This window comes from Sciurus carolinensis, chromosome 18 (genome assembly GCF_902686445.1).
Source record: "Sciurus carolinensis chromosome 18, mSciCar1.2, whole genome shotgun sequence".
NCBI lineage: Eukaryota > Metazoa > Chordata > Mammalia > Rodentia > Sciuridae > Sciurus > Sciurus carolinensis.
Genome location: NC_062230.1, coordinates 7,476,699 through 7,547,892, shown reverse-complemented (window position 1 = coordinate 7,547,892; position 71,194 = coordinate 7,476,699). Strand labels below are relative to the sequence as shown.

General features: G+C 55.4%; 2 protein-coding genes across 2 annotated transcripts; both read left to right on the top strand.

The window, feature by feature from the left end:
• The first annotated feature begins 13,886 nt into the window (after positions 1-13,886).
• Positions 13,887-21,305, top strand: Muc12 (mucin 12, cell surface associated). Its single transcript, XM_047534147.1, has 12 exons — positions 13,887-13,956; positions 14,075-14,167; positions 14,505-14,606; positions 15,064-15,191; positions 15,461-15,525; positions 16,961-17,112; positions 17,428-17,499; positions 17,602-17,764; positions 18,421-18,582; positions 19,235-19,311; positions 21,068-21,156; positions 21,264-21,305. Exons 1-12 carry the CDS (start codon positions 13,887-13,889, stop codon positions 21,303-21,305), a joined length of 1,215 nt encoding a protein of 404 aa, XP_047390103.1.
• Positions 21,306-53,369: 32,064 nt separating this feature from the next.
• Muc17 (mucin 17, cell surface associated) lies at positions 53,370-64,856 on the top strand. Its single transcript, XM_047534136.1, has 10 exons — positions 53,370-53,604; positions 54,497-54,627; positions 54,969-55,027; positions 59,071-59,222; positions 59,719-59,787; positions 59,893-60,055; positions 60,987-61,148; positions 61,320-61,420; positions 63,296-63,372; positions 64,815-64,856. The coding sequence occupies exons 1-10, from the start codon at positions 53,370-53,372 to the stop codon at positions 64,854-64,856; spliced, it is 1,191 nt and encodes a 396-aa protein (XP_047390092.1).
• The last annotated feature ends 6,338 nt before the right edge of the window (positions 64,857-71,194 follow it).

Sequence of the window (71,194 nt, the reverse complement as noted above, 5' to 3'; positions counted from 1 at the left end):
AGCTCCCAGGGGACAGTCCAGTCTGGAGGGTCCACGGCCCTCCTGAGCAGCCCTGGACCCGCACACAGCACGGTGCCACCAGACACCTCCGTCACCACACTCCCAGATGGAAGGTCAACCACTTTCCTCAGCAGCCCCGACTCAGCACGGACCCCAGTGCCAACTGATAACTCTGAAACCACAGCTGAGACCCAGGAAGCCACAACCTTGCCAAGCAGCTCAGGCATGGCACCCACAGCAGTGCCCACTGACGTGTCCCAGACCACAGTCCCGGCTGAGGAAGGGACAGCCGCCCAGGGCAGCCCAGGTGCGGGCAGCACAGCCCTGCCACTGGGCAGCTCCCGCCCACCTCTCCTGACTGAAGCATCCACAGCCTCCCCAAGAGGCCCTGGGTCAGCCGTCACTTTGCTGCCACCAGACAGCTCCGAAGCCACGGTGAGGGTCGAAGGACCTACGACCTTAATCATCAGCTCAGGTTCAGCGCCCACAGGAGTGTCACCTGGTACCTCCCAAACCACAGTCCCTGTGGGGGGATCCCCAGACTCACCAGGCAGCTCAGCACCCACCATGTCATCGGAGAGTTCCAGAACACCAGCTGTGGCTGAGGGACCCACAACCTTGCCAAGCAGCCAGCGTTCAGAACCCACAGCAGTGCCCACTGCAAGCTCCCAAGCCTCCGTCCCGGCTGAAGGACCCACCACCCCTGCTGGCAGCCCTGCTGATTGGAGCACAGCCACGCCCTCTGACAGCCCCCAGGTCACTGTCTTGATTGGAGCTTCTGCCACCTCCCTATGGGGCCCTGGTTCCTCTGTCACTTTCCTGCCATTGGACAGTTCCCACACCACAGTGAGCGTTGAAGGATCCACTAGCCTGCTAAGTCAGTCAGGGTCGGCACCCACACCAGGGCCATCAGACAACAGCCAAACCACACTGTCCTCTGAGGGACCCACGTCCTTCTCAGGCAGCACGGGATCAGCACCCAACACAGTGACCACCAGAAGCTCCCACTCCACCTTCATGACTGTTGGATCCACACCCTTGCCAAGCAGCCCAGGTTCAGCACCCACAGGAGGGTCACCTGACAGCTCCCCGACCACCATCAACACTGGAGGATCTGTGACCTTCCTTAGTAGTCCTGGATCAACCCATGCCACACCGCCATCAGACAGCACCCACTCCACAGTGCTGCTTGGTGGATCCACAGGATTCCCAAGCAGCCCAGGTTCAGCACACCCAGCAGGGTCAATGGCCAGCTCCCAAACCACAGTCCAGGCTGGGGCTTCTACAACATTCCCTAGAAATCCAGATTCACAACCCACAATAATTCCACTCTATAGCTCCCAAACCACAGCCACGTGGGAAGGATCCACCACCGTGTCAAGCAGCCCAGCTTCACCACACAGAACAGGTGCCTCTGAGAGCTCAGCCAGCACAGGTCCCAAGGAGGCTTCCACAGGATTCCCAAGCAGCCCTGCTTCAGCTCACACAGCAGAGCCAGCAGACACCGCCCCAGCCACAGCCCTGTCTGAAGGGTCCACAGTCTTGCAGCTCAGCCCTGGGACAGCCCACCCCACACCCCTGACTGGCAGCTCCCAGACCACACCAGTGCTGGCAGCATCTACCCCCTTGCCACCCAGCCCAGGATCAGCATACACAGCCATGACATCTGACAGCTCCCAGGCCACCATCTCTTCTGGAGCTGCAACAACCTCCGTAAGGGACCCTGGTTCAGCTGTCACTGTCCTGACACTAGACACTTCTGACACCACAGTGAGGGTTGAAGGATCCACAAGTTTGCTAAGTAGACCAGGGTCAGCACCCACACCAGTGTCCTCAGACACCAACCAAACCTCGTTGCCCTCCAATGGACCTACATCTTTCTCAGGCAGCACGGGATCAGCACCCAACACAGTGACCACCAGAAGCTCCCAGTCCACCTTCCTGCCTGATGGATCCACAGCCTTGCCAATCAGCCCAGGTTCAGCACCCACAGGAGGGCCACTTGATGGCTCCCTGACCACAGTCCTGTCTGGGGTGTCCACAGCTCTCCCACACAGCCCAGAGGCTGACCAAACTACAGTGCCACCCCAGAGTTCCCAAACTGCAGTCCAGACAGAGGGGTCCACAGCCCTGCCAAGCACTTCAAATTCAGCCACCGTGACAGTCTCCTCTGACAGCCCCCAGAGCACCGTCCTCTCTGAAGAATCAGCCCCAGTCTCAAGCAGCCCAGGCTCACGACCCACACGGGAGACATCCCAGAGCTCAGCAGCCACGACTTCCACTGAGAGTTCTTCAAGAGTTGCCCACAGCCCTGTGTCCTCACACACGGCAGAGCCAGCAGACACCTCCCCAGGCACAGTCCTTCCAGAAGGATCCACGGTCTCCCAGAGAAGCCCTGGGGCAGCCCACACTACACAGCCATCTGACGGCCCCCAGACCTCAGTGGTGCCCGAAGGATCTTCCTCCTGGCCCGGCAGCCCAGGCTCAGAGCAGACCACAGTGGCATCTGACAGCCCACAACGCACAGTCCTGCCTGGTGCGTCTACAACCAGGCCAGGCAGCCCAGGGTCGGAGCACACAGGAGTGCCCACCGAGAGCTCCCAGGGGACAGTCCAGTCTGGAGGGTCCACGGCCCTCCTGAGCAGCCCTGGACCCGCACACAGCACGGTGCCACCAGACACCTCCGTCACCACACTCCCAGATGGAAGGTCAACCACTTTCCTCAGCAGCCCCGACTCAGCACGGACCCCAGTGCCAACTGACAACTCTGAAACCACAGCTGTGACCCAGGAAGCCACAACCTTGACAAGCAGCCACCGTTCAGAACCCACAACAGTGTCCACTGCAAGCTCCCAAGCCACCGTCCTGGTTCAAGGACCCACCACCCCTGCTGGCAGCCCTGCTGATTTGAGCACGGCCACGCCCTCTGACAGCCCCCAGGTCACTGTCTTGTCTCAAGCGCCAACCCCCTTCTCAAGTAGCCCTGGTCCTGCCCTCAGCACAGGGCTCTCGGGGAGCTTCCAAACCACAGCAGGGGCTGAAGGATCTGCAAGCTTGCCAGGTAGGCCAAGTGCAGCAGCCACAGCCGAGCCCTCAGTCACGTATCAAACCACAGTCCTGCCTCAAGGGTCCACGTTCCCAAGCAGCTCACCAGCAGCACACAGCACAGTGACAATGGAAAGCTCTCAGTCCCCTCTCCTGCCTGGAGCATCGCCGACCCTGCCACACAGCTCAGGTTCAGGACCCACAGGAGTGTCATCGAGCAGCCCACTAACCACAGTCCTGGCTGGGACATCTTCAGCTTTCCCAGGCAGCCCAACCGTGCCATCTCAGAGCTCCCACACCAGAGCCACGTCGGAAGGATCCACAGCCTGGCCAAGCAGTCCAGGTTCAGCACCCACAGGAGGGGCATCTGGTAGCTCCCTGACCACCATCCACACTGGAGAATCCCTGACCCTCCTGAGCAGCCCTGGGTCAGCACATCCCACATCGCCATCAGACAGCACCCACTCCACAGTGCTGCTTGGAGCAGCCACAAGCTCCCCAAGCAGCCCAGGTTCAGCACACCCAGCAGGGTCAATGGCCAGCTCTCAGGCCAACATCTCACCTGCAGCCACAATGACCTCCGTAAGGGGTCCTGGTTTAGCTGTCACTGTCCTCACACTAGACACTTCCCAAACCACAGTGAACCCTGGAGGATCGGCAAGCTTGCTAAGTAGACCAGGGTCTGCACCCACACCTGTGCCCTCCGACATGAGTGAAAGCAAACTGCCCTCCGAGAGACCTACATCCTTCTCAGTCAGCACAGGATCACCACCCAACACAGTGACCACCAGAGGCTCCCAGTCTAGCTTTCTGACTGAAGGATCCACAACCTTGCCAAGCAGCCCAGTTTCAGCAAGCACAGGAGTGGCATTGGAAAGTTCCGTGACCACCGTTCACACTAGAGGGTCCTCAGCCTTCCTGAGCAGCCCTGGATCAACCCATGCCACATCACCATCAGACAGTACCCACACCACAGTGCTTCTTGAAGGATCCACAGGATTCCCAATCAGCCCAGGTTCAAAACCCATAACTCCACTGTATAGCTCCCAAACAACAGCCACGTCAAAAGGATCCACCACCATGCCAAGCAGCCCAGCTTCACCACACAGAACAGGTGCCTCTGAAAGCTCAGCCAGCACAGGTCCCAAGGAGGCATCCACAGGATTCCCAAGCAGCCCAGCTTCAGCTCACACAGCAGAGCCAGCAGACACTGCCCCAGCCACAGTCCTGTCTGAAGGGTCCACAGTCTTGCAGCTCAGCCCTGGGTCAGCCCACCCCACACCCCTGACTGGCAGCTCCCAGACCACACCAGTGCTGGCAGCATCTACCTCCTTGTCACGCAGCCCAGGATCGGCATACACAGCCGTGACATCTGACAGCTCCCAGGCCACCATCTCTTCTGGAGCTGCAACAACCTCCCTCAGGGACCCTGGTTCAGCTGTCACTGTCCTGACACTAGACACTCCCGACACCACAGTGCTGCTTGAAGGATCCACAAGCTTGCTAAGTAGACCAGGGTCAGCACCCACACCTGTGCACTCAGACACCTACCAAACCTCGTTGCCCTCCAAGGGACCCACGTCCTTCTCAGGCAGCACGGGATCAGCACCCAACACAGTGACCACTAGAAGCTCCCCGTCCATCTTGCTGACTGAAGGATCTACAACCTTGCCAAGCAGCCCAGGTTCAGCACCCACAGGAGGGGCATCTGAAAGCTCCCTGACCACCGTCCATGCTGGAGGATCCTCGCCCTTCCTGAGCAGCCCTGGATCAGCCCATCCCACACCGCCATCAGACAGCACCCACTCCACAGTGCTGCTTGGAGCAGCCACAAGCTCCCCAAGCAGCCCAGGTTCAGCACACCCAGAAGTGTCAGTGGCCAGCTCCCAGGCCACCATCTCTCCTGCTGCTAGACTGACCTCTGTAACGAGCCCTGTTTCAACTGTCACTGTCCTGACACTAGACTCTTCCCACACCACAGTGACGACTGTAGGACCTACCACTTTTCCCAGAAGCACAGGGTCAGCACGAACACCTGTGCCCTCAGACACCTACCAAACTACACTGCCCTCCGAGGGACCCATGTCCTTCTCAGGCAGCACGGGATCAGCACCCAACACAGTGACGTCCAGAAGCTCCCAGTCCACCTTCCTGCCTGATGGATCCACAGCCTTGCCAAGCAGCCCAGGTTCAACACCCACAGGAGGGTCACCTGACGGCTCCCTGACCACAGTCCTATCTGGGGTGTCCACAGCTCTCCCACGCAGTCCAGATGCAGGCTACACTACAGTGCCACCCCAGAGTTCCCAAATTGCAGTCCAGACAGAGGGGTCCACAGCCCTGTCAAGCACCTCAAATTCAGCCACCATGACAGTCACCTCTGACAGCCCCCAGAGCACCGTCCTCTCTGAAGAATCAGCCCCAGTCTCAAGCAGCCCAGGCTCACGACCCACACGGGAGACATCCCAGAGCTCAGCAGCCACGACTTCCACTGAGAGTTCTTCAAGAGTTGCCCACAGCCCTGTGTCCTCACACACGGCAGAGCCAGCAGACACCTCCCCAGGCACAGTCCTTCCAGAAGGATCCACGGTCTCCCAGAGAAGCCCTGGGACAGCCCACACTACACAACCATCTGACGGCCCCCAGACCTCAGTGGTGCCCGAAGGATCTTCCTCCTGGCCCGGCAGCCCAGGCTCAGAGCAGACCACAGTGGCATCTGACAGCCCACAACGCACAGTCCTGCCTGGTGCGTCTACAACCAGGCCAGGCAGCCCAGGGTCGGAGCACACAGGAGTGCCCACCGAGAGCTCCCAGGGGACAGTCCAGTCTGGAGGGTCCACGGCCCTCCTGAGCAGCCCTGGACCCGCACACAGCACGGTGCCACCAGACACCTCCGTCACCACACTCCCAGATGGAAGGTCAACCACTTTCCTCAGCAGCCCCGACTCAGCACGGACCCCAGTGCCAACTGATAACTCTGAAACCACAGCTGAGACCCAGGAAGCCACAACCTTGCCAAGCAGCTCAGGCATGGCACCCACAGCAGTGCCCACTGACGTGTCCCAGACCACAGTCCCGGCTGAGGAAGGGACAGCCGCCCAGGGCAGCCCAGGTGCGGGCAGCACAGCCCTGCCACTGGGCAGCTCCCGCCCACCTCTCCTGACTGAAGCATCCACAGCCTCCCCAAGAGGCCCTGGGTCAGCCGTCACTTTGCTGCCACCAGACAGCTCCGAAGCCACGGTGAGGGTCGAAGGACCTACGACCTTAATCATCAGCTCAGGTTCAGCGCCCACAGGAGTGTCACCTGGTACCTCCCAAACCACAGTCCCTGTGGGGGGATCCCCAGACTCACCAGGCAGCTCAGCACCCACCATGTCATCGGAGAGTTCCAGAACACCAGCTGTGGCTGAGGGACCCACAACCTTGCCAAGCAGCCAGCGTTCAGAACCCACAGCAGTGCCCACTGCAAGCTCCCAAGCCTCCGTCCCGGCTGAAGGACCCACCACCCCTGCTGGCAGCCCTGCTGATTGGAGCACAGCCACGCCCTCTGACAGCCCCCAGGTCACTGTCTTGATTGGAGCTTCTGCCACCTCCCTATGGGGCCCTGGTTCCTCTGTCACTTTCCTGCCATTGGACAGTTCCCACACCACAGTGAGCGTTGAAGGATCCACTAGCCTGCTAAGTCAGTCAGGGTCGGCACCCACACCAGGGCCATCAGACAACAGCCAAACCACACTGTCCTCTGAGGGACCCACGTCCTTCTCAGGCAGCTCGGGATCAGCACCCAACACAGTGACCACCAGAAGCTCCCACTCCACCTTCATGACTGTTGGATCCACACCCTTGCCAAGCAGCCCAGGTTCAGCACCCACAGGAGGGTCACCTGACAGCTCCCCGACCACCATCAACACTGGAGGATCTGTGACCTTCCTTAGTAGTCCTGGATCAACCCATGCCACACCGCCATCAGACAGCACCCACTCCACAGTGCTGCTTGGTGGATCCACAGGATTCCCAAGCAGCCCAGGTTCAGCACACCCAGCAGGGTCAATGGCCAGCTCCCAAACCACAGTCCAGGCTGGGGCTTCTACAACATTCCCTAGAAATCCAGATTCACAACCCACAATAATTCCACTCTATAGCTCCCAAACCACAGCCACGTGGGAAGGATCCACCACCGTGTCAAGCAGCCCAGCTTCACCACACAGAACAGGTGCCTCTGAGAGCTCAGCCAGCACAGGTCCCAAGGAGGCTTCCACAGGATTCCCAAGCAGCCCTGCTTCAGCTCACACAGCAGAGCCAGCAGACACCGCCCCAGCCACAGCCCTGTCTGAAGGGTCCACAGTCTTGCAGCTCAGCCCTGGGACAGCCCACCCCACACCCCTGACTGGCAGCTCCCAGACCACACCAGTGCTGGCAGCATCTAACTCCTTGCCACGCAGCCCAGGATCAGCATACACAGCCGTGACATCTGACAGCTCCCAGGCCACCATCTCTTCTGGAGCTGCAACAACCTCCGTAAGGGACCCTGGTTCAGCTGTCACTGTCCTGACACTAGACACTTCTGACACCACGGTGAGGGTTGAAGGATCCACAAGTTTGCTAAGTAGACCAGGATCAGCACCCACACCAGTGTCCTCAGACACCAACCAAACCTCGTTGCCCTCCAATGGACCTACATCCTTCTCAGGCAGCACGGGATCAGCACCCAACACAGTGACCACCAGAAGCTCCCCGTCCACCTTCCTGCCTGATGGATCCACAGCCTTGCCAATCAGCCCAGGTTCAGCACCCACAGGAGGGCCACTTGATGGCTCCCTGACCACAGTCCTGTCTGGGGTGTCCACAGCTCTCCCACGCAGCCCAGATGCAGGCCACACTGCAGTGCCACCCCAGAGTTCCCAAACTGCAGTCCAGACAGAGGGGTCCACAGCCCTGCCAAGCACTTCAAATTCAGCCACCGTGACAGTCTCCTCTGACAGCCCCCAGAGCACCGTCCTCTCTGAAGAATCAGCCCCAGTCTCAAGCAGCCCAGGCTCACGACCCACACGGGAGACATCCCAGAGCTCAGCAGCCACGACTTCCACTGAGAGTTCTTCAAGAGTTGCCCACAGCCCTGTGTCCTCACACACGGCAGAGCCAGCAGACACCTCCCCAGGCACAGTCCTTCCAGAAGGATCCACGGTCTCCCAGAGAAGCCCTGGGGCAGCCCACACTACACAACCATCTGACAGCCCCCAAACCTCAGTGGTGCCCGAAGGATCTTCCTCCTGGCCCGGCAGCCCAGGCTCAGAGCAGACCACAGTGGCATCTGACAGCCCACAACGCACAGTCCTGCCTGGTGCGTCTACAACCAGGCCAGGCAGCCCAGGGTCGGAGCACACAGGAGTGCCCACCGAGAGCTCCCAGGGGACAGTCCAGTCTGGAGGGTCCACGGCCCTCCTGAGCAGCCCTGGACCCGCACACAGCACGGTGCCACCAGACACCTCCGTCACCACACTCCCAGATGGAAGGTCAACCACTTTCCTCAGCAGCCCCGACTCAGCACGGACCCCAGTGCCAACTGACAACTCTGAAACCACAGCTGTGACCCAGGAAGCCACAACCTTGCCAAGCAGCTCAGGCATGGCACCCACAGCAGTGCTCACTAATGTGTCCCAGTCCACAGTCCCGGCTGAGGAAGGGACAGCCGCTCAGGGCAGCCCAGGTGCGGGCAGCACAGCCCTGTCACTGGGCAGCTCCCGCCCACCTCTCCTGACTGAAGCATCCACAGCCTCCCCAAGAGGCCCTGGGTCAGCCGTCACTTTGCTGCCACCAGACAGCTCCGAAGCCACGGTGAGGGTCGAAGGACCTACGACCTTAATCATCAGCTCAGGTTCAGCGCCCACAGGAGTGTCACCTGGTACCTCCCAAACCACAGTCCCTGTGGGGGGATCCCCAGACTCACCAGGCAGCTCAGCACCCACCATGTCATCGGAGAGTTCCAGAACACCAGCTGTGGCTGAGGGACCCACAACCTTGCCAAGCAGCCAGCGTTCAGAACCCACAACAGTGCCCACTGCAAGTTCCCAAGCTACTGTCCCAGCTCACGGACCCACCACCCCTGCTGGCAGCCCTGCTGATTTGAGCACAACCATGACATCTGACAGCCCCCAGGTCACTGTCTTGACTCAAGGGACAACAGCCTTCTCAAGTGGCCCTGGTCCTGCCCTCACCACAGGGCTCTCGGGGAGCTTCCAAACCACAGCAGGGGCTGAAGGATCTGCAAGCTTGCCAGGTAGGCCAAGTGCAGCAGCCACAGCCGAGCCCTCAGTCACGTATCAAACCACAGTCCTGCCTCAAGGGTCCACGTTCCCAAGCAGCTCACCAGCAGCACACAGCACAGTGACAATGGAAAGCTCTCAGTCCCCTCTCCTGCCTGGAGCATCGCCGACCCTGCCACACAGCTCAGGTTCAGCACCCACAGGAGTGTCATCGAGCAGCCCACTAACCACGGTCCTGGCTGGGACATCTTCAGTTTTCCCAGGCAGCCCAACCGTGCCATCTCAGAGCTCCCACACCAGAGCCACATCGGAAGGATCCACAGCCTGGCCAAGCAGCCCAGGTTCAGCACCCACAGGAGGGGCATCTGGTAGCTCCCTGACCACTGTCCACACTGGAGAATCCCCGACCCTCCTGAGCAGCCCTGGGTCAGCCCATCCCACACCGCCATCAGACAGCACCCACACCACAGTGCTGCTTGGAGGATCCACAGGATTCCCCAGCAGCCCAGGTTCAGCACACCCAGCAGGGTCAATGGCCAGCTCCCAAACCACTGTCCAGGCTGGGGTATCTACGACATTCCCTAGGAGCCCAGTTTCAGAAGCCATAACAAGTCCACTCTATAGCTCCCAAACCACAGTCATGTCTGAAGCATCCACCATCGTGCCAAGCAGCCCAGTTTCCCCACACAGAACAGGTGCCTCTGAAAGCTCAGCCAGCACAGGTCCCAAGGAGGCTTCCACAGGATTCCCAAGGAGCCCAGCTTCAGCTCACACAGCAGAGCCAGAAGACACCACCCCAGCCACAGTCCTGTCTGAAGGGTCCACAGTCTTGCAGCTCAGCCCTGGGACAGCCCACCCCACACCCCTGACTGGCAGCTCCCAGACCACACCAGTGCTGGCAGCATCTACCCCCTTGCCACGCAGCCCAGGATCAGCATACACAGCCGTGACATCCTACAGCTCCCAGGCCACCATCTCTCCTGCAGCTGCAACAACCTCCCTAAGGGACCCTGGTTCAGCTGTCACTGTCCTGACACTAGACACTCCCGACACCACAGTGCTGCTTGAAGGATCCACAAGCTTGCTAAGTAGACCAGGGTCAGCACCCACACCTGTGCACTCAGACACCTACCAAACCACGTTGCCCTCCAAGGGACCCACGTCCTTCTCAGGCAGCACGGGATCATCACCCAACACGGTGACCACTAGAAGCTCCCAGTCCATCTTCCTGACTGAAGGATCCACAGCCTTGCCAATCAGCCCAGGTTCAGCACCCACAGGAGGGTCACCTGACGGCTCCCTGACCACAGTCCTGTCTGGGGTGTCCACAGCTCTCCCACACAGCCCAGAGGCTGACCAAACTACAGTGCCACCCCAGAGTTCCCAAACTGCAGTCCAGACAGAGGGGTCCACAGCCCTGCCAAGCACCTCAAATTCAGCCACCGTGACAGTCACCTCTGACAGCCCCCAGAGCACCGTCCTCTCTGAAGAATCAGCCCCAGTCTCAAGCAGCCCAGGCTCACGACCCACACGGGAGACATCCCAGAGCTCAGCAGCCACGACTTCCACTGAGAGTTCTTCAAGAGTTGCCCACAGCCCTGTGTCCTCACACACGGCAGAGCCAGCAGACACCTCCCCAGGCACAGTCCTTCCAGAAGGATCCACGGTCTCCCAGAGAAGCCCTGGGGCAGCCCACACTACACAGCCATCTGACGGCCCCCAAACCTCAGTGGTGCCCGAAGGATCTTCCTCCTGGCCCGGCAGCCCAGGCTCAGAGCAGACCACAGTGGCATCTGACAGCCCACAACGCACAGTCCTGCCTGGTGCGTCTACAACCAGGCCAGGCAGCCCAGGGTCGGAGCACACAGGAGTGCCCACCGAGAGCTCCCAGGGGACAGTCCAGTCTGGAGGGTCCACGGCCCTCCTGAGCAGCCCTGGACCCGCACACAGCACGGTGCCACCAGACACCTCCGTCACCACACTCCCAGATGGAAGGTCAACCACTTTCCTCAGCAGCCCCGACTCAGCACGGACCCCAGTGCCAACTGATAACTCTGAAACCACAGCTGAGACCCAGGAAGCCACAACCTTGCCAAGCAGCTCAGGCATGGCACCCACAGCAGTGCCCACTGACGTGTCCCAGTCCACAGTCCCGGCTGAGGAAGGGACAGCCGCCCAGGGCAGCCCAGGTGCGGGCAGCACAGCCCTGCCACTGGGCAGCTCCCGCCCACCTCTGCTGACTGAAGCATCCACAGCCTCCCCAAGAGGCCCTGGGTCAGCCGTCACTTTGCTGCCACCAGACAGCTCCGAAGCCACGGTGAGGGTCGAAGGACCTACGACCTTAATCATCAGCTCAGGTTCAGCGCCCACAGGAGTGTCACCTGGTACCTCCCAAACCACAGTCCCTGTGGGGGGATCCCCAGACTCACCAGGCAGCTCAGCACCCACCATGTCATCGGAGAGTTCCAGAACACCAGCTGTGGCTGAGGGACCCACAACCTTGCCAAGCAGCCAGCGTTCAGAACCCACAACAGTGCGCACTGCAAGCTCCCAAGCCTCCGTCCCGGCTGAAGGACCCACCACCCCTGCTGGCAGCCCTGCTGATTGGAGCACAGCCACGCCCTCTGACAGCCCCCAGGTCACTGTCTTGACTGGAGCTTCTGCCACCTCCCTATGGGGCCCTGGTTCCTCTGTCACTTTCCTGCCATTAGACAGTTCCCACACCACAGTGAGCGTTGAAGGATCCACTAGCTTGCTAAGTCAGCCAGGGTCGGCACCCACACCAGGGCCATCAGACAACAGCCAAACCACACTGTCCTCTGAGGGACCCACGTCCTTCTCAGGCAGCACGGGATCAGCACCTAACACAGTGACCACCAGAAGCTCCCACTCCACCTTCATGACTGTTGGATCCACACCCTTGCCAAGCAGCCCAGGTTCAGCACCCACAGGAGGGTCACCTGACAGCTCCCTGACCACCATCAACACTGGAGGATCTGTGACCTTCCTTAGTAGCCCTGGATCAACCCATGCCACACCGCCATCAGATAGCACCCACACCACAGTGCTGCTTAGAGGATCCACAGGATTCCGGAGCAGCCCAGGTTCAGCACACCCAGCAGGGTCAATGGCCAGCTCCCAAACCACAGTCCAGGCTGGGGCTTCTACAACATTCCCTAGAAATCCAGATTCACAACCCACAACAATTCCACACTATAGCTCCCAAACCACAGCCACGTGGGAAGGATCCACCACCGTGTCAAGCAGCCCAGCTTCACCACACAGAACAGGTGCCTCTGAAAGCTCAGCCAGCACAGGTCCCAAGGAGGCTTCCACAGGATTCCCAAGCAGCCCTGCTTCAGCTCACACAGCAGAGCCAGCAGACACCGCCCCAGCCACAGCCCTGTCTGAAGGGTCCACAGTCTTGCAGCTCAGCCCTGGGACAGCCCACCCCACACCCCTGACTGGCAGCTCCCAGACCACACCAGTGCTGGCAGCATCTACCTCCTTGTCACGCAGCCCAGGATCAGCATACACAGCCGTGACATCTGACAGCTCCCAGGCCACCATCTCTTCTGGAGCTGCTACAACCTCCCTCAGGGGCCCTGGTTCAGCTGTCACTGTCCTGACACTAGACACTTCCCACACTACAGTGCTGCTTGACGGATCCACAAGCTTGGCAAGCAGTCCAGGGTCAGCACCCACACAAGTGTCCTCAGTCACCTACGAAGCCACAGTGTCCTCTGAGGTTGCTACAACTGGCAGCACGGGATCAGCACCCAACATAGTGACCACCAGAAGCTCCCAGTCCACCTTCCTGCCTGATGGGTCCACAGCACAGCCAAGCAGCCCAGGTTCAGTACCCACAGGAGGGTCACCTGACAGCTCCCTGACCACAGTCCTATCTGGGGTGTCCACTGCTCCTCCACGCAGCCCAGATGCAGGACACACTACAGTGCCACCTCAGAGCTTCCAGACCTCAGCCCTGGTAGAAGGATCCTCGACCTTCCTGAGCAGCCCTGGATCACCCTATACCCCACTGCCATCAGATAGCACCCACTCCACAGTGCTGCTTGAAGGATCTACAAGCTTCCCAAGCAGTCCATATTCAGCAGACCTAGCAGGGTCAATAGCCAGTTCCAAAACCACTGTCCTGTCTGAAGGATGGACAACCTTCCTAAACAGCCCAGGACACACACTGCTGCCATCTCACAGTGTGCAATCCACAGTCCTTGTGGAAGTACCTACAGCCTCACCAAACAGCTCGAGTTCTGCACATACACGCGTGCCATCTGACAGCTCGCATACCACAGTCCCACCTGCAGTACCTACTCCCGTGCCAAGCAGCTCAGCCTCCGCATACACCGCAGGGCCCACTGAAAGCTCCCACGCCACAGTCCAGGCTGAAGGGCGGACAACCTTGCTAAGCAGCCCTGGATCAGTCCGGGCCACACTACCCTGGGATATGTCCCAAACCTCCATGTTGGCTGAACGATCCACAACACTGCCAAGCATCCCGGGTTCGGTCCACACCACCGTGCCCTCTTCCGCCTCTGAAACCATGGGCGTGACTGAAAGATGGACAGCCTTCCCCCGCAGCCCAGGGTCAGCACACACGACGGCAGCCCCTCGCAGCTCTGGAGCCACGGTCCGCAATGCTACCGCTTCCAGTTCTTTTTCTATGTTCTCCTTCTCACCGGTCTCCGACTCTTCTGCTCATCCAAGTTCTCCTGGTTTATCTTCTCCTCACTCCACTCCATTTTCAGCCCTAGTGTTCAAAACCAGGTCTACTGTGGGTCCTTCCTTCACTAGCCTCCACACCACTTCTGCGACCACCAGCTCTTCCTCTTTGCCACCCGGTAAGTTTCTGTGTGTGTTATCTGTGTGTCCCGAGCTCTGATCACCTCTTCCTGTTGTTATCTTCCACTTTCCAGCTCTCTCTGGCCGCCAGCTGTTGTCCTCCTTGGTTCATAGGGCTCTTTCTGCTTTTCTATGTCTTGCTCTACCGCTTGTGTCCTCCTTTCCCTACTCACTCTGGGGACAGGGTGGGACCTGAGGGGTCTCAGTGGCTGCATGAGCATCTGGTCCTAGCCTTGTCGTTAAGTGTAATGCCTGAATGCTGAGACCTGGCTGGGAGCCAGCATTCCCGCTCCTCGGGCTTCCTTGATGACCTTCAGGTGTTCTATTCTTCCGCAGTGGTTTGCTACAACGGAGGAGAGTGGAATGGAAAAGAATGCGCCTGTCCCCAAGGCTACTTTGGTTACCAGTGCCAGTCCCTCCTGTACTCCTTCCCCATAGGTAATGACCTTCTCTAAGACCTACAGCTCCCTCCATGCCCCTTAGCTCTAAAATAAGATGGTAGTCTTGGAAGGATTGGCTGTGCCCTTGCTGGGAAGGGAGAGGACATGATGAGACTTGCCCAGGCTACAACTTAGGTAGGACATGAACCTTTGACCTCTACCTTCAGGGACCTTTTCACTAGTTCTCCTGCCCATTCCATCAGGGTATTTCTATCCCAAACCTTTCTGGAGTCCTCCACTTAATTCCCTCTGGGTCTCAATTCTGGCCACTAGCTTCTCATGGGATTGGGAGACCAGGGACAGACGTCTCAGTAACTCCACGTGCTTCATGAGCTCCCATCCTCTGGTCCTGCCCACTTTGCTCATCTTCATGACACCAATGGGCAGAGAATTTCCCAGTCCCCAGAGGCACTCCGGGGGATTGCTCTCTCATGCAGTGTGGCCTGTTCCCACAGAAATCCCAGAAGTCATCAACGCCACTGTAACTGTGATAGTGAAAGTGATTCACAGGAACTTCACACAAGATCTGAATAACGTGTCCTCCCCGGCATACCAGAACTTCTCAGCCCTTTTCAAGCAGCAGGTAAGAGCAGGGTACCTGGCTGAGGGTAGCGGAGGGGCTCCTCTGTGCTCTTCAGCTCGTGGGCCTCTCTGCCACCCACGTCTTGAGAGGGGATCCTCTGACAGCCTCCAGCCCTGGACCCCACCCACCCCTGCACGGCAGAGGCAGCTTCCTGTGCCTTTCTGTCCTCTTCCCTGTGGGCCCCACAGGAGCAAGGGTGGGGCTGCCAGGAGACAGGGACAGGGCCTCTGCACTCTCTGGCCCTGTGTGATCTCAGCTGTTTCTTTCAGATGGACAAAGTTTATATGGGTAATGACCTTTCCGAGTACAGAGAGGTGATCATTAGGAAACTGCTGTAAGTATGTTGGGGGGCAGGTTTCTAGGCTGTGGGGAGCCCCTCTCCCGCCCCTGCTGTCCTGCCTCCTCCTGTCACGAATAGTTAGAGTATCAACACCTGGCTGGGCCACACCTGAGGACCCTGAGACGGGGCATCCACGCATCCACCATTTGCTTCACTCATTTGTTAACTCTTTCATTACTCGTTTGTTGATTCTTGATCAAGTATTCATTGACACTTGATCCTTCGTTCACTCAAACTTTTATTAAAAGCCAGCTCTGTGCCTGAGGCTGGGAGCAACTTAGTCCCAGTTTCCTGGAGCTCAGAGAGGCACCATGGCTGTCCAGGTGAGATGGAAGGAATTCTTTCTGGGAGATGGGGCAACTAAGCCAAGCCTCGAGGGATGAGGGGGAACAGGCAGGGTGAGGGCGGGTGCGGGGAGAGGGTGATGGCAGAGGGAAGAGACGACGAGGAGCCCAGCGTTGAGAGAGAGGAGGGCTGACTCCTGGAACTGACCACAGGTTCTGGGATCCTTGGGTGTGGGGTGCTCTGCACTGGGACAAGAAGCAGAATGGAGAAGAAGTCAGAGTGTGGCGTGGCTGTGTCCGGGTTCAAGTACCCGGGTCTAGCCATGTGCCTTGGCTGCAGGCAGTAGGGAATGAGCTCGAAGGGTCCTGATGGGAACACGGGTACAGAGGCTGGCTTTGAACTCGCCATCCTCCTGCCTCAGCCTCCTGAGTCACTGGGATTACAGGCGTGCACCACCGCCCTCAGCTTTATTTTTATTTTTAGCTTATCTTTTGTTAGTGCATTATAATTATACATAATACTGTGATTCATTATACTATAGTCATAATTTGCTCAATCTGCTGGGTGGTGCACACCTGTAATCCCTGCAACTCGGGAGGCTGAGGCAGGAGGATTGCAAGTCAGAGGTCAGTCTCGGCAATTTAGTGAGGCCCTAAGCAACCTAGTGAGACCCTGTCTCAAAAAAAAAAAAAAAAAGTGTGTGGGAGGGTGGCTGGGAATGTGGCTCGGTGGTAAAGTGCCTCTGGGTTCAGTCCCCAGTACCAACAAAATTAAAAAAAAAAAAAAAATCCTCAATCTCATTCCCCAGGACATTCCCTTTACCTTCCCTCCTCCCATCCCTGATCCACTAGATCTGCTCTACTCCTAGATCTACTGACCTCCTTCTATTATTATGATTATTGTTATTTAAATTCATGCATTATCATCACATACACAAGCAGGCTTCGCCGCGGTGCGTTGGGACATGGACGCAGCATGCTTTGGTGGCTCTTGTCCCCCGGCCCCTCCCCCCTCTCCATGCTGTCTTCTCCCCTGCCTCTGGGGCATGTGGCTTCTTTGTCCCCCATTCCCCCTCCCGCTGCTTGGGCCCCCATTGAGGGCAGGTGGGTGACGAGGGGGACCTGAGGAAATGTCCTGCTTCCAGCAACGGCAGCATCGTGGTGGAGAGTGACGTGGTCCTGGAGGCTGGCTACACCTCGGAGTATCAGACGCTCTTTTCAAACCTCAAAAATATCGTGATGGCCAAGATCAAGAACGAGACCAGTGTGATCCCGACTAACATTTCCAAATGCCAAGGTAGGCTCCCCCCAAATGCCTCGGCCTCAGTGGTGAGAGTCTCAGTCTCAGCCTCGGTCTCCCGCTCCCACTCTACCTTCTTCTGGAATACCCGGGCCTCCCGTGGAGAAATCTAGAACCCGGGCCTGGACCCCATCCTGCCCCGGACACCCCAGTGCCCTCCATGGCCCCACTGTCCACAGGCCCTTTGCATATCTGGGGATGCACCAGCCCCAGAGAGGCCGTGGGGACGCGTGGTAGAGACGGGGAGCCCGGCTACACCGTGGAGGCGGAGGGCAACCTCGCTCTCGTTTTCCTCCCCCTCCTCCCTGGCAGATTCCGTACTGTGTTACAACGGAGAGGCCACCGTCGTGGATGGGACTGTGAAGCTGGGCTTCGACCCCCAGGGTGAGCAGCTCCGCTGGACAGAGGCGGGCAGGCTGTGGGCAGTGAGCCGGGGTCCGGGAGCTTCAGCCAGGCTGACGCTGGCCGCCCACCCCTCTCCCCCAGAGCAATGCGCCCGGGGAGCTGCCAGGGGCTATGCCCAGTTCTACTATGTGGACGAACTGGACGGGAGGCTGGCCTGCGTGACCAAGTGCACCCCGGGGACGAAGTCACAACTCAACTGTAACCTGGGCGAGTGCCAGCTACAGCACAGTGGCCCCCACTGCCTGTGAGCACCCCTCCTGAAAGGCTCTCCTCGCCCCGTCATCCCTGTGGGTCAGGGTGGGGCTGGGCGAGCTTGGGGGCGCCTTCTCCTTCCTCCTCTCCATCTTTTCTCCTCTCCCCCCACCTGGGTCTCCCCTCGCCCCTCACCCCGTGAGAGTGAAAGGTGGGCACAATTGTAGCGTTGGTGTTCTGTGGCCAAGCCAGCCCCTCCCTGATAAAGTTCAAGCCATCGATTTCATCTCTCTCCACCTCTGTCTCTCGGTCTGTCATTCATGTTATCTCGCTGTAACCTCATTATCGCCTCCAGCTGTGGCCTGGACGCATATGTTCCCAAGGCCGTAAATTAAAGTACAAAACATAAAACAAGATAACAAACTCATCCAGGTGCCAGCTGCTCTGAGATTGGATGGGTAAACCTGGCTTGTCTGGGACAAGTCGCCTGGCTCCCCAGGATCCCTCTGAGTCCTCGTCATTCAGAATTCCTGTTCTGCAGGCCCTGAGTCCCCAACTTGCTCCCTGTCTGGAGTCGGGCTTCCTGGGTACCCGTGTCTGCCCTCAGGGGAGGGACGCGCAGCTTTGGAATTGATTTTTGCTTTGGAGATGAGCCCTTATGGATGGGAGGGATGCCAGTGGACCGACTGAGTTTGTGTGTGTCCCCAGGTGCCCGAACACGGACACACACTGGTACTGGGGAGAGACCTGTGAGTCAAGTCTCAGCAAGAATCTTGTGTATGGAATAGTGGGGGCCGTGGTGGCAGTACTGCTGGTCATAATGGTCATCCTGACTGTCTTCCTTGGCCGATCCCAGAGGAAACTGCACAGGTGAGCTTGTGGGACCGTACAGTGGACCCAGAGAGAGGAGAGAAGGGACCTTGGGTGACCAAGGTCTAGTATCCGAGGCTCCTTTCCTCTCTGCAAGACAGAGGCCAGCGGGAGTCAGATGAGGTGCACTGCCCCTCCCAGCCCTGGGGACGGCCAAGGGTGGCCTTTCGATGATAAGATACATGTGTTAAGCTGAGAAATGGAAACAAAAACTTAAGCCCTGAAATTAGATCGTGCAGTGAGGTTATTTGCCGTTTGTTACCACCTGGCTTATTACCGAGCAGCGAGGCTATACTGACAAGCTGGGAATGAGCCAGCTGGTCCTGCTTCCCACCCCTCCCCCACCCCCGCTGTAAATGAGGTAAGACGCACCTGAGGAGACTGAGGTGCCAGGTCAGGCACAGCACCTGGCCCGAGATCTGCAGCTGGAGGGGATCCACCCTGACTCCGTTGCAATGTCCCCATCACACGCATGAGGAAACTGAGGCCCACGGAGGGGACTGAGGGGCGACCAGGAAGCCCAGCCCTCACAGGTGGGGAGGCCATGGTGAATGTCTTCATTCTTGGTAGCATCAGCCCAGTGACTCAGGGCTGTGGCTGTGACAGTACCGCAAGTCCCCTTCCCAGCTGCTCATCACACTTCTGTTAGCAGGCGGGAGTACGATCCATCTCGAGAGTGGCAGAGAGAAGGCATTCCCGGCACCTTCCAGAATTCAGGCGTCTGGGAAGGTACCCATTGTCGGCACGGGTGGGCAAAGCTGGGGGCGCAGAGGCAGGGAGGGTGCCTGGGCCTTCAAGCTGTGGCTGTGTGTGTGTGTGTGTGTGTGTGTGTGTGTGTGTGTGTGGAGGAGGGGTGGGGTCACAGTGTCCTGCCCCTCTCCCTATGGCCCTGGTGACAACCCATTCCACATTTGCTGCTGTACCCTGGTTTGTGAACCTCCCCTCCTCTGCAACTGCCTGACCCACAGCCCAGGGCCCCCGCTGACCCTCATCTCCGATTCCCCTTGTCAGATCCCTGGGTCCTGCACCCCTGTATACACTGGGCCACCGTCTAGAACATTCCCACTCTGCAGGCCCCAAGCCCAGTCTGTTTCCAACATCTGGTTCTGATGCTGCCCCCTCTGCAGAGCCTCCTCGTCCTTCAGCCAACTCTGGCTCCAGAGCTGCTCAGGAGGCCCCTGTGCCTCTCTGCCTCCATAACCTCTCCCCCAACGGCGTGGCTGGCCTCTGCTCTGCGCCTGCCCCTGAGCAAGCCCCGCCACCCCGCCTTTCCAGTTCTTCCCGACTGCCCACACTCTGCCCCGCGCACAGCAGAGCAGAGGGTGCTGAGGGTCAGCTTCTGTCCCCAAAGAGCACCTGGCAACGGAATCAGACATCCACAGTACCAAGTGAGAGGGCAGGTGACTGGACACCTGAGCAGGCCTGGCCCAGCCTGGATGGGGGTCAGAAAAGGCTTCAAGGTGGGGTTGCCTGAGTTGAGTCTGATTCTTCAAGAAGTGAGTCAGAGGTGGACTTCCTGCTCCCAGAAGAGTCCTAGTGAGGACAGGGAGGGTGTCCCAGGCAGGGGACACTGCATAGGGAAAGGAGGCAGGTGGACGGTGTGGAGAGGTCAGACTCCCAGAGAAAGAGGGAGCTGAGGGGCCGGAGGGGCTTTGACCAGAGGGCTGGTTGTGTATGCTGAGTGACTCAGTCCGGTGGATTTGGGGATGGGACAGGGAAGATAGGGCCAGTGGCCAGCGAGGAGGCCATGAGGAGGTGGGCTTGGCCGCTGGCCGGCTAGATGATGGAGGAGCCAAGGAAGATTCTTGGGATACCTGGGCTTGGCCCTGAGATCAGGAGGGTGGACATCCAGGGGAGGAGCAGATGTGGGGCACATTGAGCTGGGGGCCCAGTGGGTGCTGCGGGGAGGGGACACCTGCAGCCCGAGGGGGGCACTGGCAGCTGGGTGGGAGAATGTGGGAGTGGGAAGTGAGGAGGCAGGAAGCAGGGCCCCTGCCCACCCAGCAGGGCAGACAGCAGCACCTCTCTCAGGAGGGAGTGGAGGAGTGGCTGAGAGGTTCAGGGAGGAGGCTCCCGGGCTGAGGGAGTGACTGCCTCACACAAGGAAGGGGACCGATTCCTGGCCAAGCTGGGCTCTGCCTGCTGTGGTTACTGTTGCTATGGGTGGAGTGGGTTGGGGACACTGGCTGAGTCAGGTGGCTGCCTCCTGTTCCACCTATAACCTCAACCTTGTACCGTGGTGCACCAGGCCCTTGGCCGTGGTCCCCACTCCCTGGGCTGTGACGTTTGACCCCTGTTGTGTGATGGTGGGCTGCTGCTAGGCTTGCTCCTGTCCCTGGGTCCTACTGGGCCGGCTACCCAGGCAGACTCCAAACCCCCCAAGACCCCATCAGAGGGTTGAATGGTGGGGGGGTTCTCATCTTTTTTCTGGAAACGTCTCCCAGCCTCTTCTTGGTTTCCCCTCACTCCGCACCTCTCCCCACAGACAGGACTCTGAGGGAAGACAAGTTTGGCCTTGAGAATGGCTACAGCCACTTCCGACCCTCCCTGGAGAAGGTTGACCCCGCTGCAGAGGTGACTCAGATAAGCTCTTGCCCTCACCCCCGGCTTCCCCCAGCCCTGGGGCTTCACCCCCACCCTGGGGCTGCCCCTTGGCATCACCTGTCCCTCCCCTCCCCCAGCTCCACATTCAGAAGCCAGAAGTGGTGACGACCACCCTGTGAGGGACGTGGCTCCCACCCCTCATCCAGATTCGGCGGTGGAGAGAGCGACAGCCCACCACAGGCGACCCTGGTTGGTCAGGAGGAAGCAGCAGCTAGGCCCTGCAGAACTGCTCTGTGGGGACGAGGGGACGGACTCGGCCGCCCGCCGAAGAGGCAGTGGGGGCCATGAGCGGGCTCCATCTCCACCCATCCCCTCCGTCCAGCAGCCCCGAGGATCCCAGACATCTTGGCATTCTTGTTAGCTCCTGGGTGACTCCTCACCCTGGACTTTCCCCACTAATAAAAGCAACTCTTGAAGTGCAGAGTGACGTCTGGGCTTTCTTCCACACCCTCCCACGGGGGCCAGCTGCAGGCCTGGGTCTGGGGGTGGTGTGAGGGAGGTGGTGGGGAGGTGGGGCAGGGAGACCATCCTCCCAAGTCGGGTGTCCCCTCCTGAGCCTCTTGCCTGCTCTAGCTGGGGCAGGGCCAGGCCCACCTCTGCCTGAGGATAAGCTCAGGGTCAGTTTCTGGGGACAGGAATGTCCCTAGGGCTCAAGGAGTGAGGGGTGGGAACCCTCAGAAGGCCTAGGAGTGAGCACTTGGCTCTGCTGACCTGAGACTCCAGATGGCCATGGGGGGCCATGCTTACCTTTGAACCTATGCCTAAGAACCTGGGCACTGGCCTGGGTATGGCCAGGACCTGCACCCTTTGTCGGCTGGAGCATCCGTATGACAAAGAAGGCCTTTAGGAATGGGGTGTCCTTGCCAGGGGCTGGGGGAAAATCCAGGGTCTCCTCCACTCCTGCTTAGACCTGGTGCCCCGGTCCTTACATATTGCTCCTCTCTCCTGGGGGGCAGGGGTCTTCTCAGCTTCCCCTGGGTACCTCAGCTCCCCAGTGCTGCCCCTCTAGTGGAGCAGTAAATCTGATTGCCTGCTTGCGCGTGTACTGTCCCCAGGGAAGGGTTCCCCTCCCTTTGCCCTTTGGCCTGGAACAGGCCCCACACCCCCAGTCATGAGGAAGATCCCCACAACGACTCAGGTTTGGAGTGGCCCCAAGGTTTTCAGCCTAGGGTTCAAAGGTCTCCGGACCTTTTTTATTTGTGGGATTCCCTGGGTGAAACTCACTTTGCCAGCTTCCACAAGGGGTGAAGGGCAGACGCAACGCTCCGTGTTCCGATGCCAAGGCTGGCGACAGCGTTGCTCTGCCTGCTGGTCCTTGCCCACCGGCACCTGCCCCACCATGCTGCTGCTGAGCAGGGTGAGTGACCCCTGACCCCACTCTCCATCCTCTAAACCCCCTCCCCACAAGTCTGCCCCTGGATCTGTCCACCCCTGGGTCAGGACTGTCTCCTGGGACCCAGGTGAGGGGCACCCTCCACCCAGGGCACAGCCTTGTGCCCCCTGGACTCTTCTCACCCAGAGAACTTTCTGGTTTGTGCAGCTGGGCTTTGGAGCCTCCTGTTAGTGGACCTCTCTGAGTCTGTCACCTCTCCAGCAGATGAGTTAATAACACCTGCTTGTTGATCCTGCTGCTTCAAGGATTTAACGAAACACCCCAGACACAATGCCTGGTGCGTGACAGATGCTCCATCAAGAGCCTGTCCACACCCAGTGAATGTCCCTGTCCGACCCCCTCACCTCCCATGCCTGCACCAAATGCCCCAGAGTCTTCTTTTTTCGAACTGGGGATTGAACCTGGGGGCACTCAACCACTGAGCCACATCCCCAGCCCTATTTTGTATTTTATTTAGAGACAGGCTCTCACTGAGTTGCTTAGGGTCTCGCTAAATTGCTGAGGATGGCTCTGGACTTGGGATCCTCCTGCCTCAGCCTCCCGAGCCACTGGGATGACAGGTGTGCGCCAGTCTTCTCTTGGCCCAGGGTCTTCTTCATGTAGCACAAGACGCTTGCCTGAAAGTTCTGGCTCCTCTAACATCTGTCCCGGCTGGTCTGCATCACATCGCCCTTGCTTTGTGCCCTGAGAATGGGCACTGACTGTAGCCAAGATGGGGTTTCAGGAGCCTCAGATTCAAATCCTGCCAGGAACTAGCTGCACGCCAGGGGTCTTGGTGTCTTCCTGGAGAAGACAAGGGTTGGACCCCAAGGGCCCTTCCAGCTTAGTTGCTTCGAGCTCCCAGCCATGGGGACCAGGCTCGGGGCAGCAGGAGATGACAGTGGATCCTGGTCAGACCATCAGGAGCTCCCTCTGTCCCTCACTTGTCCCCAGAGAAGGGAGGGAAACAGAGGCAGAAACCCAACCCAAGGGCCTCAGCATTTCCATCCCCTTGAGCTGTCACCTTGGGAGGGTCTGGGCAGAAAGAAAGGGGACTTTGAGCCAGAAGTGGAATTCTCTCACCTCGCCCTGTGGATGTCATCTCAAGAGACCTGCCCTGGACTTCGCCCTGCCTTGAGCTCACTGCCCACCGGAGGGGGCGGTCCCTGCCAGCTGCCGTCTAAGGGAACATGGGTGGGGAGGGAGGAGACACACCTGAGCGGGATCTTTGGCCCTGGGGCCTCAGATGGTGGCACCTGAGACACTGACGTGGGCCTCAGTAAGGGAGGAACTTGCCGGCTCCCTCATATCCCTGCGCCCCCTTCTGTCCTCTTCTCTCTCTCTGCTTGTCCATTCCCTTTTTTTTTTTTTTTTTTTTTTGTACCGGGGATTGAACCCACGGGCACTTCACCACTGGCCCATCCCCAGCCCTTTCTTATGTTTTATGTGGAGACAGGGTCTCACTGAGTTGCTTAGGGCCTCGCTAAGTTGCTGAGGCTGGCTTTGAACTCATGACCCTCCTGCCTCAGCCTCCCAAGCTGCTGGAGTTGCAGGCGTGCGCCACTGGCCCGGCTCCATTCCCTCTTGCTGGGGTCTCTGTTCCTCATCCCTCCTTTTCCCCTCCCCACCTCTCCCTTGTCTTCCTCTGGCCCCCTCTTCTTCCTCCTCTGTCACGGGAGTTTTGAGAGTTTCTGCTCCTGCTCTGCAGGTCTCTGGGGTTTCCCCCATCTCTGGGCCTAGGATCATCTGGTCCCTCGGGACCTGGCCAGCTTTGAGTGGCATCTGATCCTTCCCTGTCCCCTCTCCAGAGACTCAATGACTCACCCCTCCTCAGGGCCGCTGGACTGGGGATGCCAGGAGAGGGTGTGGGATCTGGAGAAAGAACTTAGTGACCGCAGCCCAACCCTTCCCTGCAGATGCCCTCTCACTTCCCAGAGCGACAGGTATATGGCATATCAATGAAACACAATGTCCCCTGATCTGGCCCAGCCCTTGGTAAGTGCCCTCTCACCCTGACACGCAGCATGAATGTGACCTGAGCCTCAGTCCCCAGTCCCCAGCATGTGTCCCTCTGCCCTCCCTCACCCCTCACCTGCCCTGGCCTCTTGTTCCCACCTCCACTCTCTTCCTATCCTTCTCCTAAGAGGGTCTAAGGACCATACCTTCACCCCACCTCCTGTGAACAGGAGGAGACTTCCGAGGACCTCCCACTAACTCCTCTCCCCTGAAACCTACCCTGCAACCCCAGTGACCAGATAGAAGCCGTACTTGCTTCCTGGGACTGCTGTAAGGATGTACCACCCCCAGGAGGCTTAGAAAAATAGAAATGTGTTGTTTCACAGATCTGGATAGAGGTCTAAGGTCCAAGGGCTCAGCAGGGCCACACTCCCGCTGAAGATGCTCGGGAAGCTCTATTCCTGGCCCCTCTCCCAGCCTCCGGAAGTGGCTGATCGCTGGCATTCCTTGGTGTAGACACATCACCCTGATCTCTGCTTTCTTCTTCCTGTTTTGTTCTCCCTTGTATGTGTCCGTCTCTGCGTCCAAACTCCATTTTACAAGGACACCTGCAAAAACTGTATCTCCCAACAAATCTGCCCTTTGAGGTGTTTGGGCTTCAATTTGGCTCATAAGAGAAAGGAGAGAGGAGACCCCACAGAGTGGAGAAGGGGCCTGTTTATTTATTTATTTTTGCTGTGCTGGGGATGGAGCCCTGTGCCCTGTGCATGCTGGGTAAGCAGTACCCCTGGGTTACACCCCCAGCCCAGGGGCTTTCTTTAAAAAGTAATAGCTATGAATTAGAAGGAAGAGCAGGGGAGGTAAGCCAGTGGGGAGAAGCAGTGGGTGATGACCCAAGGGTTCCTGTTAACACAAAAAGATCAGGTAGGACGCAAACCTCACGAGCTGTCTCAGCTGTTTATTCAGGAACGGGGGTGCAGGGACGGAATGGTGCCGGTGGACCCACTTTCCTCGTGGAAAATGAGCCACTGAACAAAGAAAAGGACTGAGTTAATATAGGTTATTTTGAGGGGTGGTCTAGTAAGCATATCAGTTTGGGCACTCAGGAAACAGCTTGTGAGAATTTGAAAATTTGTTCTCACTGGGGATATTTTTACTTGGAGAAGAATGAAGAGTCTGGGGTCAGCAATCAGGGTTATCTCTTTCCCCTCAGGGTCCCATTGTACTGTCACTGGAAAAGGATTTGTGTGGGGAAGAATGGATGCTTTGGTTTCCTTTCTAGGGACTGTTCTGTGACTGGGAAGGGTGCGCTGAGGCAGCCATCGATGTGTGGCTCTTTTTCACTCTTGTTTCTCGGGCCTCACTGCGTTGGGGTTTTCATTTTCCATACCTAATAGCTCCTGCCTCCTTGTCTTTCCTGCTCATTCTCCAACGTGGAGGCTGCTGCTTTGTCTGCTCGGACCCACCCTGCAGCCCTGAAGCTTCGGAGACCCAGTTGAGCTCTCTTGACCTCAGAGAATTTCTCCATGTAGTTGTTCAAGACCTCTCTTGCCTGGAGCCCCACCCCGTGAAGCCTATGCTTCCTTCCCGCTTGCCCTCTTCCTTATCCCTCAGAGTCAGTGGGGTCAGGACCTGCTGGGGAGGGCGGGGCCCAGACACCTGGGCCAGGCCCCAGGGAGGGCAGGATGGGCTGGTTCCAGGAAGCCCAGATGCAGGACCTGGGACTTTGCCCCATCTCTTCCGTAAGAGGACTGATTCTGGGAGCCACCAGTTCCTTCAGATCACTGCCACAATGCTTGGCCTCCCTATCCCCAACCCTGGCCATGGACAACCCACCAACAGAGCAACTGCAGGCAATTCATGCCCCAGAGATGATGGAGCTGGGGATTCTCACCTTGCTCTGGGCGGGGCTGTTGATGGGGTTCACAGGACTCGGCACAATATGGACATATTGTTCAAAGATTATTAAGATTTTAAGTCAGTGTAGTGCCTCAGCAACTTAGTGAGACCCTGACCCAAAATTTTATATATATATATATATATATATATATATATATATATATATATATATATATGGTTGGGGATGTAGCTCATTGATAAAGAGCCCCTGGGTTCAATCCTCAGTGCCAAAATCAACCAACCAAAAAACAAACAAAAAACAAAAAAAGCCCCTGAGTTCAATCTCCAGTGCCACAAAAATACAACAAACTTTAAAGAAAAGATTATGAAGAATTTCAGTGTAAGGGCACCAGAGCATGAAACCAAATGCAAAGCCCTGCTAAACACAGGGCCCTACACAGAAGCTGGCCTGGTTGCTAGGGCAACTGAAAAACTAACTGCAGGGCTGGGGAGCACCTCTGTGAGAGTGTGTATGTGGCATGCGGGTGGGGGCAGTCCAATCCCTAGTGAAATAAATAAATAAATAAATAAATAAATAAATAAATAAATAAATCTGATTTTAACAATTAATTTTTAAAATCTGATTTAAAAAATGTCATCGTAGCCACAAGACTTTCCCCTGCCAAAATGGTAGCACCACAGAAGGGGGCATTTGAAAACATTTTGAATGATTCTTCAAGAATTTTTGACTATTTTTCAGAACAGGAGATTAGTTTGGGGGGCTTTTATTTACTGTTTTGATTTTTACATATCCTTAGTCAAAATTTCAACATTCTGGCTTTTGAAAAAGGCCAAATCTATCAAGAGAACAGTATATAGTTTTAAATTTCTAGTGTGTTTTCAGTATTCCCATAACTTTTACACTTTTGACTCTAGCTCTCAGCAAACACTATGGAAACCTAGTTGACAGAATATTAATACTTCCAGCTACCAGCTCCTGTTTCTTCCACTTTTTTGTACATGCCAGGATGACCGAAACGTGTCTATGTTCTGTTTTTAAAGCAATCTTATCTGCTTTGAGGGCTTAGTTTGGTTTTAAATGAATTTTACAACCTGAAAACGAAGCTTCATTAATATTTACATTTTAGTTTTGTTGTTCATTATTGGAAGATAATACAAATTCAATTAATTCACATCATCCCAGGGCAGATGGAAGGCGGAGGGTGCCTGTGGGAGGTGATGCTTGGAGGAGGACTGAGGCCTCACAGCCTGTGGCCATAAGTTTTGAGAGTTGACAGAAGTTGGCATGATTTGCTGGGGCCGCCCTGAGGAAGCACCACAAACCGGGAGGTTGAAATAATGAAAAACACGTTGTCTTAGGATCCGGAGGCTGGAAAGATCGGGTTCAGGTGTTGGCTGGGTTAGTTTTTTTCTGAGGACCCGTGGGGAGGCCTATCCCATGCCCTCGCCTAGCTTCTGGTAGTTTGTGGGCCATGTTTGGCATTGCTTGCACAAGTTTTCTTCTTCCTCTCCTCCTTCTGCTCCTCTTTCTTCCCCTTTCTTCTTTCAGTTCTTCCTCCCTCCTCCATCCCCCCTCCCGACTTCGTTTCTTTCTGAAGAAAAAACAGGTGCACTGGCTAAAATCTTCAGTGTGATGTTGAACAGAACTGGTGGGAGCAGACATCTCTGTCTTGTTCCTGATCTTGGGAGAAAGACTTCAGTCGTTCCTCCTTACATATCATGTTAGCTGTAATTTTTCCATAGCTGTTCTTCGCTGGGTTGAAGGAGTTCCCTTTTATTCCTAGTTTGCTCAGACTTTTTGTTTTCTTTCTCTACAGTGCTGAGATTTGTGATCAGGAATGGATTTTAGAATTTTTTAAGTTTCTCTCCCCCGCCCCCCACTGTCTATTGAAATAACCATATGGTGTTTCTCTGAGTTTGTTAAAATGGTGAATTACAGGGCTGGGAAGTGGCTCAGTGGTAGAGAGCTCTGGGTTCTCTCTCCAGCACCCTCACCCACGCTCGCACACACATAAGTGAATCACATTGTTTGAATTTTAAAATGTTAAACCACAGTGATGTGTTTCCCTTTCAGTGTTATTCAACTCAATTTACTAAAATAATGTTTAGTATTTTTTGCATCTAGGTTCACAAAGGATATTGGTCTGTGGTTTCCTTTTCTTTAAATTTCTTTAAAAAATATGTATATATATACTAATATGTATATATACATATATATATTAGATGTCCACATTATCTTGATTTTATTCATTTTTATGTGGTGCTAAGGATCAAACCCAGGGCTTCACATGTGCCAGGCATGCACTCTACCACTGAGCCACAACCTCAGCCCATTTTCTTGAAAGTTCTATGTCTGGATTTCATGTCAAAGGAATGCTGGCCTCCTAGAATAAATTCAGGAGCATTATTTTCTGTTCAACTTTTGTAAGAGTTTGTATAAGAACTGGTATTATTTCTTCCTTAACTATTTGGTAAAATTCAACAGTTCAACTTTTGGGTCTAGTATTTTCTATGTGGGAAGGTTTCAAAACTCTGGCTTTGATTTCCTGAATGGATTCAGAGCTTTTCAGGTAATGTACTTTTTGAGTGAGGTTTTGTGATTTGTCTTTCAGGAAATCTGTTCATTTCACTGAAGCTGTCAAATTGATTGAATAAGATGGTTTATAAAATTCCTTTTAATATCTATAGAATCTGAACTCTTTGGAAGTTTTCTTCATGTTTCCTGTGTTTGGAGGTGTCAGACTTCTAGACTCTTTGGGCTTAGAGTTTTGATTGAGTTTGAACCTTGTGGGTCATTTTTTGTTCACATATTTCTTGCTTCCCTTCTGCCCTCCTTGCCTTCAGGGACTCTAGCTATTCACACACACAAGGCTGCTTAAAGTCCCAAAGCTCACTGATTTTCTTTTCTTTTCTTTTTTTTTTAAGAACTTGGGGTTGAACCCAGGGCATTTGCACGTGCTAGGCAGGCACTCCACCACCAAGTCATACCTGGCCCTCTGAAGATCTTTTAAAATCTTCTGAGATTCATTTTTCTAGGTGTATTTTGGATAGATTCTACTGCTATGCCTTTGATTTATTTTTTTTTTCTTTTTTAGTGTCTCATCTATATTTTATCCCCTCATGTAGTTTTATCTCTACAGGTTCCCTGTTGGGTCTTTTTCATCTATTCCATGTCCCTATTTAATTTTGACACATATGGAATACAGTAATGACACTATTTAAATGTTTTTCTCTGATATCTCATATCTGCGTCAACCCTGGGTGATTTCCAGCGACTAATTATTTTACTCCTTAGGGGGCCCATTTTCTTGACACTTAGTGAGGATTGGGTACCAGGCATAGTGAATTTTACCTTGTAGGGTGCTGTAGGTTTTTGTGTTCTTACAAATCTCCTACCCTTCATCCCCTTAGAAACAGTCGGATCCTTTGGAGTCTTGCTTTTATGATTTCTTAGGTGTGTCCCAAGATACACCTAGCTTAGGGGTGTGTTCTCTATTATGGAAGCAAAACCATCCTGTGTAGTCTCTCTGATGCCCTGTGACATATGAGTTTCTCCAGTTTGGCTACCAGGAATAGCACTATTCCTAGTCCTGTGTGAGCCACACCCCGTTCCTTCTAATATTGTCCAACAGTGTCTCTCTGGCCTTGAATGTTTTCCTCATAAACAAGACCTGATCAGAGCTGTGCTTAAAACCCAAGGAGAATGCTTGGTTGGTCTCAGGGGTTTCTCTGTCCATTATGCTCCAGTAACTCTGTCCTATGAAGTCGACCTGCCTTGGACTCCCAAGACCTCTGCATCCACTCAACTCAGGGGGTCTTGCTTGACTCCAGCTGGGTTCACTTCACCTTGCTGCTTCCTGGAAACTCCTTCCAGCCCATCATCTGTGGAAGTTGTAGGGCTCTGTCTATTTGTTTGCCACCTCTCAGGAATAACTGTCCTTTAGTGTCTGCTGTTGGGTACTTGTGTCTTTTGTATGTTATATGTTTCTTGAGGAGTGGGTGACTAGGTAGAAGGGTAAATTCAATCCTGTTACACCATCTTGGGAAGAAGCAGAAGCAACATAATTGCTTCTATGAAGGCCTTTGTTTAGGGTTGAGTCTATTTCACATATTTGCCTAATTATATTTCTTTAAACATTTTCAATTGCCTTTATAAAATCAATGTATTATATTTCTCTCTCTCTCTCTCTCTCTTTTTTTTTTTTTTTTTTTGCGGTGCTGGGGATCGAACCCAGGGCCTTGTGCTTGCAAGTCAAGCACTCTACCGACTGAGTTATCTCCCCAGCCCAATGTATTATATTTTCTATTTAAGGGCTTCAGTTGTCTGATTTAGTAAGTGGAAACTTTCCAATTACTTAAGGAATTCTTTAAGTCCAATAAATTAAATGTGTATTTTTAAAAATTTCCCAAGAACATGAGTGCTATGGTCTGTTTTCTGTTGCTAGAACAAAATGCCCAAGGCTGAGTAATTTATAAGAGAATAGAGGTTCATTTTGGCCCATGGTTCTGGAGCATGGGAAGTTCAGGAACATGGTGATGGTAATTGCTTGGCTTCTGGTGAGGGTCTCGTGCTGATTCAACTCTTGGTGGAAGGTACAAGGTGCCCGCGAGTAGATATCGTGGAAAAGCTAAAGCACCAGGGGCAGCCCTGCTTTGTAATGACCTGCTCTCGAGTAACCAGGCCAGTCCCCTTGAAAATTAACCCAATCCCTGGAGATGGACATTCATCCCACTTAAAGGTCCCACCAACTCTGAACACCATTACACTGGGAATCAGATTTTGGCATGAATTTCAGAGGGCACAAACCATAGCAGTAAGTCATTCTACACATGTACGAACTAAGTGTCTGAATATGGTAAGTCTTTTTTTAAAGAAATGACACGTTCATTTACTGACCAGGAAATGGATTTTGTTATACTGATGGATCTAAAAATATTCTGACCAGAAATAAAATCTTTTAAAAAATTAAAGTTTTACATATATATATAAATATATTCAAGCAAAATGGAAAGATTTGACTGGCGGGTGTTCCCGTCCTCCATCTGACCACATGACACTAAATAAACAGAAGGACCATGTTTGTAAATATTTACACACTTCTATTAGTTTTTAAGCTATATTTCTAACATGGTCACTGGTGATAATCTGAAGAGTACATTTTAAATATGGTTTTATTGTTTTAAATTTTATTTTCACAAAAGTCACTGAAATTTTCTTCAACATTACATTTTTGTAGTTGACAATTTGAAATTGTTGATAAACCAATCAATTCTTTTCTCAATTAAAATTGTGGTCTAGAGTGAAGGAAGTACAGTGAATCTGAAGTTTTCTTAAATGTTTTAATACTCTTTGTAAATTTAGCAAGGTTTTAATGTAACATGACAAGTCTAAATCAATCATTCAATTGCATATTTTATATTCCAGTGGACAAGCTTGTGTGTTATTCTAACAGGTCTCTTGAACATTAGAAGTGTATTAAATCCCAAATTGAAGAGAGTATAATACAAAGGTATTCATATTAAGGGTCTTAATTTCTTAAGGATGACTATGGCAATCCTATATGTTCTTTGAACTAAATGAACACACCTGCCATTATTAATAGGATAGTTTTGCATTTGCTATAACAAATATGCTCAAAACGTATAATGGCTCGACTGAGGTAGACATTTTTGTGTTTTGCTCACATAATAATTCGGGGCACGTGTTCCTGATTGCCAGGTAGCTTTCCCCTCGTGAGCTGTCCCAGGGACCCAGGTTCCCCCTTCCCAAGACTTTACTCTTCCCTCAAACTCCTCAAGGGGATAGAAATGGAGACCATCAGGCCTGTCCTGTATCCATGACTGGGCTCACATATGTAAAACTGACTCCCCTGAGGCGTGACCGGCGGGTGTTCCCGTCCTCCACCTGAACACATGACACTGTCCGGCCCCCACACCCAAGATGGGCAAGGGCTCAGCCCATCTTCTTGCTTGACTTCTTTGGGGGACAGGACAGATGCCTGATTCCATACTGGGAGGTAAGTGCACTGACCAGGGTCCAAGCCCTTTCAGGAGCAGTGATGGAAACAAGAGGCTTCCAAGAACGAAGGGCCCCGGAAGTGAAAAGAAGACTTGGGTTCCAGGAGAGAAACGAACTTTTCTCTCTTTCAGAACTCAGAGAGAGCGGGGCTGTGTGGGATGGAGGAGGGTGCCCACCCCACGAGGGCTCCCAGGACTCCCACGACACCCAGTGCCAGCGCCTGTCGGAAAGCAATGAAGGTGAGGCAAGGGTACTGCACAGATCCTAGGAAGGGGTCCCTCCTGCAAGGCACATGGAGGGGTCTTTGCCGGGGTAGCAAAGATCCAAGACTTTACAGCATCTGCCTCCTGGGGGTGAGGAAGGTGCACCAAGGGTGGAAGGGAGCCAGCCAAAAAGAGACTGGGCACAAAGCAGCCTACAAAAAAGGGGAACAGGGACGGGCCGGCAGATGAGATGCCAGCCTTCAGCTCAGATCCTACAATGGAACCCAATAAAATAGCTTTGTCTGAAGAATGGCCAGGGAATAGCTTGAATAAAAGCAATGATTTACCTCTTTAAGATGCTGGTAGAACAAAAGAAAGTCATCTCTATTTAAAGCAGTTTAAAAGACACAAACCACAGTGGGATAACCTCCAAAATGCCAGGACTGTCTTCAAACCTATCCAACATGTGAAGCTTCTCTTCTTAAAATAGTCCATCTCCCCCAAATGACTACAGGTACAAAGACACCTGAGAAGATGTCCAAAGAAGCAAGGGGAACTTTGGGAACGTTTAGGAACATCAACACAAGTTGGAAGACATCTGGAGGAGAATCTGAGCACAATCTGACTGAGTCTAAGAACATGTGGCAAAGCCACACCTCAACCTTCACTTCGAATACACGCCAACACCCTCAAACACACCCTCAGGACAACAGAAGTGCAAAATCTCCTGGGACATCCACCAAAACTCCAACCAGCATGACTGAAGCTACAGAGTCTACCAGCACCCCACCTTTAAGAGCTTTCCCCAAGGCCATATTGTTCTCGGACCGTGAGCAAGTCCCCAATACCTCTGGACGCATGCCTAGGCAGGGAAACACCCTGGTAAAGCTGATTCAAAGCAGGGGCAACACAGTGACCAGCAACTCTGAAGATGCCTCCTCCCCTAGTTTAACTTGGGACCCCACCGCAACTTCAGACACGTCAATAACAGACACCTCCTCGCCCAACAGCGAAGCTCAGACGGGCACCTCTCCTTCGGACCCCATGGCAGCTAGCAGTCCACCCACATCTGTGCTGGACACCACCACCATTACCAATACCAGCGGGACGAGCATAGGTCCTGCTTCTCTGTCCTCTGCTACCATCCCGCTCAACACTATAACTGAAACACCTCCCACAGGGAGCCACACTGCGGCCACCTCTCCTGGTGCCACCACCACACCCTCGAGAATTTCTACCGGGGCCATGTCTTCCTCAGTACCTGGGCCAGACGACACCACAGATGGACCCATGTCTACTGAAGGAACTGCACCTGCAACGCTGAGTGTTCCCATTGGCACCACAGCGACCAGCCCCTCTGAAGCTCCCACGATCCCCACCTCAACTGGGCCACCCACCCCAACTCTAGCCACGTCCGCCCCAGCCACCTCCTCTCCCACCACCATGGCCCAGAGTGGCACCTCTCCTCCAGGCTCCACGGTCGTTAGCAGTCCACCCACACCTGGGTCGGGCACCGCCACAACGGTCACCAGTCACAGTGAAACCACCACAGGTCCCATTTCTCCTGCTTTGACCACCACAGCTGCCACGACGTCCCCCGGGGTCACCTCCTCTTCAAAACCTAACATTCCCGCCACGACAACCATCACCTCCTCTCCCACCACAGAGGTCAGTACTTCTTCCGCTACTTTCCCAGTCAGCACCACAGCTGGGACCTCTACCCCCGGGGCCAGCACTGCTGACACCACTCTGGGTGCCACCACCACACCCTCAAGCATTTCCACTGGGGCCACATCGTCCTCAGTCCCTGGACTGGACGCCACCACCTTGGGACCCACGCCTACTGAGGGAACCACACCTGCAACACCGAGTCCTCCCACGGGCAGCACGGTGACCAGTTTCTCTGGAGAACCCACAACCCCCACCTTAACTGGGGCGCCTTCCTCAACTCCATCCACGTCCACCCCAGCCACCTCCTCTCCCAACACCATGGCCCAGATTGGCACCTCTCCTCCAGGTTCCACGGCAGGTAGCAGTCCACCCACAGCTGTGTCGGGCACCGCCACAACGGTCACCAGTCACAGTGAAACCAGCACAGGTCCCATATCTCCTTTGACCACCACAGCTGCCACGATGTCCCCTGGGGCCACCTACTCTTCACAACCTAACATTCCTGCCATGACGACCATCACCTCCTCTCCCACCACAGAGGCCAGCACTTCTTCCACTACTTTCCCAGTTAGAACCACAGCTGGGACCTCTGCCACCGGGGCCAGCACTGCTGACACCACTCCAGGTATCACCACCACACCCTCAAGCACTTCCACCGGGGCCACGTCTCCCTCGGCCCCTGGGCAAGATGCCACCACCCCTGGACCCACATCTACCCAGGTTATCACCACTGCAACGCCAAGTACTCCCTCTGACACCCTGGTGTCCAGCCCATCTGGGGCGCCCACCTCAACTCCAGCCACAGGGTCCACGGCCACCTCCTCTCCACAACTTACCACCACCACCACCACCATTACCGCCTCTCCCACTGCCGAGGGCAGTACTTCCCCTGCTACCATCCTGCTCACCACCACAGCTGGGACCTCTGCCATCGGGAGCCACACTGCTGCCACCTCTCCTAGTGCCACCACCACACCCTCAAGCACTTCCACTGGGGCCACGTCTTCCTCGGTCCCTGGACAAGACCCCACCACCTCGGGAACCATGTCTACCGAGGGAACCACGCCTGCAACGCCGAGTCCTTCCATGGGCAGCATGGTGACCAGCCCCTCTGGAGCCCCCACGACTCCCACATCAACTGGGGCACCCTCCTCAACTCCAGCCACGTTCACCCCAGCCACCTCCTCTCCCGCCACCATGGCCCAGACCGCCACCTCTCCTCCAGGCTACACAGCAAGTAGCAGTCCACTTACACCTGTGCTAGGCACCAACACAATGGTCACTAGTCCCAGCAAGACAAGCACAGGTCCCATTTCTCCTTCTTTGACCACCACGGCTGCCACAACGTCCTCTGGCGCCACCTCCTCTCAACTATCTACCATTCCAACCACCGTCACCATCACCTCCTCTCCCAAATTGGAGGCCAGCACTTCATCTGCTACTATCCTGGTCAGCACCACAGCTGGGACCTCTGCCACATGGGCCAGCACTGCTGACACCACTCCAGGTATCACCACCACACCTTTGAGCATTTCTACCGGGGCCACGTCTCCCTCGGCCCCTGGGCAAGATGCCACCATCCCTGGACCCACACCTACCCAGGTTATCACCACTGCAACGCCAAGTACTCCCTCTGGCACCCTGGTGTCCAGCCCATCTGGGGCGCCAAATATACACACCTCAACTGGGGCGCCCACCTCAACTCCAGCCACGGTGTCCACAGCTACCTCCTCTCCACAACCTACCACCACCACCACCACCACCATTACCTCCTCTCCCACTGCCGAGGGCAGCGCTTCCCCTGCGACCATCCCGCTCACCACCACAGATGGGACCTCTGCCACCGGGAGCCACACCGCTGCCACCTCTCCTGGTGCCACCACCACACCCTCAAGCACTTCCACTGGGGCCACGTCTTCCTCAGCCCCTGGGCCAGACGCCACCACCTTGGGACCCACGCCAACCGAGGGAACCACAGCTGCAATGCCGAGTTCTCCCATGGGCAGCACGGTGACCAGCCCCAATGGAGCCCCCATGACCACCACCACAACTGGGACACCCACACCAAATACACCCACGTCCACCCCAGCCACCTCCTCTCCCACCACCATGGCCCAGACTGGCACCTCTCCTCTGGGCTCCACAGTAGTTAGCAGTCCAACCACAACTGTGCCGGGCACTGTCACAATGGTAACCAGTCCCAGCAAGACAAGCACAGGTCCCATTTCTCCTTCTCTGGCCACCACAGCTGCCTCGATGTCCCCCGGGGCCACCTCCTCTCAACTACCTACCATTCCAACCACTGTCACCATCACCTCCTCTCCCAACATGGAGGCCAGCACTTCATCTGCTACTATCCCGGTCAGCACCACAGCTGGGACCTCTGCCACATGGGCCAGCACTGCTGCCACCACTCTGGGTGCCACCACCTCACCTCTCACCAGTTCCACAACCGTCGCGTCTTCCTCGGCCCCTGGACCAGACCCCACCACATCGGGAACCACACCGGCAACACTGAGTCCTTCGATGGGCAGCATGGTGACCAGCCCCTCTGGAGCCCCCACGACCCCCACCACAACTGGGGCACCCACCCCAAATACACCCACGTCCACCCCAGCCACCTCCTCTCCCACCACCATGACCCAGACCAGCACCTCTCCTCCAGGCTCCACGGCAGGTAGCAGTCCAACCACACCTGTGCTGGGCACCGACATTATTGTCACCAGTCCCAGCGAAACCACCACAGGTCCCATTTCTCCTTCTTTGTCCACCACAGCTGACATGATCTCCCCTGGGGTCGCCTCCTCTCCACAACCTACCACGGCCACCACCACCACCATTACAAACTCTCCCACCACCCAGGACAGCACTTCCTCGGCTACCATCCCACTCACCATCACAGTTGGGACCTCTGCCTCAGGGACCACTTCTGCTGCCACTACTCCAGGTGTCACCACCACTCCGGGTGCCACCACCACACCCTCAAGCACTTCCACAGGGGCCACGTCTTCCTTAGCCCCTGGGCCAGACGCCACCACCTCGGGACCCACGCCTACTGAGGGAACCAGCCCTGCAACACCGAGTTCTCCCATGGGCACTGCAGTAACCAGCCCCTCAGGAGTCTCCACGACCACCACCTCAATTGGGGTGCTCACCCCAACTACACCCATGTCCACCCCAGCCACCTCCTCTCCCACCATGGCCCAGACCAGCACCTCAGTTCCGGGCTCCACGGCAGGTAGCACTCCAACCACACCTGTGTCGGGCACCGCCACAACGGTCACCAGTCACAGCATGACCAGCACAGGTCCTATTTCTCCTACTCTAGCCACCACGGCTGCCACGACGTCCCCCGGGGCCACCTCGTCTTCACAACCTAACATTCCCGGCACGACGACCATCACCTCCTCTCCTACCACGGAGGCCAGCACTTCATCTGCCACGATCCCGCTCACCACCACAGCTGGGACCTCTGCCACCGGGGCCAGCACTGCCGTCAGCACTCCAGGTCCCACCACCACGCCTCCCACCTCTTCCACAGCGGTCACGTCTTCCTCGGTCCCTGGACTGGACACCACCACCTCGGAACCCACACCTACTGAGGGAACCACGCCTGCAACGCCGAGTCCTCCCACGGGCACGCTCGCGACCAGCTCCTCTGGGGCTCCCACGACCCACAGCTCGACTGGGGCGCCCTCCTCAACTCCTGCCACGGAGACCATAGCCACCTCCTCTCCCACCACCACTGCACAGACGGGCATCTCTCCTCCGGGCTCCTCGGTAGTTAGCAGTCCACACACACCTGTGCCGGGCACCGCCACAACAGTCACTAGTCCCAGCAAGACCAGCACAGGTCCCATTTCTCCTTCTCTGGCCACCACGGTTGCCATGACGTCTCCCCAGGCCACCTCCTCTCAAGTACCTACTATTCTGACCACTGTCACCATCACCTCTTCTCCCAGCACGGAGGGAAGCACTTCTTCCGCTATTTTCCCGGTCACCACCACAGCTGGGACCTCTGCTTCCGGGGCCAGCACTGCTGACACCGCTTCAGGTACCACCACCACACCCTCAAGCATTTCCACCGGGGCCACTTCTCCCTCGGTCCCTGGGCCAGGCGCCACCACGTCTGCACCCACGTCTACCCAGGGAACCACGCCTGCAACGCCGAGTACTCCCACTGGGACTCCAGTGTCCAGCTCCTCTGGAGACCCCACAACCACCACCTCAACTGGGTCGCCCAACCCAACAATACCCATGTCCACCCCAGCCACCTCCTCTCCCACCGCCATGGCCCAGACCGGCACCTCTCCCCCGGGCTCCACGGCAGGTAGCACTCCAACCACACCTGTGTCGGGCACCGCCACAACGGTCACCAGTCACAGCGCAACCAGCACAGATCCCATTTCTCCTTCTCTGGCCACCACGTCTGACACGACATCCCCGGGGTCCAGTTCATCTCCACTACCTACCATTCCAACCACCGTCACCATCACCTCCTCTACCACCATGGAGGCCAGCAGTTCCTCTGCTACGATCCCGCTCACCACCACAGCTGGGCTCTCTTCCACCTGGAGCCACAGTGCTGCCACCTCTCTAGCTGCCACCACCACACCTTCAAGCATTTCTACCGGGGCCACGTATTCTTCGGCCCCTGGGCCAGGTGCCACCACGTCTGCACCCACGTCTACCCAGGGAACCACGCCTGCAATGCCAAGTCCTGCCACGGGCACCCTCGCGACCAGCTCCTCTGGGTCTCCCACGACTCCCACCTCAACTGGGGAGCCCTCCTCAACTCCAGCCACAGTGTCCACAGCCACCTCCTCCTCTCCACTACCTACCACCACCACCGCCACCACCATTACCTCCTCTCCCACCACCGAGGGCGGCACTTCCCTTGCTACCATCCCGCTCACCACCACAGCTGGGACCTCTCCCACTGGGAGCCACACTGCTGCCACCTCTCCTGGTGCCACCACCACACCCCCAAGCACTTCCACTGGGGCCACGTCTCCCTCGGTCCCTGGGCCAGGCGCCACCACGTCTGCATCCACGTCTACCCAGGGAACCACGCCTGCAATGCCCAGACCTCCCACTGGGACTCCAGAGTCCAGCTCCTCTGGAGCCCCCACGACCACCACCTCAACTGGGTCGCCCAACCCAACTACACCCATGTCCACCCCAGCCACCTCCTCTCCCACCGCCATGGCCCAGACCGGCACCTCTCCCCCGGGCCCCACGGCTGGTAGCAATCCAACCATACCTGTGTCGGGCACCGCCACAACGGTCACCAGTCACAGCGCAACCAGTACAGATCCCATTTCTCCTTCTCTGGCCACCACGTCTGACACGACATCCCCGGGGTCCAGTTCATCTCCACTACCTACCATTCCATCCACCATCTCCATCACCTCCTCTCCCACCACGCAGGCCAGCACTTCATCTGCTACGATCCCGCTCACCACCACAGCTGGGCTCTCTTCCACCGGGAGCCACACTGCTGCCACCTCTCCTGGTGCCACCACCACACCCCCAAGCACTTCCACTGGGGTCATGTCTTCCTCAGTCCCTGGGCCAGACGCCACCAGCTCGGGACCCACGCCTACTGAGGAAACAATGCCTGCAACGCCGAGTCCTCCCACTGGCACTGCAGTGACCAGTCCCTCTGGAGCCCCCACAACCCCCACCTCAACTGGGTCGCCGACCCCAACACCAGCCACGTCCACCCCAGCCACCTCCTCTCCCACCACCATGGCCCGGACCAGCACCTCAGTTCCGGGCTCCACAGCAGCTAGCACTCCAACCACACCTGTGTCGGGCACCGACACAACGGTCACCAGTCACAGCGCAACTAGCACAGGTCCCATTTCTCCTTCTCTGGCCACCGCGGCTGCCACAACGTCCCCCGGGGACACCTCGTCTTCACAACCTAACATTCCCACTACGACGACCATCACCTCCTCTCCTACCACAGAGGCCAGCACTTCATCTGCCACGATCCCGCTCACCACCACAGCTGGGACCTCTGCCACCGGGGCCAGCACTGCCGTCAGCACTCCAGGTCCCACCACCACGCCTCCCACCTCTTCCACAGCGCTCACGTCTTCCTCGGTCCCTGGACTGGACGCCACCACCTCGGGACCCACGCTTACTGAGGGAACCACACCTGCAACACCGGGTCCTCCCACGGGCAGCACGGTGACCAGCCCCTCTGGAGCCCCCACTACCCCCACCTCAACTGGGGCGCCCACCCCAAATACACCCACGTCCACCCCAGCCACCTCCTCTCCCACCGCCATGGCCCAGACCGGCTCCTCTCCTCCGGGGTCCACGGTAGTTAGCAGTCCACCCACACCTGTGCCGGGCACCGCCACCACTGTCACCAGTCCCAGCAAGACCAGCACAGGTCCCATTTCTCCTTCTCTGGCCACCATGGCTCCCACGACATCCCCCGGGGCCAGTTCATCTCCACTACCTACCATTCCATCCACCATCTCCATCACCTCCTCTCCCACCACGCAGGCCAGCACTTCATCTGCTACGATCCCGCTCACCACCACAGCTGGGCTCTCTTCCACCGGGAGCCACACTGCTGCCACCTCTCTTGCTGCCACCACCACACCTTCAAGCATTCCTACCGGGACCACGTCTTCTTTGGCCCCTGGGCCAGGCGCCACCACCTCTGCACCCACGTCTACCCAGGGAACCACGCCTGCAACGCCGGGCCCTCCCACGGGCACCCTGGCGACCAGCTCCTCTGGGACCCCCACGACCTACACCTCAACTGGGGCGCCCTCCTCAACTCCAGGCACGGCGTCCATGACCACCTCCTCTCCACAACCTACCACCACCACCGCCACCACCATTACCTCCTCTCCCACCACCGAGGGCGGCACTTCCCCTGCTACCATCCCGCTCACCACCACAGCTGGGACCTCTCCCACTGGGAGCCACACTGCTGCCACCTCTCCTGGTGCCACCACCTCACCCCCAAGCACTTCCACTGGGGCCACGTCTTCCTCAGCCACTGGGCCAGACGCCACCAGCTCGGGACCCACGCCTACTGAGGGAACAACGCCTGCAATGCCGAGTCCTCCCACTGGGACTGCAGTGACCAGCCCCTCCGGAGCCCCCACCACCACCACCTCAACTGGGGCGCCCACACCCACTACACCCACGTCCACCCCAGTCACCTCCTCTCCCACCACCACTGTCCAGACCAGCACCTCTCCTCCGGGCTCCACGGTAGTTAGCAGTCCGCCCACACCTGTGCCGGGCACCGCCACAATGGTCACCAGTCCTAGCAAGACAAGCACAGGTCTCATTTCTACTTCTTTGTCCAGCACGGCTGCCACCATGTCCCCTGGGGCCACCTCCTCTCCACAACCTACGATTCCAACTACTGTCACCATCACCTCCTCTCCCACCACGGTGGCCAGCACTTCCTCTGCTACTATCCCGCTCACCACCACAGCTGGGACCTCTGCCACCAGGGCCAGCAGTGCTGCCACCTCTCCTGGTACCACCACCACCACCTCAAGTCCTTCCACGGGGGCCACGTCTTCCTCGGCCCCCGGCCCACATGCCACCACCTCGGGACCCACGTCTACCCAGGGGACCACGCCTGCAACGCTGAGTCCTCCCACTGGCACTGCAGTGACCAGCCCCTCTGCAGCCCCTACGACCCCCACCTCAACTGGGTCGCCCACCCCAACACCAGCCACGTCCACCCCAGCCACCTCCTCTCCCACCACCACGGCCCAGACCAGCACCTCAGCTCCGGGCTCCACGGCAGCTAGCACTCCAACCACACCTGTGTCGGGCACCGCCACAACGGTCACCATTCACAGCGCAACCAGCACAGGTCCCATTTCTCCTTCTCTGGCCACCACGGCTGCCACGACATCCCCCGTGGCCACCTCGTCTTCACAACCTAACATTCCCGGCACGACGACCATCACCTCCTCTCCTACCACGGAGGCCAGCACTTCATCTGCCACGATCCCGCTCACCACCACAGCTGGGACCTCTGCCACCGGGGCCAGCACTGCCGTCAGCACTCCAGGTCCCACCACCACGCCTCCCACCTCTTCCACAGCGCTCACGTCTTCCTCGGTCCCTGGACAGGACACCACCACCTCGGGACCCACGCTTACTGAGGGAACCACACCTGCAACACCGGGTCCTCCCACGGGCAGCACGGTGACCAGCCCCTCTGGAGCCCCGACTACCCCCACCTCAACTGGGGCGCCCACCCCAACTACACCCACGTCCACCCCAGTCACCTCCTCTCCCACCACCACTGTCCAGACCAGCACCTCTCCTCCGGGCTCCACGGTAGTTAGCAGTCCGCCCACACCTGTGCCGGGCACCGCCACAATGGTCACCAGTCCTAGCAAGACAAGCACAGGTCCCATTTCTACTTCTTTGTCCACCACGGCTGCCACCATGTCCCCTGGGGCCACCTCCTCTCCACAACCTACGATTCCAACTACTGTCACCATCACCTCCTCTCCCACCACGGTGGCCAGCACTTCCTCTGCTACTATCCCGCTCACCACCACAGCTGGGACCTCTGCCACCGGGGCCAGCAGTGCTGCCACCTCTCCTGGTGCCACCACCACCACCTCAAGTCCTTCCACGGGGGCCACATCTTCCTCGGCCCCCGGCCCACATGCCACCACCTCGGGACCCACGTCTACCCAGGGGACCACGCCTGCAACGCTGAGTCCTCCCACTGGCACTGCAGTGACCAGCCCCTCTGCAGCCCCTACGACCCCCACCTCAACTGGGTCGCCCACCCCAACACCAGCCACGTCCACCCCAGCCACCTCCTCTCCCACCACCACGGCCCAGACCAGCACCTCAGCTCCGGGCTCCACGGCAGCTAGCACTCCAACCACACCTGTGTCGGGCACCGCCACAACGGTCACCATTCACAGCGCAACCAGCACAGGTCCCATTTCTCCTTCTCTGGCCACCACGGCTGCCACGACATCCCCCGTGGCCACCTCGTCTTCACAACCTAACATTCCCGGCACGACGACCATCACCTCCTCTCCTACCACGGAGGCCAGCACTTCATCTGCCACGATCCCGCTCACCACCACAGCTGGGACCTCTGCCACCGGGGCCAGCACTGCCGTCAGCACTCCAGGTCCCACCACCACGCCTCCCACCTCTTCCACAGCGCTCACGTCTTCCTCGGTCCCTGGACAGGACGCCACCACCTCGGGACCCACGCTTACTGAGGGAACCACACCTGCAACACCAGGTCCTCCCACGGGCAGCACGGTGACCAGCCCCTCTGGAGCCCCCACTACCCCCACCTCAACTGGGGCGCCCACCCCAACTACACCCACGTCCACCCCAGCCACCTCCTCTCCCACCGCCATGGCCCAGACCGGCTCCTCTCCTCCGGGGTCCACGGTAGTTAGCAGTCCACCCACACCTGTGCCGGGCACCGCCACCACTGTCACCAGTCCCAGCAAGACCAGCACAGGTCCCATTTCTCCTTCTCTGGCCACCACGGCTCCCACGACATCCCCCGGGGCCAGTTCATCTCCACTACCTACCATTCCATCCACCATCTCCATCACCTCCTCTCCCACCACGCAGGCCAGCACTTCATCTGCTACGATCCCGCTCACCACCACAGCTGGGCTCTCTTCCACCGGGAGCCACACTGCTGCCACCTCTCTTGCTGCCACCACCACACCTTCAAGCATTCCTACCGGGACCACGTCTTCTTTGGCCCCTGGGCCAGGCGCCACCACCTCTGCACCCACGTCTACCCAGGGAACCACGCCTGCAACGCCGGGCCCTCCCACGGGCACCCTGGCGACCAGCTCCTCTGGGACCCCCACGACCTACACCTCAACTGGGGCGCCCTCCTCAACTCCAGGCACGGCGTCCATGACCACCTCCTCTCCACAACCTACCACCACCACCGCCACCACCATTACCTCCTCTCCCACCACCGAGGGCGGCACTTCCCCTGCTACCATCCCGCTCACCACCACAGCTGGGACCTCTCCCACTGGGAGCCACACTGCTGCCACCTCTCCTGGTGCCACCACCTCACCCCCAAGCACTTCCACTGGGGCCACGTCTTCCTCAGCCCCTGGGCCAGACGCCACCAGCTCGGGACCCACGCCTACTGAGGGAACAACGCCTGCAACGCCGAGTCCTCCCACTGGGACTGCAGTGACCAGCCCCTCTGGAGCCCCCACCACCACCACCTCAACTGAGGCGCCCACACCCACTACACCCACGTCCACCCCAGTCACCTCCTCTCCCACCACCACTGTCCAGACCAGCACCTCTCCTCCGGGCTCCACGGTAGTTAGCAGTCCGCCCACACCTGTGCCGGGCACCGCCACAATGGTCACCAGTCCTAGCAAGACAAGCACAGGTCCCATTTCTACTTCTTTGTCCACCACGGCTGCCACCATGTCCCCTGGGGCCACCTCCTCTCCACAACCTACGATTCCAACTACTGTCACCATCACCTCCTCTCCCACCACGGTGGCCAGCACTTCCTCTGCTACTATCCCGCTCACCACCACAGCTGGGACCTCTGCCACCAGGGCCAGCAGTGCTGCCACCTCTCCTGGTACCACCACCACCACCTCAAGTCCTTCCACGGGGGCCACGTCTTCCTCGGCCCCCGGCCCACATGCCACCACCTCGGGACCCACGTCTACCCAGGGGACCACGCCTGCAATGCTGAGTCCTCCCACTGGCACTGCAGTGACCAGCCCCTCTGCAGCCCCTACGACCCCCACCTCAACTGGGTTGCCCACCCCAACACCAGCCACGTCCACCCCAGCCACCTCCTCTCCCACCACCACGGCCCAGACCAGCACCTCAGCTCCGGGCTCCACGGCAGCTAGCACTCCAACCACACCTGTGTCGGGCACCGCCACAACGGTCACCATTCACAGCGCAACCAGCACAGGTCCCATTTCTCCTTCTCTGGCCACCACGGCTGCCACGACATCCCCCGTGGCCACCTCGTCTTCACAACCTAACATTCCCGGCACGACGACCATCACCTCCTCTCCTACCACGGAGGCCAGCACTTCATCTGCCACGATCCCGCTCACCACCACAGCTGGGACCTCTGCCACCGGGGCCAGCACTGCCGTCAGCACTCCAGGTCCCACCACCACGCCTCCCACCTCTTCCACAGCGCTCACGTCTTCCTCGGTCCCTGGACAGGACGCCACCACCTCGGGACCCACGCTTACTGAGGGAACCACACCTGCAACACCGGGTCCTCCCACGGGCAGCACGGTGACCAGCCCCTCTGGAGCCCCGACTACCCCCACCTCAACTGGGGCGCCCACCCCAACTACACCCACGTCCACCCCAGTCACCTCCTCTCCCACCACCACTGTCCAGACCAGCACCTCTCCTCCGGGCTCCACGGTAGTTAGCAGTCCGCCCACACCTGTGCCGGGCACCGCCACAATGGTCACCAGTCCTAGCAAGACAAGCACAGGTCCCATTTCTATTTCTTTGTCCACCACGGCTGCCACCATGTCCCCTGGGGCCACCTCCTCTCCACAACCTACGATTCCAACTACTGTCACCATCACCTCCTCTCCCACCACGGTGGCCAGCACTTCCTCTGCTACTATCCCGCTCACCACCACAGCTGGGACCTCTGCCACCGGGGCCAGCAGTGCTGCCACCTCTCCTGGTGCCACCACCACCACCTCAAGTCCTTCCACGGGGGCCACGTCTTCCTCGGCCCCCGGCCCACATGCCACCACCTTGGGACCCACGTCTACCCAGGGGACCACGCCTGCAACGCTGAGTCCTCCCACTGGCACTGCAGTGACCAGCCCCTCTGCAGCCCCTACGACCCCCACCTCAACTGGGTCGCCCACCCCAACACCAGCCACGTCCACCCCAGCCACCTCCTCTCCCACCACCACGGCCCAGACCAGCACCTCAGCTCCGGGCTCCACGGCAGCTAGCACTCCAACCACACCTGTGTCGGGCACCGCCACAACGGTCACCATTCACAGCGCAACCAGCACAGGTCTCATTTCTCCTTCTCTGGCCACCACGGCTGCCACGACATCCCCCGTGGCCACCTCGTCTTCACAACCTAACATTCCCGGCACGACGACCATCACCTCCTCTCCTACCACGGAGGCCAGCACTTCATCTGCCACGATCCCGCTCACCACCACAGCTGGGACCTCTGCCACCGGGGCCAGCACTGCCGTCAGCACTCCAGGTCCCACCACCACGCCTCCCACCTCTTCCACAGCGCTCACGTCTTCCTCGGTCCCTGGACAGGACGCCACCACCTCGGGACCCACGCTTACTGAGGGAACCACACCTGCAACACCGGGTCCTCCCACGGGCAGCACGGTGACCAGCCCCTCTGGAGCCCCGACTACCCCCACCTCAACTGGGGCGCCCACCCCAACTACACCCACGTCCACCCCAGTCACCTCCTCTCCCACCACCACTGTCCAGACCAGCACCTCTCCTCCGGGCTCCACGGTAGTTAGCAGTCCGCCCACACCTGTGCCGGGCACCGCCACAATGGTCACCAGTCCTAGCAAGACAAGCACAGGTCCCATTTCTACTTCTTTGTCCACCACGGCTGCCACCATGTCCCCTGGGGCCACCTCCTCTCCACAACCTACGATTCCAACTACTGTCACCATCACCTCCTCTCCCACCACGGTGGCCAGCACTTCCTCTGCTACTATCCCGCTCACCACCACAGCTGGGACCTCTGCCACCAGGGCCAGCAGTGCTGCCACCTCTCCTGGTACCACCACCACCACCTCAAGTCCTTCCACGGGGGCCACGTCTTCCTCGGCCCCCGGCCCACATGCCACCACCTCGGGACCCACGTCTACCCAGGGGACCACGCCTGCAACGCTGAGTCCTCCCACTGGCACTGCAGTGACCAGCCCCTCTGCAGCCCCTACGACCCCCACCTCAACTGGGTCGCCCACCCCAACACCAGCCACGTCCACCCCAGCCACCTCCTCTCCCACCACCACGGCCCAGACCAGCACCTCAGCTCCGGGCTCCACGGCAGCTAGCACTCCAACCACACCTGTGTCGGGCACCGCCACAACGGTCACCATTCACAGCGCAACCAGCACAGGTCCCATTTCTCCTTCTCTGGCCACCACGGCTGCCACGACATCCCCCGTGGCCACCTCGTCTTCACAACCTAACATTCCCGGCACGACGACCATCACCTCCTCTCCTACCACGGAGGCCAGCACTTCATCTGCCACGATCCCGCTCACCACCACAGCTGGGACCTCTGCCACCGGGGCCAGCACTGCCGTCAGCACTCCAGGTCCCACCACCACGCCTCCCACCTCTTCCACAGCGCTCACGTCTTCCTCGGTCCCTGGACAGGACGCCACCACCTCGGGACCCACGCTTACTGAGGGAACCACACCTGCAACACCGGGTCCTCCCACTGGGACTGCAGTGACCAGCCCCTCTGGAGCCCCCACCACCACCACCTCAACTGGGGCGCCCACACCCACTACACCCACGTCCACCCCAGTCACCTCCTCTCCCACCACCACTGTCCAGACCAGCACCTCTCCTCCGGGCTCCACGGTAGTTAGCAGTCCGCCCACACCTGTGCCGGGCACCGCCACAATGGTCACCAGTCCTAGCAAGACAAGCACAGGTCCCATTTCTACTTCTTTGTCCAGCACGGCTGCCACCATGTCCCCTGGGGCCACCTCCTCTCCACAACCTACGATTCCAACTACTGTCACCATCACCTCCTCTCCCACCACGGTGGCCAGCACTTCCTCTGCTACTATCCCGCTCACCACCACAGCTGGGACCTCTGCCACCGGGGCCAGCAGTGCTGCCACCTCTCCTGGTGCCACCACCACCACCTCAAGTCCTTCCACGGGGGCCACGTCTTCCTCGGCCCCCGGCCCACATGCCACCACCTCGGGACCCACGTCTACCCAGGGGACCACGCCTGCAACGCCGAGTCCTCCCACTGGCACTGCAGTGACCAGCCCCTCTGCAGCCCCTACGACCCCCACCTCAACTGGGTCGCCCACCCCAACACCAGCCACGTCCACCCCAGCCACCTCCTCTCCCACCACCACGGCCCAGACCAGCACCTCAGCTCCGGGCTCCACGGCAGCTAGCACTCCAACCACACCTGTGTCGGGCACCGCCACAACGGTCACCATTCACAGCGCAACCAGCACAGGTCCCATTTCTCCTTCTCTGGCCACCACGGCTGCCACGACATCCCCCGTGGCCACCTCGTCTTCACAACCTAACATTCCCGGCACGACGACCATCACCTCCTCTCCTACCACGGAGGCCAGCACTTCATCTGCCACGATCCCGCTCACCACCACAGCTGGGACCTCTGCCACCGGGGCCAGCACTGCCGTCAGCACTCCAGGTCCCACCACCACGCCTCCCACCTCTTCCACAGCGCTCACGTCTTCCTCGGTCCCTGGACTGGACGCCACCACCTCGGGACCCACGCTTACTGAGGGAACCACACCTGCAACACCAGGTCCTCCCACGGGCAGCACGGTGACCAGCCCCTCTGGAGCCCCCACTACCCCCACCTCAACTGGGGCGCCCACCCCAACTACACCCACGTCCACCCCAGCCACCTCCTCTCCCACCGCCATGGCCCAGACCGGCTCCTCTCCTCCGGGGTCCACGGTAGTTAGCAGTCCACCCACACCTGTGCCGGGCACCGCCACCACTGTCACCAGTCCCAGCAAGACCAGCACAGGTCCCATTTCTCCTTCTCTGGCCACCACGGCTCCCACGACATCCCCCGGGGCCAGTTCATCTCCACTACCTACCATTCCATCCACCATCTCCATCACCTCCTCTCCCACCACGCAGGCCAGCACTTCATCTGCTACGATCCCGCTCACCACCACAGCTGGGCTCTCTTCCACCGGGAGCCACACTGCTGCCACCTCTCTTGCTGCCACCACCACACCTTCAAGCATTCCTACCGGGACCACGTCTTCTTTGGCCCCTGGGCCAGGCGCCACCACCTCTGCACCCACGTCTACCCAGGGAACCACGCCTGCAACGCCGGGCCCTCCCACGGGCACCCTGGCGACCAGCTCCTCTGGGACCCCCACGACCTACACCTCAACTGGGGCGCCCTCCTCAACTCCAGGCACGGCGTCCATGACCACCTCCTCTCCACAACCTACCACCACCACCGCCACCACCATTACCTCCTCTCCCACCACCGAGGGCGGCACTTCCCCTGCTACCATCCCGCTCACCACCACAGCTGGGACCTCTCCCACTGGGAGCCACACTGCTGCCACCTCTCCTGGTGCCACCACCTCACCCCCAAGCACTTCCACTGGGGCCACGTCTTCCTCAGCCCCTGGGCCAGACGCCACCAGCTCGGGACCCACGCCTACTGAGGGAACAATGCCTGCAACGCCGAGTCCTCCCACTGGGACTGCAGTGACCAGCCCCTCTGGAGCCCCCACCACCACCACCTCAACTGGGGCGCCCACACCCACTACACCCACGTCCACCCCAGTCACCTCCTCTCCCACCACCACTGTCCAGACCAGCACCTCTCCTCCGGGCTCCACGGTAGTTAGCAGTCCGCCCACACCTGTGCCGGGCACCGCCACAATGGTCACCAGTCCTAGCAAGACAAGCACAGGTCCCATTTCTACTTCTTTGTCCACCACGGCTGCCACCATGTCCCCTGGGGCCACCTCCTCTCCACAACCTACGATTCCAACTACTGTCACCATCACCTCCTCTCCCACCACGGTGGCCAGCACTTCCTCTGCTACTATCCCGCTCACCACCACAGCTGGGACCTCTGCCACTGGGGCCAGCAGTGCTGCCACCTCTCCTGGTGCCACCACCACCACCTCAAGTCCTTCCACGGGGGCCACGTCTTCCTCGGCCCCCGGCCCACATGCCACCACCTCGGGACCCACGTCTACCCAGGGGACCACGCCTGCAACGCCGAGTCCTCCCACTGGCACTGCAGTGACCAGCCCCTCTGCAGCCCCTACGACCCCCACCTCAACTGGGTCGCCCACCCCAACACCAGCCACGTCCACCCCAGCCACCTCCTCTCCCACCACCACGGCCCAGACCAGCACCTCATCTCCAGGCTCAACTGCAAGTAGCAGTCCACCCAGCCCTGTGCCTGGCACCACCAGCAGTATCGCCACTACCAGCTGGTCGAGCTCAGCTGCTACTTCCTCCCCATTTCTTCCTACCAGTACTCTGGTCCCTTCTTCCACTGCAGTCAGCTCTCCCTCTCCCCCAGCGTTCACCACTCTCTCCACAGTGCCTTCCTCCACTCCTTCACCTCTGCCTACTAGTACTCTCTCTACTACTGTCCTCACCACCCAGTTTACCTCCCCATTGTCCACCCCTCTTTTCCACTCAACTACCCGTGTTAGTACAAGACCCATTACACCAAGCGTCACCTCTCCCACAGTGCCCACGTCCTCTACTCTCTCGACCACTTCCAGCGTTACGTCTAGGACCACCGTGACGACCACCACTACCGTTCCAACTACCACAAGAGGTACGTGATTCCTCTATTTAAAAAAAGTTTTTTTAAATGATACTTCCCCATCTTTTTTCCCCCATCTTCCCTTTTTCTATTTCCTCTTTTTCTTTCCATCTCAGTATCTTTCCATATTTGACTTTTTCACATCCTTTCTTCTCATTTTCATTTTATTTGATAATTATAATCGTTTTTTTCATTGATTATTCTGCACACTAAGGTTGACCTTTTCCGTTTGGGTGATTCAGTTTTGGAGGAGAATGGTATACCCAGAGTGTTCAGGAGTACCTTTGGCCAGTTTTTCTCTCTGCACATTCTCTTCCAGTTTTGTTCCATTTTTCTTCAGCTAGTATACTTACTTTTTCAGTTTGGCATTTTCCCTTCATACCCTTGAGGTTTTCTCCATCCTTATATTTCATCTTCTCCTGACTCTAGAACTTTGACTTGTGTTTCTTTACTCTGCTTTTGATGAGATGTCCCTGACCTCACCTTTTCTCTTAGAATGTCATTTCCCATTTCTTTATTATGTCTATTATATAATGTAAGACATGCCTGGGTTATTTCTCAGATCAGCAAAGTATTTTTGTCTTTTTACATAATATATACTAATTAAAATACTTGAAAGCTTTCATTGACTTAGATTCTCAGGGGCATTCTCACAGATTTGTGATCTTTCTCCTGGAGCATTACCCAATGCATGTTCAACTGATGAAAATGAAGGGAAGTTCTTCCTCTTTTGGCTACTACATTTTCTGATAACTTTGTAATTTCTTCCTTTATTAAGTTCTTAAGTTATCTGGGTTCTGCCCAGTTGTTTTGATCTCCTTGACTCTTTGGTTTTCAGATAAGGGCCCCAAGGTTCTTCAGGTTGGAAACCTGGGCCTTTTATCTGTAGAAAGACCCATAGGTATTGTCTTAGTCCATTTGTGTTGCTGTGACACATTGCCTGACACTTGGTAAAGAATAAGAGAAAGGTTTTTATTTGGTTCATGATTCTGGTGAGTGGAACAGCATGGAGCTGGCATCTGGTCATGCTTTCCCTCACTGCATCCCAATATGAAGGGTAAGTGGAAGCAGTACCAGGTACACGCAGAAGGGGCATATATGTAAACCAGGAAGCAGGAACATGGGGATGTGCCAGCCTTGCTTTTTGATAACAATCCTCTTGAGGGAACTAATCCCTTCTTGTGAGACCCTACGCACTCTGCCAGATGAGCATTAATCCATTCATGAGGATGGAGCCCAGATGGACCTAGTGAGCTTCTATGAGGCCTTACCTCCTAAAGGTCCCACCACTAAATGGGGGACCGACACTCTAGCACATGCATATTTGGGGGACATGCTTTAAACCACGAGGGTGTTGCACAAAATCTGCCAGGGAGCTGTACTACCGTGCGGCTCACCACTGGTGTTGGTCACCACTCTGGAGGCTGATGGTGTCCATCACTGTCCTCTTTCTTTTCCCCAGAGGCTGCACTTTCCTTTAGACTGTTGGGCAACAGGTGAATATACCCAAACTGTGCTTGAGCCCTTTCATCAGCTCTGAGCATCTTCAGTAATGAGAGGAATAGGGAGAAAAATGAATTGAGTTAGAATTTATGGCTCTCCAGCGTGCCAGGACCCTTGACTTAGAGGCTCCGGGAGCTGTGGTCCCTGCTCTCTGAGTGGTGAGGTTAAAACAGAAAGCATCTTTGCAGAGAGTACACATACTGCATGTGCATTCCTGGTCAAAATACCCTGAATTCTGCTCTACATGGGCACAGCAATATTCCAGAAAAGTCAAAAGACAGCAGAGCTCTAGATTTTGCAGGTTGATTGGCATGGATCACCAAGAGCTGTCAATGTGTCAATAACCACCTCCTGTCCTTTTATTTATTTATTTATTTATTTATTTTGGTACCAGGGATCAAACCTTGGGGTGCTAAACCACTGAGCCACATCCCAGAACTTTTTATTTATTTATTTATTTTTGTTTTGAGACATGGTCTTGCTAAGTTACTGAGAGCTTTGCTAAGTTGCTGGGGCTGGGCCTCGAACTTGCGATCCTCTTGCATCAGCCTCCCAAGTCACTGGAATTACAGTTGTGCCCCACCGTACCCAGCTCCTGCTTCTGTCTTTTTATGCTGTATCTATACTTCTCCTCAAGCTCCATGAGCCAGGAAATATGAGAAGCATCCTAAACAAATATAACAATAAGGAGCTCTTCTGAAGCAGGTGCTGAGGGACAATGACCACGTTCATTCTCAACCATCGTGGAATCTCTATCGGTCCAATTCCCTGGGCTCTCTTATTCTGTCTCTTGTTTTCGCTTCCTCAGCTCTGATGGTGCCGTTCACCTCTCACAACCCCCGGTTTCTCCTTCCTCATGTGCTGAACTCTGAGAGGGGGCTCCAGGCTGCCTCTGACAGGTCCCAGTCTCTTTCTGCCTCACTTCTCCTGCCCATAAAGTGGGGATGATACTAACTCACCAGCACACCCCAGGGTCTCGCGAGTGTATCCCATTAGACAGCATCTTTGAAAACACATCCCCACTGTAACATGCCGTGCAAATACATGTGGTTGACCAGGGCCTTCTCCCTTTCAGTGATCTGCCTCAATGGAGGGATATGGACAGGAGAGGCCTGTGAGTGTCCCACAGGCTTCACAGGAGATCAATGTCAGCACGTGGTCAATGTCTGCCTGAATGGAGGCTTCTGGGATGGGCTGAAGTGTCAGTGCACCAGCCTCTACTACGGGCCGCTGTGTGAGACTGTGGTGGAGAGCATCGAGATCGGTACGTGAGACCTCAGAGCTTTCCTGACCCCAATGCCACGCCCAGTGTGTCCACACGAGGCACCGGTTCCTGTCCCATTGTGGTGTGGGGCAGGGAACATGGTCTCTTTTGGAATAGATAGTAATCTAGTGGTAAGAAAGTTAAAACCATTTTTTTTTTTTTTTTGTGGTGCTGGGGATCGAACCCAGGGCCTTGTGCTTGCAAGGCAAGCACTCTGCCGACTGAGCTATCTCCCCAGCCCCTAAAACCATTTTTAAATGACTAAAATAAGATGGTATTTTGGAACAAAATACAAATTTGGCCTAGAATTTTACCATAAAATGCAATACAGATGGTTCCTGACTCATGATCGTTCAACTTAGGATTTGGGGACTTTATATTGGTGCCAAAGGGATACACATTCAGTAGGAACCATATTTCAAAGATGGAAGATGGAGCTTTTCCGGATATCAGGAATACTCCCTCTGGAGAAGCTGAGCTTTAGCTCCCAATCAGCCCCATGATCATCTGGGGGTGCAGGGGAATGACTGGCACCCTACAGTGCTGCCGAGTTATGACTTCCTGTGGGTTAGAGGATGCAATGCATTTCAGTTTATTTCTGATGGGTTTATCCAGATGTAACCTCGTCATAAATTGAGGAATGTCTGTGTACGACAGAGTACAAGGCAACATGGGTAGAGAATATAAAATCCAAGGCCAAGATTCAAGCTCCATCCCTCATCCCTGAGAAGTAGAGCACACTTAGCTCTCTTTCTAGGGGACAGAGGGTCAGGGGAGACCCAGGTCACTCCTTCCACCCGGGGTGGGCTTCTGGGGGGTGCAGGTCTCCTTGGTAAAGAGTTCAGAGGTGGTGCTTGCTCAGTAAGTGGTTCTCCTGTCTGCTTTCCTCCAGAGCCACCACCACAGACTGTCACTGCCCAAATGGAAATGACCGTGACAGTGACTAATGAGGAGTACAGTGATAATCTACAGAACCGGTCTTCGGAGGAATTCAAGAGGTTCAATGACACATTCACAAAACAGGTAACCCTGGGCGAGCAAGTTCCCCCAGGGAGGAATCGGGAGGGGTTAGGTAAGCAGCTGAGGGCTGTTTTCTTGTTGGACTTGTGAGTTCTCAGCTCCCCCACAGCCTCAGGACTTGCTAAGGAGGTTGGACACAGAGGAAAACAACTTCCTCTGGAGGCTGATGGGCAGAGCTGGTCCCTGGGAAGAAACCTTTCCACTCCAGTGGGAACTGGGGAAGAGGACCGAGGGCTGCTGAGGGACAGGGCAGCCATCCTCTGCCCTCCTGACATTCCACGGAAAGGCTCAGCAGGCCCCGAGTTGGGACCTCTAGGATGATATAGTGACCCCTTGTCTTTCAGATGCAAATCATTTATTCTGGAATCCCCGAGTATGATGGAGTCAACATCACAGGGTTGAGGTGCGTATCTGGGCAGGGCCTTTGGAGTGGAGACAAGTATCATAATTATACAGGCCATTAGGACCACGCGGTCTGTACCAGCCTGCTAGGGCTGCCATGGTGGAGCACATGGACTCGGGGTTTCAACAACAGAAAGTGATTTCTCACCGTTCTGAAGGCCGGAAGTCCAAAGTGAAGGTGTGGGCAGCCTTGGAGTCTCCTGAGACATTTCTCCTTGGTTTGCAGATGGTCACCTTCCCGCTGGGTCCTCACCTGGCCTTTTCTCTGCATGCGTATCTTGGCTGTCTCTTTATTCAAATTTCCCCTTCTTATAAGGACAACAATCAAGTTGAATTAGGGTTCATTCCAACAGCCTCACTTTTTTTTTTTTTTTTTTTTTGCGGTGCTGGGGATTTGAACCTAGGGCCTTGTGCTCGCCAGGCAAGCACTCTACCAACTGAGCTATATCCCCAGCCCCCTACAGCCCCATTTTAACATCACCTGGTCCCGTCCTGAGGGTTGGGGTTAGAGCTGCAACACATGAATTGAGGGGGCTGATATAACACCATTCACCCCCTAACACCTCTCATGGAGGATTTCACATCCTTTTCCCCACTGGAAGTTTATAAGGAGTGAGGGAGGCCAGCTGGGCTGTTCCCCTTGCACAGATGAAAAACCGAGGCTCAGGGAGATGCAGCAACTTACCTGAGGGGTCACTTACAGAGTGGCAGAGCCAAGATTCAAACAGAAACCTGGTATGTTAGGAACAGATGATCTGGAGAACTCGAAGCCGCCGTGTGAGTGAGGGATACCCTGTTAGTCTTCAGAGATGAGGCAAATAACTGAGACTGAGGAGGGAGGCACCCAGGGAAAAAGCTTCCAAGTGCACGCAGTCCTGCATTCACCTACTCGCCAACAGGGCTGGCATGAGTCCCCTGGATCGCCCATGGGTCATGAGGAAACTCTCTTCTCATGGTTTAGCTGAACCATGACGAACCGTTTTCATAAGGATCTTAAAACAGCATTGCTATTTGTGTGTGTGTGGCGCTGGGGACCGAACCCAGCAACCTGGGCATGCTAGGCAAGTGCTTTACCAACTGACCTACATCCCCGGCCCTAGGATCCTAAAACCAATAGCAAATAGAACAAAATGCCCACAAAAACAAGTGCATTGACCTGCATGGTTGTCTTTCTCGCTCAAGTCTAACTTGGAAGCTCTCTTAGACCTGAGCTCCTTCCCCAAGTAGGACCGGCGGGCTCCCTGTGGGCTCCCAAGCTTCACTCACGCAGGTGCCCTGGCAGCTGTAGGCAGCTCTCCTGTCTGAGAAAAGCACCTTCTCTCTGGTCCACGCACTTCTTTTCCTGGACTAGCCTGCACATGACCCCGAAGGCCTCCTCTGTTCCGTGGGTGGTGGTGACGAGGAAGGGGGCTCTGTAGCGAGAGTCCTGGGGATTTTTCTCTCCCAGTCCCTCTTTATCGCTCAGGGGAGGGACTTTTGAGGCTTTGGGTCAGCAGCTTTAAGTTTCCGGCTTTAAGTTCCCAGCCAGCTGCCTGAAGGCGTCCCTGGGGTGCCCTCCCTGGACTGACCCAAGATCTGGCTCGGGGATCCCTCCGCAGATCCCTCCGTGGGTCCCTCCGTGAGTCCCTCCAGGGGTCCCTCCGTGAGTCCCTCCAGGGGTCCCTCCAGAGGTCCCTCCGCAGGTCCGTCTCCCCGCCCCCAGGGATCATGTTGCAGCACCCCCCCCCCCCCCACGTATCCCGCCGCAGGTCCCCCACCCAGGGATTCCTCCGCCGGTCGCTCCAGGGATCCCTCCGCAAACCTCACAGCACCAGGTTCATCGTATCCTGTGTTCTTTCTACACCACATCTGAGGGCTTCTGGAAAAACAGTAGGAAAGAGGTTTCTGCCAGGGGGCAGCTCTAGGGAAACCTGGGAGAGGAAGGAAGAACCCAGGACCCAGCCCTGCATGCAGCCCCTGAGGACATGAAGCACATGAGGCTCATTGACTAGTCCAAGGTCACCCTTCTGCTTAGGGTTAGTGCCAGGATTTCATCTGCATCTCCTAATTCCTACTATGCCTCTATAAGAGGAAAGGGATAGAGCCTAAAAGATGTCACAGGGACAGTGCCATGGGCGTCATGGGATGGCCACGTCCTCATCGTGAAAGGCAACCTTGAACTGGAGGTCTGGTCCTTTCCAACTCTGATGTCATTCTATGAGTTGTTCTAATGCTATGGTTGTACACGTTGTACGTATAGCCATCCCACTGTGTCTGCGGGTTCTGCATCTGTGGATTCAGCCTAGCTGGGGATTAGAAATATTCTAGAAAAATAATTGTGTTTGTACTGAACATACAGACTTTTCCCCTGTCACATTCCCTAATCAGCGCCATATAACAATTATCTAGTAACATGTACACTGTATAGGTATTGTAAGTAATCTAAAGGTGATTTAAAGTCTGTGGGAGAAAGCGGGGCATGTTTGCGTACACCTCTCCCCCGGCTACTCACGCAGGATCTCTTGAGCCCAGGAGTTTGAGGCCAATCTGGGCAACATGAGATCCCCATATAAAAAGAAGAGCCCGAATGGTAGCGCACACCTACAATCCCATCTACTTCAGGGATGGGGAAGGAGGGTTGCAAGCTTGAAACCAGCCTTGGCAATTTAGGGAGATCCTGTCTTAAAATGGGGTTGGGTGCTGTGGCGCAGGCCTGTAATCCTAGCAGCTCAGGAGGCTGAGACAGGAGGATCGCAAGTTCAAAGTCAGCCTCATCAACTTTGCCAGGCCCTAGCAACATAGAGAAACCCTGTCTCAAAATAAAAATAAAAGGGGCTGGGGATGTAGCTCAGTGGTAAAGTGCCCCTGGGTTCAATCCTCAGTACAATCAATCAATCAGTAAAATTTAAAAGGGCTGGGGTATGTGTAGCTCAGTGACAGAATGCTCCTCGGCTTAATCCCCAGAACTACAAAGAAGGAAAAGGAGAAAGAGAAGAAATGGAAGGAAGGGAGAGAGAGAGAGAGAAAAAGAAATTATATGGGAAAAATTGCATAGGTTCTATGCAAATACTATTTCATTTTATATAAAGGACTTGGGCATCCTCAGATCTTCCTATCTGTTGGGGGGGTGGTCCCTGGAACTAAACTCCAATGGACAATAAGAGATGACTATATTATGATTAATATAATTCTCATATAGTATACATTCTAATAGATCATATCATTTGATTGTTTTACTTGCTGTATTATTCTATGTGTTATTCTTATTTTCTTCTATGAGTATTTCCCCCAAAGCTGCTGTTGACATTTAAGCCTCTCAATATAGCATCAAAAAGTAAAAGGGAAGAGTGCATTCACTTCTAGAATTTAGGAATCTTGGATGGTGAGCCTAGGAGGATTTTCACTGTATTTTAAATCCAGAAAAGACTCCTTCGTCGGGCTCACTTAATCCCTGTGCTCTGCAGCGGGAGCTTGCTGACCGGAAGGCTTTCTGGTTCCTTTTGTAAACACAGGAGATGGCCTTAAAAAACTCCAGGGCTGCATTGTTCTCTTGAGAGTGTTGACCTTGGCTTTTAAACCCTACATAGATTGAACCCTAAATCTTGGGAGAGATTTTTGACTGGAGTTTCAATCTCTGGGTGTTGGAGATGATTTTAGAGTTGACCAAGGTGTGCGATTGGGAAATGATGCACACAAGTGCCTTGGGATTCCTGCATGCCATCTTAAGAGGCCCACAGACCTCCTACAGCCCTTTACCTGTCCCTAGGGAGTCATGACCCCTGAAAGAGCCCCTGCAGTGACCTCCTACCCTGAGGCCAAGGCCCCTTCAGGACACCTCGGTGTCTTGCTGGGTTACATCTAGTGACAGTTTAAGGATGGCTTCTCCATGGTCTCTACCAACATCCATCCACATTGCTGAGGCTCCCTGGAGACTTCCCTCAGGGGCAGGCGACGGGATTTGCCTAGGAGACCTCAGGGAGCAGACGGGGCAGATCCCACCTGGGGAAGGGTGGGCACCAAGGCGGCCACGGAGGATGCTCAAGGCTGTTGTCTCTCCCTCCTCAGGCGCGGCAGTGTGGTGGTGGAGCATGAGGTCATCCTGAAGGCCAAGTACACCCCAGAATACAAGGAAGTCTTCCAGAAGGCCACTGAGGACGTGAAGGAAAAAATCTACAATGCCACCAAAGTGCAAATAAGCAACAATGACAACTGCACAGGTAAGCTCCTGGCTTCCAGGTGAAGGTGTCTTCAGAGTCCTTCATTTCTGTCACCCTTCCCAGCGTCTTGTCCCTGGGAGGTGGAGGGAGCGGGCAGGGAGGGAGATCGCAGCACACTGAAACCCAGGAATCCGCCATTGCTCAGACTGGCAGATTCCAAGAGAACCCTGGAAAGGAGGCTGCAGAGCCGGGTAGAGTCAGGCCATATCCCGCAGGGCACCGGAAGGGTCCAGGACAGTGGGGTCCGCTGAGAAATAAGGTCGAATGTGATTTACTAGCAGTGAATCTTCTAAACATAAACAGAGGTGCAGAGATGGTGGCAGAGGCGGGGGTGAGAGAAAAGGGGCCTGGGGAGCTGCAGGACCCTCGGAGGGGGCAGGTCTGAGAGCTGGAAGAGAGGCTGGCCTCCTCTGCACAGACCCCCCCCACACACGCTTCAGCCCTGTGGGGATGCTGGACAGCTGGTTACAAGAGGCTCCATGTGTCTCCTTCACAGCCCTGTTGTGTTTCAACTCAACTGCCACCAGGGTGCAAAACGTCACCGTCACCCAGTACGACCCTGAAGGTAGGTGACACAGTGGTCAGGAAGGGCTGGAGAAATGAGGGGGCAGTGGGGAGCCAGACAGGGCTCCCGGGGCCCTGGTCACAGCCACCCCTCTGTATCCCTCAGAGGAATGCCGGGAGAAGGCTGGGGAAGAATTTGCTGCCTTCTTCACGGTGGAGTACAAGGACCAGAAACCCTACTGCATCACGCCCTGCATGTCCGGCTTCAGTGCCTCCCTGGACTGCCACTACGGCAAGTGCCAGCTGCAGCGCAGTGGCCCGCAGTGCTAGTGAGTACCCCACCCTCCCCGCAGCCCGGCCCCTTGGGTCTACCCAAGACGCAGTCTGGAGGTCAAGGTCCTGGAACTAGATCCCAGCATCTCCTGAATGTGTCTGGTCACAAAGGTGCATGCATGGCTGAGTCCCCTGGCCAGGTCCAGAGTAGGCTCAGTAGCTGCTCAACCTGGTGTCCTCTCTGCTGGGTGAGACTGAGAGCGGGGCGAGGTCCAGAGGAGCAGAAGGAAGGTCCCAGCTGCAGGAGATTCCCAGTCTGACAGGGTAGACAGGGCCGTGCTTGCTTCCGGGGAGAGAATCACCACCCATGCTATTGAAATAGGGAAAGAAGGCCACACATCACTCTGGGGAGAGAGAGCCCACAAAGCCCAGTCACAGAGGTGCAAAAGCCGAGAAAGACATTGCCCCCCAAAACTGAATGAGAGTGGCAGCCCGGCAAGAACCCCACGGGTGCAGGAAGGAGCCACACGAAGGTGGAGTCCTGAGTGGTTATTCTGGGACAGCTTCCTGGAGGAGAGGAAAAGAACAGGGCTTCAGAGGGCAGCTCCGGGGAGAGGGAGAGCTTCCGAGGGGGAACATGGGCTCCAGATCAGGGACAGGGGACAGCTTTTCAGGACAATTGAAAGTGAGGATCGTTAATGGGCGGGAGGAAGGGTCACCTTGGAGTGCAGCCCAGGGAAGTCCTGGGCTGGGCCAACTGTCTCAAGTCCTGGGTTGGCACTGTAGGCAAAGCCTAGAGGCCTAGAACTGGGTACCTATCCACTGAAGTGCCAGCTCAAGGAGAATGGACTTGGGCTTGGTCCCTCCTCCTGTCCCCACACCCTGGCAGTCTCCTTCCCCTCCCCCTCTTCAGACACCCAGGGGTCAGGCCAGCTCGGAGACTGGCGCTGACTCTGCTCTCTCCCCCACGCCTCTGCCCCGTCTCAGCTGCCTGATCACAGACACTCACTGGTACAGCGGAGAGACCTGTGAGTGGGGCATCCAGAAGAGCCTGGTGTACGGACTCGCGGGGGCAGGCGCCGCGGTGGTGCTGGTGGTCATTGTCGTCCTCTTGGTGTTCACACTCCACTCCAGGAGAGAGGTGAAAAGGTGAGCCACTGCTGCCTCCTCTCCCCTTTCTTCCGGGTCCTGCTCCTCCTCCTCATATCCTTCTGTCCCCGAGGTGAACATCTGGGAGCTGAAAGCAGGGTCACAGCTTGTCCTTGGGTCCTTTCCTCGCTCCCTGATCAGGAGGGGGCCTCCATGTGTTTCTCTCAACAGGCAAAAGTACAGAGTGTCTCAGTTGTATCAGTGGCATGAAGAGGATGATGGTAGATCTGTCCCTGGGACCTTCCGAAACATTGGCTTTGACATCTCCGAAGGTATTGGCACACTCCACTCGACTCAGAACGTTCAAAGCATAGGGACGCACAGAGGGACCAGGGGGAAACACTGGTGCTTGAGGGTGGGACAGGGGCTTGTATACAGTCATTCATGCCTGTAACCTCAGTGAAGTGGGAGGTGGAGGCAGGAGGACTGCAAGTTCGAGGTCAACCTGGGCAACTTAGTGAAACCTTGGGTCAAAATAAAAAATAAAAAGGGCTAGGGTGTAGCTAAGTGGTAGAATACCCCTGGGTTCAATCCCTAGTACCAAAAAAAGGGGGAGAAGGGGAGAGCATTTGCCATCTCCCAAACATTTGGTGCCATATTGGAAACCCTATTTCCACTACTGGTTCCTGCAAGACCCTGGATGGGGCATAAGCATGGGCACTGCTTGGCTCGTCCACTGGGGAGGCACAAGCTACCTGATGGGGTTAGATTTCTCTAGAACACAGAACTGCCTAAGTGGACATAGATTCGTGCCTTGCAGTGAGTGAGCTCATTAACAGGTAAGTTGCATCTCAGCAACTTAGTTTTGTTAGGTTAAATGCACATGTTGAAAAATGAGAAATTATACTCCATTTATGTATGATTTATTGAAATACATAAATGCATTCTACTGTCATGTATAACTAATTAGAATGAATAAATTTAAAGTTCTAGAGATAAAGTCTTTAAATTCTAAAGATGGAAAATCATGGAATAAGAAAACTTCTCAAAGGAGTCTTCAACTTCTAAGAAGGGGAAGGTTGGAATGAGGGAAAAATCTAGCTAATTCATAAAAAGGCAGGAAAGGGGGGGAAAAAAGAAAGACGAGAAGACAAATAGCACAAAATAAGATAGCAGAAAGTATCCAAACCCATCAATAATCATAGAAAATGCAAGTGGATTAAATACTCCAGTTCTAAGGAACGATTAAAAAAAAAAGAACAGAACTAGTTGTTTACTGTGGATGAGAGGCACATGGGAAATAGATGGACAGAGAAAGAATAAAAAGAACATGGAAAAGGAAAATAGAATTGCTAGATCAAATATTTGTTGTTCTCTACATAGCTGTGTTCATTGTGGGAAAGTAATTTTAAGGCAAAAGAGATGAAAAGGATCTACACTGGGAAATGGATTACTCTGTTAGACACAGTCTAACTTGTGTGCCCAGTTGGCACATCTTCAAAAGATGAAAAGCAAAGATTGACCAGACTGTAAGGAAAAATGGACAGGTCCACCAACATGGTGTGAAATTTTAAAACTACCTCTAGTAACTGATTCATCAAATAGACAAAAAGTCATCAAGAACATAGAATTCTTGTACCCAGTTACTGGCAGCCTTAATATAATACAGAATACCATGTTTTCAACAACTGGAGAGAATATAGTCATAACAATAGTATATAGAAAACTCATATGATAGCCACACACAAGGCCACCAAAAAAAAAAAAAAGGCCTCAACAAGTTTCCAAAACAAATGTATAAGTCAGGACTAGAGTATCTAACCACCATGCAAATATTTTAGAAATCAATACCAAAAAATATTTCTGGAAATGAAAACACAAAATTCTATATCTTCAAAAATTATTTAAGTTTCTAAAAAAAAAACTCATGAGCTAAGTAGGGAATCATATGGAAGATTATAAAATACTTGGATCTAAAATACTTGGCATGAGAACTTTGTGGGGTAGTTACAACTATACTCAGAAAGAAATGTACAGCCTCAAAAGACTTGTAGCAGGGAGCTGCCGGGATCAAGTCAGTTAGGTAGTCTTCCATGTTTCCAAGGGTTTTCAGTTTCAAGGGCACAGGATGAACCTCCATTGGGTGAGCAGAAATGAGAGCTTACCTTCCTAACCACCTGTCTCTGTGGGACTTTCTCCTCCTCTAGAAAGAGATTACGATCACTTGGACTCCATCTATAGTAACTTCCAGGCCTCCCTGAGTCACATAGACCCTGCAAAAAAGGTAAGAACAGCCCAGGTGAGACTCACCTCCCTCCACTCCGAGGTGCCATCTTCCCCAGTACACAGTAGGACCTTCAGTACATAGAGCCATGTGTATGGTTTGTTGGTCCAGGCAATCATCCCCAACTTCACTGCCAGGAAATGAGCATAACTCTGGAGGGCAGTAGGTCAGAGAGATGAAGCGAGGTGGAATCTACCTTCCCTTGGCTCCCTCTGTGATTTCCTCTACTGTGAGTATGTCCATGATGGTCAATTTATTTAGTTGTTTTAATTTTTAAGCAAGCATCAACGTCAGAACAATAGTACAATAAATACTTATATGCCTCATCCAGTTAGTGATGTTGAACATGCCTCCATGGTTTCTTTCTTCACACCTACCTATCAATTCATTCAATCCTTGAGACTCAGGAGGCTGAGACAGGAGGATTGCAAGTTCGAGGCCAGCTTCAGACACGTAATGATTCTCTCAGCAACTTAGGGAGACCATGTTTCAAAATAAAAGGGGCAGCGGATGTAGGTGGTGGCAAAGTACCCCTCAAGTCAATCCCCAATACCAAAAAAAAAAACAAAAAAAGGAAGAAAAAAAAGAAATTTTTTTTTGCTAAGCCATTTGGAAGTCAATTGCAAACATTATGACATTCTTTCCCTAAACACCTCTGCACATGTTCCCAAATACCATTATTATACCAAATAAGTTGATAATAATTCCACAATATTATCCAATAACCAATTTTCCCAACTGATCAAAAGGCATCTTTTATAATTGTTCTCTTTTTCATATACAAATTTCACTTGCTGAATTTTGTTGTCTCTTTGGTCTTTGTATCTAGAACTGACTCTTGCTTTCAAATATGTATTGTGTATTTTTGAAAGAGCCTAGGATGGTTGTCTCCAGGAGGGGCCCATACTCTGTATTTGCCTGATTATTTTCTTGTGTTGTCATTTAACTTGTCCTTCAGGCCTCTGTAGTTCCTACATACTAGAGGCTAGGTCTAGAGGCTTGATTAACTTCAGCTTAAACATTTCATTGTCTTAGATAATGTTATTGCTTCACCTAAGAGAAACACAACATCAGGTTGCCCCATGGAAACTGAGGCCACAGTTGGTCCCTGGGGAGAAGGTGACCACTTCTTAATGACCTCATTAATATTATTTCAATGGGTGGATATTTGAGGTCAGAGGGGACACCATGTGTGTTTGGCTTCAGGTACTGTACTTCCCAGAAAGAGAGAGAGAAAGCAAATCTTGGGGCAAAAATGAAATCCCTGGCCAGGCCGCGTGTGCGCCTGCCTGACCAGGGAGGGAACATGCAATGTGTTTGTGCTGGATTCCAGGTAATAGGACAAGTTCAAAGCTGAGCATTTTCTTAGGCCCAAGCCTCTAATGCTTCCAAAACCCAATTCCTCATGGGCCCAGCCCTCATTTAATTTTTTCTCTTTTCAGGTCAAAATTCAGAGGCCCCAGGTGGTAATGACATCATTGTAAATAGAAGCAGTTTTGTGTGGAGCTGTGGGGTCTGGGAGTGAGGAGACCCCAGTTGGGCTAAGCTTGGTGGAACATTTCCCCATGGAGAGCTCCCCAGGAGCTTGAAGGGAAACGGCCCCTGTACTTACCAAGGAGGCAGAGGAGAGAGAAACAGCAAACTCAGTGTCCTCTTGTAAACTCGTTCAGAAGCACCATGGAGGATCAAGGGAGCTTGTCATGATGCCAAGCCAGGACTTCTTCCCATTTCCTGGGAGGTTCTTTTAAGCGCTCCAGCCACGTTCAGCACCAAGGACAGCGCTCGGCCTACTGGCTTGCGGCTGTGATCGCTTCCACCCGGGACTGCACGTCGCAATCTACAAAAGGCTCGTCTAAGGATTACTGCATCCCATTTCGTGAAAAGCATCTATTTAAAAATACAAAACACATAGCTCTGGATTTCTAAGATTATAAATATTGTTAATGTCCTTATTTTTATGGGTTCTAATTTTTTTGTTAATAAATATTAATAATATATATTTATAATAACTCAAAACAACAAAGGCAATTTTGCCGTCCTTTCTCCAGTCGCCACACCACGCAGTCTCACCCGCCAGGCCCTCCTTCTTCCTCCTTCTGGGACGTAGGTTTTGATGCGATTGGGTGTGGAGTGGTGAGACAGCTGCTCTGCCTCCAGTAAGGGTACCATCCCTGATCTTCTCCAGCATCGCCTCCCGTCCATGAGTAGGACCACACCCACCCCAGGAGAGACAGGGACTCATTCCCATGGGGGTGAACCAAGTTCTCCAGGTTCCCCTTCTGGAACGGTTTCTTTCCGTAGCTCTAGAGAGATGGAGTCCTGGGTTCTCTTTCTAGTTTTCTCATCAACCCCCTGGGTTAAACTGAGGGAGCGGGATGGGGATCATGTGAACATTTGGACTCAGTCTGGCCTTCCACTGAATAAGGACTAGATCGTATCTAAAGTCTCCTTCTTCACTGTCACTTCACATTTTGGAGGTGCTCTGTTAAGATTCCAGGTATGCAGCTCAGGATACGTTTTGTGCTGTCCGCCTCTCCCTCCTCCGGCCACTCACTCACAGCCCCATCTAAAACAGAGCCTTGACGCTGCTGCCCCCTCGTGGATGCTTCCAGCATCTGCAGGCACTGTTCAGTTTTTCAGTCATTCCCTCCTGGGCTCCAGCCATGAGAAATCTTTAACGTACCCTTGGTTCGTTCCCTTGGTTTGTTCCCTATTTGCCATCAAAATCTTCAACTCCTAAAACTGGTATGGAGGCAGAGTTTTTCACTTTGAAGACCTGCATCCTGCCTCCACGGGTCTGAGCATCCATGGTCATGGGAGGGGACATTTATTAGGGCTGCAGTCCCCAGCTCCCATCTGGAAGAATTCCTCTTAGCACCTTCCTGCTCTCTCCTCCCATCTACTCAAGGGAGAAGCAGGACAGAGCAGTCAGACACAAAGGATGCCCCGGTCCAATTCTTGGCAAGCCATTCACAACCTGGGTGAGCATGAGAAAGTAACTTCTCTCTGGACTCCTGTTGTCTCATCTGCAAAAGGCCAGTGACTATTTACCAAGTGCCAAGCACTGTTCACCATCCTCAGTGTGCAAGTGAGGGAACTGAGGCAAAGAGACACCCAGTAACCTGCCCAGGATCCTGCAGTCAGTGGGTGAGGAACTGAGATTATGAATCAAGAAGCCCAGCAGTCAAGTCCATGTCCTGGGATATGGGATTAACTGAATGAATACCTGTGAAGTGCATGGTATATAAATGATTCTAAAAAGAGTGAGAGAGAGAGACAGGGAAAGGGAAAGAAGGAAGGAAGGAGTGAAAGAGAGAGAGAACATGGAGGGAGAGAAGAACAAAGGGAAGGGATGAAGGAAGAAAGGAAACATCGGTTTCGTCCTTCACAATCCCTCCTCTCCTATCTTCTTGCCCCTCCTCCTGAAATCACAGAGAGGTGATGGATTGGGTTGGGGGCAAGATGAAAGGAAGACCTTGTCACTTTCCAGGAACAAGAAAATACAAATGTACAGAGATGTGCAGAAGACAGCTGTGGGTAGACACACCAAGGCCCACGGAGGAGGGTCTGGTGGGGGCCTAAAGACAGGGGAAGTTGGGGCTCACCTGCACCCTCGGCTATGTGCATGGCCTGCCCTTTGGTGCATCAGCTCAGGCTCAGCTGGTTGCATCTAACAGCCCCACAGCTGCCGCCCCTGCCATAGCCTGACCTATCGCAGGTGGTCCACCACTCCTTCCAATGAGGTCGCTCACCTGCCCAAAGCACTAAAGCCTCACTCTCTTATTTCAGCAAATTCCACATTCCTCAGCATGGTGTTCAAGGTCCCTGGAACTGGGGCTCCATCTTTCCCTCCACCCCACATCCCGGTCACACAGACTACTGGAATGCCACCCTCTCCCTTCAGCAGATTCTCCTCCCACACCTTCCTCTCTAGAAACTGCCACTCCTGTTCTGCTTCCTCCAGGAAGCCCTCTTGGATAGGAACCTTCTCAACTAACCTCTCTTGTCTGCGTCTCCATAACATGGCTATGAATACTTGGCACATCCCATCTTCATCCCTGGATTTGAGGGTGTCGATGGAGTTTTGTTCCCCTCTGTCCTCTGCAGATCCCAACAGTGCCTTGTGCACAGAAGATGCTATTCATGCTTGTTAAAACTTAATTGAGTCAAAACTCATCTCTGCCAGATTTTCGGCTTCCCTCCCATAGCCAAGCCTCCCCCTGTCTGGAAGGGATCAAGGCTAAAGGAATGGTCTGCAGAGTTTATTTCTCCATCCCAGGGGGCCCTGGCTTGAGAATAAACAACATCCTGATCCTTCTTCTCCTTCCCAGGTTTTTTCAGGTCTCCCTGAGTCACCCAGAGACCCTGGGGAATGGGACAAGTAGAAAATGAGGCTGTAAGGTCAAGGACCACCTCCTGACACAGCAACTACAACTAAGGTCACTTGCCTACCCTCAACATATGTAGCGATGAGGAAAATCATTTTCCAAAGCATCTTGTCAAATTCAGACCTCCTGCATCAGATTATAATACAGCGTTTTAGGTAACAGGAGGGTCTTGGCATGAGAACTGCAGAGACCGTGCTAGATCTTGGAGGACCTGATCAATTATGTTTTGCTGCCAATGATGATGTGACTCTGTAGATGATGTTTAAATGATACCCCCACGTTGGGCAGGCCTGATTCATCTGCGATGATACAGCAGGTGGGGGTGCTGGCAGCTTCCTAGGCTGGGCTGCCTGACAAGAGGCAGGACTCACAGGGGAGCCAGGCAGCTAAGGAAATTTACTGCGTGTTGGAGCCAGAGAAAGTGGAATTGAACTTGGGCGATAATCAGCCTGATTAGCTTTGTGCCTCCTGGAGGGAGCTGAGGGCGGGAGGCAGAGCTAGGGAGGGGGACGGGGAGCCGGGTCAGTCAGCATCAAGGTGGAGGCTCAGGAGCTGGGGTTTACTAAGGTCAAGAACAACAGGGGCTCAGGAGAGTGTATGAAGTGGCAAATCCAGAGGAAACAAGTCTAACACACAGTGCTGGGAGCAAGGATGGGTCCAGAGCTGTGACCAGGATAGAGGTTGGTGACAGGTAAATGCAGGTGTAAATGGCGAGGCAGCCAGGAGCCAGGGGAAGGACGATGGGCAGAGTCAGGGGCCCTGGCACCTCCTCTCTGGTGCTGGCCTCATGAAAGGCTCAAGATCTGTTGTCAGTCTTCTCCCTCTTCAGGTCCCTCAGAGACTCGCCCTCTGCCAGGTGAGATTGGGCAGGAGGCACGGGCCACCAGCCTTAATTCTGAGGTAGGCCACAGTTCTCAGAGAGTGGCTGCTGAGAGCCCCTGAACTGAGATACAACCCTAGCCCACTGGTTGTGTAAGGCGCTGTCACCCTGTGTATGTAAGATGAGGTTGGAACCTTTGGGAAATAGAGGACCCCTAGTGCCTGGTGAGGACCAAGAAACAGGCCATCAACAGGCCCCTGCAGGGTGGCATCTCCAGGCTTCCAAGCTGTCCTAAGCGCAGCAAGAGCCCAGCCACTCATGAACCCCTTGTGGATGCAGGCCTGTGCCAAGCACACCTGGGTGAATCCTTGGCTCCCATCCCAGGCACCTCAACCTACTGTGCCTTAAAAAGGCTTCCTGCAGGCAGAGGAAGGGGAGGGAACCCCCGCCCCCAGGCCTCCCAGCAAGGCTTGCCAACAAGTGTCCACGGCCCTGGGGTAAGTCCCGGCCTCCGGTCTTTCCGCCACCATCCTATTTCACATGTGCCATGTGTTAAAAAGGGCGGAAGCCTCGGCATCATTACTTTTGATCCTATCAGGCGAGTACCCATCTCCTAGAACCACTGAGGAGACAGGAAGGAAGCAAGCAGCTGCCCGGGCAGAGTTTCACCTGGCGAGTTCAACACCAAGCCTGTGGTGGGAACAAACTCAGGCAAGCGAACAGCTCTGTCCAATCCCAGGCTGGACCCCAGGGCATCCAGGGCTAGCACAGCCAGCCTTCTCCTGACACATACAGGAGGCTGGAGGTTCTCTTCCCAGGGCTCAGAGGGGCCTCTTCCACCAACATTGGAAGGATCGCTTTCTACGCCACCAGGGTAGACCAGATGGTCAAAGAAGGGACCACTCTCCTGGGACTCCCGTGTCCCAGGCTGAGCTAAACCTTCTCTGGGGAGGCTGTTTTCTCCTCACCTCCCTTTTTTATCCCCCTAGAATGAACTGTCTGCTTTGCAGAGACCTGGGTTGAGACTCTCCAGACCTGGGATGTGGTCTGCTAAGTCAGCAATGCCCAGGAATGTCACCACCCTGATGTGCCCTTCAGCAACCAGGGTTTTCCTGCTGGAACCTGGAGGCAGAATGAGTCTGGGATCAGAGGGTGACGTCCCCCCTCCCCAAGACTCAGTCTCAAGGGTACTGGATCAAAATCTCACACTTACCTGCAGGAGGACTAACCTCTACCTGACTTTTCTAGGGCTACTATAATGAAGCACCACATACAGAGTGGTTAAATAACAGAAGTGGGTTCTTCCACAGTTCTGGAGGCCAAAAGTGCAAGGACAGGGGTTGTAGAATTGGTTCCTTCCAAGGGCTTCTAGGGAGGATCTGTCCTTGCGGGCCCCCTAGGTTTTGTGGCGGTTGGCAGCCTCTGGCACTCCCTGGCTTGTGGAGACACCATCTCCCTCTTCACACGTCATTCCCCCTGTGTATCTGTCTCTGTGTCCAAAATCCCCCTTTGGGGTGAAGACACCTTTCCCATTAGATTCAGGGTCCTCCCTTCTCTGGGGTGAGCTAATCTTAAGGAATTATGTCTCCATCAACTCCAACTCCAAGAATGGTCATGTTCTGAGGTACCAGAGGATAGGAGGTGAACACGTGAGTCCGAATGTTTTAGATTTTCCTTGCTGTGACTAAAACACCTGACAAGAACAACTTTGAGGAGGGCAAGTTTATTTGGGGCTCATGGTTTCAGAGGTCTCAGTCCACAAACGGCCAACTCCATTGCTCTGGGCCCAAGATAAGGCAGCACATCACAGGGGAAGGACCTCAGGGAGAGCTGGTCAACCCATGGCAGGGTCAGGAAGCACAAAGAGAAAGAAGGAAAGGGAAGATGCACCCTTCCAGGGCATGCCCCAGTGGCCCGTCTCCTCCATCACATCCCACCTGCCTACAGTTACCACCCAGTCAGTCCATTCAAGCTGGACTTAATCCAATCATTTCACTTCTGAGTATTCCTGCAGTAACAGGAGCTTTTGGGGAACACTTCATATAAAGGGCAACGCTATGGGGCTTCCACCTGCAGCTCACTTCTTCTGGAACAGCAACTCTCTCCAGACAGCGAGGGTGGAATCACCTGAGCACTAGCAAAGGACCCAGAGGCCCAAGTTTGTGCACATAGGAATTGGGAGACCACCCAAGTCTTGGGACCACGCTCGAGGGGACTGTTGAAGGGACCTTGGGATCTTAAATTGTGGGCAGTCTCTGTTTCTTGCCAGAAAAATACTCTTAAAACATGAATAACTCATTGTTCTTAGTCCATGTTCACCAACAGTTTCTTAGAGATTCCATTGCCTGATGATGCTGGAGATAAAGATTTCCTCTGTAGAAAGAGAAGAAAGGAGAATTGAGATCTTGAGGAAGAACAAGACTTTAAGGTGAAAGGCAAGATAATGATACAAAGGACTGGTTGACATTGATACAGGTGTCCTGGAAGATAATCAGATGGACAGGGGCCTGGAAGTCAGAGGAGGAGTCTGGTCTGGAAATGCCATCGACCAGGCTTTGGCTGTGGGTTGAATGTGTTCCCCGGGATGCCTGTGTTGCCGGGTGGTCCCCATCGT

What these genes read in the sequence shown, in the direction of transcription:
- Muc12 (XM_047534147.1), top strand. Translation starts at nt 13,887, where the DNA reads ATGGACAGCCTTCCCCCGCAGCCCAGGGTCAGCACACACGACGGCAGC. An exon ending in CCTGTACTCCTTCCCCATAG is followed by an intron (nt 14,607 to 15,063) that starts GTAATGACCTTC and finishes CTGTTCCCACAG; the next exon opens with AAATCCCAGAAGTCATCAAC. An exon ending in CAGCCCTTTTCAAGCAGCAG is followed by an intron (nt 15,192 to 15,460) that starts GTAAGAGCAGGG and finishes TGTTTCTTTCAG; the next exon opens with ATGGACAAAGTTTATATGGG.
- Muc17 (XM_047534136.1), top strand. Translation starts at nt 53,370, where the DNA reads ATGCCGTGCAAATACATGTGGTTGACCAGGGCCTTCTCCCTTTCAGTG. An exon ending in ATGACACATTCACAAAACAG is followed by an intron (nt 54,628 to 54,968) that starts GTAACCCTGGGC and finishes CTTGTCTTTCAG; the next exon opens with ATGCAAATCATTTATTCTGG. An exon ending in GTCAACATCACAGGGTTGAG is followed by an intron (nt 55,028 to 59,070) that starts GTGCGTATCTGG and finishes CTCCCTCCTCAG; the next exon opens with GCGCGGCAGTGTGGTGGTGG.